This window comes from Sesamum indicum, linkage group LG1 (genome assembly GCF_026168435.1).
Source record: "Sesamum indicum cultivar Baizhima isolate 11 linkage group LG1, ASM2616843v1, whole genome shotgun sequence".
Taxonomy (NCBI): Eukaryota; Viridiplantae; Streptophyta; class Magnoliopsida; order Lamiales; family Pedaliaceae; genus Sesamum; species Sesamum indicum.
The window spans coordinates 18,318,789-18,389,362 of record NC_142657.1 but is presented as its reverse complement, the minus strand read 5'-3'; the positions used below and the strand labels follow the sequence as shown (position 1 = coordinate 18,389,362).

Here is a 70,574-nt window from a genome sequence, read left to right as displayed (position 1 = left end):
TTTTGTTGTTCAGATTATGTAAAAGTCTGAAAGATATAAAAAGACTAGTTTTTGTGTTTTTTGTATATATCAGGTAAAAGAAGTTCTTACATGGATGATAGTTCTAATTTGAATATGTTATTACAAATGAGAAAATCCCCTATTAGTAAAATGGTGTCAGGTGACAAATGGTAGTAAAATTGTAATTTTTTTAAATAGTCCAAACAATAAATACTACACATCCCATGCTTAGCTGTATTGACGGAATCTTTTTATTTATTTAATGACTTTATTTATGTAGCGATAAGTTAGTCCGGAATATCGGCTCCATATTTCATTGACTTTTGAGAAGAAACAAAAAAGCATTAGGAATATGCAAAATCGTACGCGGCGTGTTAGGTGTAAATTACTTTTCTTGCATTCATTACTTAGGAGATGGTGAAAGTTCAGAAAATGTAAATGTTATTATCATTATATGGTATAATCTCGTTCCATTTTTAACATTTCATTGTCTTAGTTGAGAGATTTTAACTTGAGTTCTTATGACGTATCGCATAATCTCATGGCATTTTTATTAATTTCCTTCTTGTAGTTGAGAAATTTTACTCCAAACTCTAACTAGGGTTATTGCGAGTTTAGATTAGAAACTCTAAAAGAAACTAGGTTAGTTTTGTCTTGCTCAATTGGATAAAAACTACAAAAGAGATTAAAAGATAATGTTAACTTAACTGGATGCCCAATGCAAATTTTATTATGTTACAAATATAAAAGAAATTGCCTTTTATCTTAGATGGTTGCAAGAGCATGAAGTTTTAGTACCTCTTAGCTGTCCACTGACACGGATATCACATTGACTTGTATTGCTTACCAAATGCCCTGATTCACTTAAAGAAAAAGTTGGTTTTGACAATCTGATCCAGGTTTTAGTATTACCTTGTGGTGAGAAGAAACTAAAAGCAATTAGGGCTTCACAGAATCTTTTCCTTTCTTTCATTACTTCACAAATTAGTGGTAAATAATCTTGAAACTGTTATATGATAATTATCTTTTTGGAGTAACGGATTACAGATGCAATTTTAATATTTTACAAGTGAAACTGCAAAGATGTATCTGAGATAAAAGAGTGGTTTAAGCTGTTCTCTAAGTGTATGTAAAGTTGCTAGTGGTAAATGAAGATATAGTTCAAGTACTGTATGAAATTGCAGTATGTTTGTGTTGTCTACTCTTGATATTAATGTACACGACCATACTGGGTTTTTTAGTTAATTGGACATTTTAACCTACAGACTAGTTTCAGAAGTTCAGCCAATCTGGCTCCCATATTAAGAATTAGTTTTTGGTGAGAAATGATACTTAGCATACTATCTATCTGTATAGCTTATGTTAATCGCCATTTGTGACGGTCATTTTAAATCAATGCACTTTATGATTTTCAGGTTTCAACTCTTTCATATCGACTTGCATCTTTTAATTTTGGTGTTTATTAGATTCATATCCTTCCTAATTATTCGACTCCTGTTGACTAAGTATTTCACAAGGGTTGGAGAGAGTGAAATTGGTGCAGAATATTGTGCTTCGTCGTTTTAGTATAAGTTGAGAGTAGGGACGCAAACAAACTGATTTCGTATAGCTTTATGAATTTTCATAGACTGAGTTCAAACTTATGTAGTGAAGGGGAAAGTATTGCTTCATCTTAGCTCATTGCCTCACTTCAGCAAGAGCCTAGTTTAAGCTCAAGGAAATCATTTGAGCTAATTTTAAATATAACTTTATTGTGTTTTTGGAATCTTCCACAAGATTTACCTTGCAAAACATTTTAGTTTTGGGATGACTTATGGACTATAGTAATGTTGAACACTCATGGGAATAATACTCATAAATCCAAATACATTGGTAGTTGAATTACAAAAATCTCATGTCCAAGTTATCATTATTAGAAAACCAAGAGGCTGACGAAAAGACCAAATTAACCTCATTTAAAAACTAAAAAATAAAGAATATTTCATTCAGTGTAATTACCAAATACACCTGAAATTATAAATACCTCTCCTTCAACAACGTAAAATGTAAATACTAATGTGTCTAGTGTTAAATTATTGACATATCTTTTATTCAATGTTAAATTACAACTTAAAATGTCGTTGTGATGATATTTGGAGAATTGATTGGAAACTAGTCTGGTTTCATTTACATTATACACTCCAACCCTGCGTATATTGCTTCATTACATTTTTTAAATTTAGTTACAAGAACCTCCCTTGAACTTTAAGTATAATTGCAGATCATATTTCTCTCCCCTTTGGACTTACAAAAATTTCATCTCCAAGTTTTCATTATTAAAACCAAGTTGCTGATGAAAAGATAAATTAACCTCATTTAAAAACTAAATAATAAAGAATAAAAGAAGTTCCATGTAGTGTAATTACTAAATATACCACTTCTCCTTTCGAAATTACCCAACCTTCCCTTCAACAATAAAATGTAATTACTAATGTCCTTATTTAATGTGTTAAAATTACTAAGATGTCTTTTACTTTAAGTTAAATTACAACTTAAAAATGTAGTTGTGACGATATTTGGAAGAATTGATTTCACATATGAAATAAGGAAGATAGGATATTAGATTTATACAAAACTATTAGACTTGGACTAATATTAAAAGAATTTAGTGCCAAAAAATTCGGAGCTAGTTTGGCTTCACTTACATTATACACTCCAACCCTCTTTATATTGCTTCATCACATTATGTAATTTAGTCAAAATGGATGCATTGTTTTCTGAATGGAAATTATGGGAATATAAATAGGGAGGAAACCTAAAAAATAAAAAGCTAAGGCTATGTTTGGATTTGTTACTTCGCATTTTCCGAGACAAGATAAAATATACTTAATGTTTGTTTTTGTGTTTTTACACCTTATCTGCGTGTTTTTCTGTTTTTCAACTTTCTATATAATATATATATACATAATATAAAACAGACATGATTTGAAATAAACAGTAATTTTTGTCTCCAAAAAATACAATATTAAACATAAAATATTTATATATATACATATTTATATATGAAAATATATGATTTGACAATGAATAGTGATTTTTGTCTCCCAAATCCCAACATCAAACCTACACCACTTATTTTAAAATATTTTAAATTACACCAAAACACATATCCAAACATATCATCTATTTTCAACACACACTTATTTATCTCTATTTTTCTCTCTCTATTTTCAAAACACAAAACAAAACAACTAAAATACAAATCCAAACACAATGTAAAGGTTTGGAATTTGTATGGTGCATAGTATGAACAACCTCTACAAATTTTATTTACTACGAATGCCTCCAAATCTGACAAACTACCATGTGGTGAATTGAAGAAATCAATTAAACTTTAGGATGATGTCATCATTTTCCATTTAAATACTTATAGTAGGGGAGTGACAAGTAACTCTTATGAATTTGAAAGGAATGCTTTTATAATTCTGAAAGGAGAAAAGGCATTGTATGTTTATTAGAAATGGAGAGTGAAGAAAAAAACTGAGATGTTGTATTTAAAAAAAATCAACTTATCCCTAAGATATTTTAGAGTAACTACAAATAGAATCAACCAACTTATCTCTAAGAGATAGGAGAAGATATACGTAAATCAACACAAATCCTTACACTTCTTAGCTTATATCAATCATGCCCAGCTCGTGACACAAGGCCTTAAGCCTTGCTCCTAAAGCTTTAGTGAAAATTTATGTTCTTTGCTTTGAAGGATAAGTGTATGGAGTCCAATTTTTCTGAATCATAACTGCCTCACGTACAAAGTGGCAATCAACTTCAATGTGCTTTGTTCTCTAATGAAAAGTCGGATTACTAACAATGTGAATGACTGCTTGATTGTCACAATACATAGGTACATCTTTAGACCGCGTATAGTCTGCCTGAGAGTAGGCTTCTATCTTAACATGTCCATGTTGTTCTAATAACAAACCTTTTCCAGGAGCCACTATTATGTACTTCAAAATCCTAAGAGCCGCTTCCCAATGAATAAGTTGTGGCTTATTTAGACTAACAACAAGAGGTATCTCAGGTCTAATCACAGCCAAAAAGATTAAATTCCCTACAAGTTGTTTATATTTGGTCGTATCTTCGAGATAGTCACTATTGTCCTTCCACAAATCAGGACTGAACTCCATAGGTGCGTCCACAGGCTTTCTATCAAGCAAACCGACTTTTTGAGGGTGATCGCAAGCATACTTTCTTTGGGACAGAGATATTCCATGCTTGATATGGGTAATTTCAATGCCTAAAAAGTATTTTGGTCGTCCCAAATGCTTACTGACCAAAACCACTACAAGTAATCAGAATGTCATCAACATACACTACTGCTAGAATAATCATACCCTACTTTGTATAAAAACTGAATGATTTGCCTGACATCAAGAAAAAAACCAACATTGCCAATAACACGATTATATTTATCAAACCACACTCTAGGATTTTGTTTGAGGTCATGAATTGCTTCAATTTGCATTCCATTCGACTCTCCTCTCGAGCAACACTCCCGGAGGTTTCTCCACATATATAATTTCACTCAGATCCCCATATAAAATTGTACTATTCACATCCATCTGATAGTCTAGTCAAGGTTAACATCTAGACAAAATAAGACCAGAATGAAGTTGAGACGAGCAACTGGAGAAAAAGCCACAAAGTAATCAATACCCTAGGTCTGGGTGAACCTTTAGGCAACTAATTGAGCCATGTAACAATCAATAGTGTGACCAACATGCTATTCAAGGGTGGAGGCCTACCAACAGGCCACAACATCAGTATTAGGAGGAGGAGCAACAAGTTCGCAAGTTCCTCTCTTCATCCATATCCATTTTCCATTAGGGATGCTGAAGTGCTTGATAAGACTTGGGAATAGATATAGATGAAAGAGAAACAGTAAAACCGCAAAATTTTAGGACTAAGATAATCAAAAGAAAGACAATGTGCAATAGGATGAGTGGTACAAGACCGTTTACTTTTCTGAACGGCTATTGGAATGGTAGTAGTGGATGTTCGAGAGCTGCAGGTGGAGGTGGAGAGGCAGCAACTGTTAGAATAGGCTAGCAACAACATGGTGGATAGGGTCCGTTGACTGCGAGAATTGGCTTGAAGTGATTGAGAGTTTTGTTGTAGAATGTGTGGGCCAAGAACAAGAACAAGAACAAGTAAAAGAATGTATTGTGGTAGGCTTGTCCTTGGAATAGTATGGATTTGACTTAAAGAAAGTGAATTCTGCCCAAGTGAAGTACGAGCGAGAGGTAGGGTCATAGCATTGATAACCTTTTTGTGTATGAGGATACCCAAAAAAATACACTTGACACATCAGAGTGGAGAGCTTATCCTGACCTAGAGACAATATGAACGTGACATATATTACCAAAGAATACGAGGAGGTTGAGGGAATAATGATTTATCAACATAAAGACAACTATAATGAATATCCCTATTAAGAATAACATAAGGCATACGATTGATGAGAAACAAGCGACCCCTACGACCCCCAATAGGAATTTGTACCATAATAGTGCGAGCAACATCAAGTAAATGACGATGTTTGCGTTCTGCCACATGATTTTGCTGGAAGTATGATGACGAGAAGTTTGGTGTAAAATTCCATGGGATTCACAAAAGTCGGAGACCTTTTTGACTAATTTCCAGGGTATTATTAGTTTGTGAAATACAAATATTAATAGAAAATTGAGTTTGAATTTCTTTATAAAAGGAAGTGATAATACTAGGAACTCCAGATCTAATTTTCAGCAAATAAACCCATGTCGTTCTGAAATAATCATTGATAAAAAGAATTAAATATCAAAAACCAATAATATACGACACATGACAAAACCCCGAAGTATCTAAATGAATGAGTTCGAAAAGAGAAGAGCGACGTGTTTCGATTCTTGATGTGGTTTCCCATTCACATGATTCACATTCTAAACTAGAAATAGAAGAATAAATTGGCAGCACCAATTTCATCTTGGATAAAGGGGATGACCAAGTCGACAATGCACTGAAGGGAGGATTGAGGTTCACAAGGCATGGTTATTGATCGGTGTAGCAGATAGGTCTAAGTAATAGAGACCATCATGTTCATGCCCACTACAATTATACCCCTTGTAAAAGATGCAACACGATGGAAAGACGGTGACCAAGTAATTATGAGATTTGGTAAGCTAACAAATGGATAATGGACTAACAACAAAGTTAGGAGTATAAAAACCATTATAAATGGTGAGATGCAAAATAGAGACCATTATCAAGGGTGAGATGCAAAGTAGGTTGTATGGTACTGAACCCAGAGATGGGACAAAATGAATCATCAACAATGATAAAGAGTCAGAGTATGTCAAGGAGGTAAGAAGAGATTTATTACCACTGGTATGGGTTGTAGCACTAGAATACATCATCCAATACTTACCGTGAGAGATATTAAAAGCGCTTGAGGTTGTGGAACAATGGAAATAATAGAGATAACTGCAGAGTACATTAGTTTTAGTTTAGTGGACTAAGAAGGCAAGCAACATACTCCTTTTTCACGAGAGTAGGAGTTTTTTTTTTTTTTAAATACAAAACCCTTCACTGGCCTGCCATTGGTCCTTGAAACAACATTAACGAGAACAATCAATATAAAAAGCAATCCTGGAAAGTAGCCCTAGCATCAATCTCAATGGGCGTAGGCGGGCAGCGACGTAGTCACACAACGTGGCGGGGCCAACTTGGAGGAGTAGGAAAGACATAGTTCGTTGGAGGGGGCGCCATGGCCAATGGTAGGTGTGGCGGTGGGTGGGTGCTGTGTTGGCCGGCTAACTAGGATTATTTATTATGTTCATCTCTCTCTCTCTCTCTCTTTTAATAGTAACTAAGTTTTCCTTTCAACCTACTCGATGCCATGTTAGAAATGGAGACTAAAAAAATCACGTTGTTGTATTCGTTAAAAGACCCAACGTCGATACATATAGGAAGGGGTTTTAGAAATAACTACAAATAAAATCATACTTGTCTCTAAGAGATAGGAGAAGATATACATAAATCAACACAAATCCTAACATATATCATTACATTAACTCATGGGGGAGGTGGTTGTAACTAATCCTAATATTTAACAATAGAAACCCTGAATAGTTATATGCTTTAAGCTATGTATTTGACTTTAATTCAACTCAGTTATGGGGTTCAGTTCAACTAACTCCGTTCAAGATGAAAAGATCTTGGGTGAAGGTTAAGATGGCCGGTCTCAATTAGTTTACAAGTTGGCTCAATGCACGCAAGCTAGTTTGAGTTGATTGTATTCCTAGCTGATAGTGATGAGTCATGGGTGCAATAGATTTCAAACACATCACCCATATTTTAGAGTTTAGCTTGAAAGAATTTGGAGTTGGAAATGTGCAATTGAGCATTCGTACATTGTTGATAATTACTAGTTATCGTACTTAAACCTTGGTTCAATTCAAGGGAAAGTGTGGGTTTCAAACTTGAGGGGAATGTAATATGACTTTGTTCTTCTTGATCTGGTGATATTAGTATTTGTGGATCACTTTGTTTGAATCTTAGTCGCTCTATTTTGCGCGTATATTTAGATTTCTTAGGTGGAGATAATTATAATAATTTCTATAGTGGAATAATGTAACTTGCCTCATCCTAGAAACCTATAGCTGGACCAGTGGGAGGCTCACATGATGGGTTATTAGCTTGCTGGTAGATCACGCCCCTGATAATAGCGTCGTTGTGCCTGGGTTGTGAGGGCTCTTAGCTACATGGATAGTTCAATGTGCTCATTGCCGCCAGACCCTGAGATGTAAGATGTGGATCATCTAGTGTACATTGGCATATTGGCATACTGCTCGTGTTTGAACCGGGGTTTGAAACCAAACCTCTCCTTAGGAGGATGGATGAGGCGAATCGGTGAGTCCAGTGTAGATCCAACTTTCGTTTCTTAGTGGTTGTTGGGGGCTGGGGGGTCTTCTCCCTTCTTGAGAATCTAAGAGTCCATACATCCCTTATTGGTGTTTGAACAACTATCTCTCAAGCACAGGTTTAGGTTTGGCCTCAATGGGAAAACAAATGGGGCACCTAACAATGAATCTTCATAGACCAAGAACTATGAGATCACCCCCTTAATTGTGGGGTGACAAGGATCATCTCATTCAAGCCGTTTTTTTTTCATGCTTTTCGCGGAGGTCTGGAGAAAGCTGCAATTGATAGGATTTCCCTAACCCTCCCTGTCTGGTTTAGAGAAAATTAGAGGGAATATTGGATTCCTGGTTTAAATGTGTGCTTCACTACCTCTACAATTATGAGCTTTAATCTTCCATTAACCATCTGTTGCTTAACATGGTGGATCTATCTCTTCTTAACTAATGTTTGTCCTCCTGTTTTTTCTCCTAGAGTTAGTAAATATATATACCCTGTGTTATGGCATACGGAAAAGTTGGCCAACAATTGGAATCGTACACTTGCACTATGCTTAGATCATTCTGCAAAAGAGTTTTCCTTTTCGAAAATAAAAGCGAGTTTGCTTTAGCATATGTCGAGGAAATGTTTTTTTGTTACAGAATAAAAAGAAAATTGTAAGTTTAGTTGTAATGAAAAAGTTGGGAGTGTTTGAAAACATAAGTAAAAATGGAAAAAGCTGAGGTTGGAGTAACTGGGAAAATGCTTAACATGGTGGATCTATCTCTTCTTAACTAATGTTTGTCCTTCTGTTTTTTCTCCTAGAGTTAGTAAATTTATATACCCTGTGGTATGGTATACGGAGAAGTTGGCCAACAATTGGAATTGTACACTTGCACTATGCTTAAATCATTCTGCAACAGAGTTTCCTTTTTCAAAAATAAAAGCGAGTTTGCTTTAGCATATGTCGAGGAAATGCTTTTTTTGTTACAGAATAAAAAGAAAATTGTAAGTTTAGTTGTAATGAAAAAGTTGGGAGTGTTTGAAAACATAAGTACAAATGGAAAAAGCTGAGGTTGGAGTAACTGGGAAAATTCTTAATATAATTTTATCAATAACTTTCAGTTTGGATGAGCTTAATCCAACCGCATAAGCTGTAAATTAAAACACGCCTATTTTTTTTCTTTTTAAGCAAAAGGTTTGATAAGAGCTTAAGCTATTGGAAGCTGGCACAAACCTCATGTTTAGCTCCAAATATAAAATTTTATTACTTATTCAAGCTGTTAACAGAGTATTTAGCAAAATGACAGTACAACTTAGTTAAGCACTTTAGTTCTATCAACATCTTTTAATGTAGCCTAACTTATCAACTACTAGATCAGAAAACATCTACTCCATTTTCCAGTGTGGAAGAATAACATTTAGGAGATAGACTGTGGTTTTAGTGTACTATCTGGACCGAGCTTGATGAGAAAATTGCGAATCACTAATTTTAGTTTTCTCACCGCTACTTGTTCTAGCAATTTATTGTGCTGAAGGTTAGATGATGAAGTTGTATGCTTATCTTGTTACTGTTTTTGTTTATTTGTTGCTGAAAACAGATTGGTAGAGTAGGAGGCGGCTATTACTCCTCTGGACTTTTGTCCTAATTTGCTGTTATCCTAGCCATGTCCTACTTGTATAGATAAACTAAAATTGCTATGTGCAGTCATCGATGTTACTGAATAGTTCACATTTTTGCATTTGCTTTTTATGTGGTTGCTAGAATGCATCAGCACCGGTGGGTCGAACACCAGATTCCCAGCTGCTAGTGGCCTATCTGGATCTCAAAGCAAAACTTGAAAATTTAGTAAGTGGAACTACTTTACAGATGTTTGTCTTTCTTTATGCAGACTTCTTAAAATGGTTTGATTTTAATTTTAATTACGCTTTGACCCCTTTGAGATTGTGAAATTACATTTTTTTTATAAAAAAAATTAGAAAATACACCTACACCCCTTTCGAACTGTTTACAATCGCTTGCCTGTAGATAGATTTTTGGATAGAAATGCCGGCATTAGCACAAACTTAGGTGAATTTTCAATTTTGCCTCTCATCATCGATGGGTTCGAACTGTTTACGATCGCATGCCTGTACGATTTTGGATAGAAATGCCGGCATCAGCACAAACTTAGGTGAATTTTCAATTTTGCCTCTCATCATTGAAAGGTCTTAATATTTTATTGACCAAATTACCCTTATATTGTTTTCAAATTTATAAGAGGTATAGATGTTCATATGGTTAAATGGGGATAATGTAATAAAACACTTACTGCAGGAAGGTTCTTTTGTCCTTTCATGGACCAAAAAAATTGTTCTTTCTAACGTTTTTTTTTCTTTTTTTGTTGTTGGGGGGGGGGGGGCGTATTTTGAGAGGACATCTAAGTGTAACTAACACTTCATTTTAACGCCTAACTGGTTTTGCATTTCCCAAACTTGGTGTGTGTCAGCAATCAAGAGTCAAGCAAACAGCAGCCTTGGTAAAGCCATCCTTGAATAATGAAGCTGCAGTTAATGCATTACAAGAGCTGGAACTGGCAGCAATGAACGTGAGTGCAGTACCAAACGCTCAAAGCCAGCAGGCTCAGGCCGAACAGCCTCAGCCACAACATCCTCAGCCCCACATCTAAGAGTTGCTAACTGGCAGAGAGGAGTAAACTGTAGAGCTGACTATTTGGAGGAAGAAGTGGGGTTTCTGTAGACAGTGTTAAGATTTAGGATGAGTTTGCGATGGGGAACAGATTGCGATTTATGGGTGAAGACAAGCTTGTACCCTGGTTCTCAAGGCGGCTTCACCGGACATAAATCTCTGTTTTCTTTGTATTTATTTAGGTTTATATTTGGGTGAGATTTAGAGAACAATCCGACTGTGACTGCTATTTCTGTATGTAGCTGCAAAATGATCGAGCTAGAATTATCATACTCGTGTAACTCTCAGTCACCATGACGCATCCCAGCATTTAACTTGAGATTCTTGTCAGCATTGGCAGTGTAGTGTTCATTGATTTTATGGATTCTTTTTCTGGGCATATTTCCTAAGTTTTTGTTCGTGCAAGTTGTTTTGAGTAAATTCTGCCATCAGGTTCGATGAGGGCCGACTGCATGCTAGAGTCGACTGGGAGTTTTTCTGTTCTTGGTGCAGGAGATGTTGTGGTCTCTAAGGTCAGTCATACAATGTTGAAACCGTATTCCTTTCATGTGTAAAATTGAAGGATGATCAGACATAGCCTCTTCTGGTCAGTTATTTTCTGTTTGGGATGAAATAGAACATACTATATTTTTTTATTTCATTTAACATATACAACTTGATTTGAGTTCGGATTAGGTCAAGTCCTTTATGTCGTATGAATTCTAAATCAGGTCCAATGATTCCTAAGCTCGTGAGACAATCACTGAGAAGGTTTTGGTTATAGCTACGACTTTTATGTCGCTAAGAATGTTTCAGAGGTTTTGGAAATGAAAGGCTTGTATTTATAAATATATTCCGGTTGTACGATTTAAATGAATTATTCCTCTAATGTTGATTAGATGATTATGATAAGTTCGTACATACGTAGTTATGGATTAATTAGTGTTCGAGTCGGGCGGGTCGGCGCGATCTGAAGATATTATGCTATTAAAGTATAAAAATGAAAGGTGACGGTATTTTAATATTTTATGGTATTCAGGTGTGGCCCCTGCATACAATTTATACGAAAATTGTGTTCTATTTTATTTTAAAAAGAAATTGTATACATAAATTATGTATATTAAATAAAACAAAAGGTACCCTAAAATTTTGAAATAAAAAATTTAACATGAAGACGGTCGAAGCTGGATTCGTGAGATTCCATCTTAAGTTCACATGGACAAATTTTGAGGGTAATATAGCAGGTCATCATAGTATCAAGGCCAAAACTGAGTTTTCGCTGCCATAATTATTTGTTGGATTTGGGCTCCATCAGTCAATCCCAGCCCCTAAGTCTCCTTTCAGGACATATTGTTCCAACTCGGGTTCGGCCTTATCATTACTATAAAAATTGTTATTACATAATTACATCAATATCGATAAAGTGAAAAATACATCAATTTTATAAGTATATTTATATTCTATTAAGCTCATATTAACTGAGACAAGAACCCATTGCAAAGGACTCACATTTGAGTCTGGTGAATTTCGAATCCATGACCTCAAACTGATTCATAAGATCTTAACCACTAGATTAAGACATAATCAATTTCTCCATCATTTCTCAAATTCCTACGTTTCTCCATTTTGTCTCTCAATTGGTGATTCTCTCTAACTAATATCTCCCTCCAAATTCTGTATTTACATTCATTTTTCTTGTTCCAACCAATATATGTCGTGTATAAAAACTTTATTCTTCATATATCAAAAATCGATTTAAACAATAAAACTTTTAATAAAAAAATATTCCATCTCTCTTAATTTTTTAAGTGTCTATACCTTTTACACTCAAAGAGCACCCTTATGTTGTATTAAAATTCTTTAGTCTGTCACACTTTTTCTTATAATTATTTTTCAAAATTATCTCACTGGTTTTCATTTTTTCTGTGTCTTCTCCTGATAACTTTCGTACATTTCTTGTATGTTTCATAATTTAATTAAAAAACATATTCTAAAACTTATGATTATTTTGTACCTTTTCTTAAAAAAAAAGGTTGATTGGCACGTACATTAATTTATACGAGTCCACACATACTAGGATTATTATATACATGAACAAGAGTTGACAAGTAGAGAGAAATGAAGGCGCCCGCCGGCCAACAATAAGTTAGATTCAACTACCATTCTACCTCCTCCATTATTACACTTTTTCTTTTTAATGTTGTCCAACACAATTAATATCCAATGGGGACAAAATTAAGACTATGTTGCAAATGTTGAAATGACTTGGAACACAAACATAACAAACCTGTCGGCACGGGTACATATGATGGCTCAATGTTGCGCAATCGATAGTTTAGGTACTTTTCGATTCCAAAAGCCGTGATAGTTTAGTGTATGCGATGTGTGTTTTAATTTAGTAAGTCGATTAAAACCAAATTCATGTTAAGAAAAGATTTAAATGTGCTTAAGTAGGTAATCTTGAAATATGACCTGCAAGGCAAGATCTAAAATCGTAAAAGCCATATTGAGAAAGTCCCGATTATAGCTCTCCGATATTTAAGTCAACCAAGTCGTAAGAGGAGGAATGTGAAGGTTGTCGGGGATTAAAATATAGCAAAAGTTGTACTTAAGGCATTGAGAGCTAGTATTTATAGATATTTCGAGTTGTACGACTTCACGTGAACATTAACTTAGGAACGATTGGATTATCATTAATTTCAAACTTATTTCGTAATTAATATGAAAATGGGGGGTATTTGAATAAAAACTTAAAATTTTGAGGTAGTCCAACATCAATATGGATTCTAGATGTTAATTATATGAATAAAAAAGTGTGGTATCCCATGATTCAAAGTGCTGAGATTTATTGGCTTAGAAAATATTGGCTTATATTATTCCCCACATCCTAAGATGATACTTGATTTGGTGCACAATTTTAAGGGAAAGTTAGAAAGGTACTGAAGAATTTCTGCCCTTGTAATAGTTTGATGTAGTGTGCCCTTTTTCATTTTGATCAAATACTCTTAATTGAAGTACTGTTCATTTTAATTGGGTTCCATAATTTTGTTCTTAAATAGTCGTTTTGTTAGAAAAAGAGGATCTTTAAAGTTACATTTGTTCAAGTCTTTTGTTTTGATTTCACGTCAAATGCGAAGTAGTAATAATAATAATAAGGGTAAATTTTATTGATATATTCTAAAATAATATCTAATTACACAAATACTCTTTACTTTTTGTAAAGTTACAAATGTACACCCTAAAAACATGTCGATGTAATGTGCCTCAAAGGGTTTTGTGTAAATTTTTTTCTTGAAAAAGTATTTATGTAAATGAAAATTAGATTTAATTTCATTTTTAGCACTACAATTCAAGGTTCTTGCAAATTTAATATCATGCCTTTTCAATTGATCAGGTTTAGTGTTCAATTGTATTGTATATACCGATGTTAATTTCTTAATAGAAATGGCCCGTGCAGTGCACGTGGCCATTCGATCTAAAGTGCGGATTAGGTAAAAAGTGATGACGTGTTTTGGAGGGAAATAGGAGGCTGATAATTTATTTTTAGGCAATTTCCCACCAATATCGTCCATTTGTTGGAGATTTTGTAGAGGGTAAAACCATGTCTTCCTCACAAGTTCAGGGTACACTTGTGTTTGTGAAAATGTTGCTTAGTTGAAAACGTTATGGACAATAGATGATTTAAATAAATGGTTCAATTATTGTGTTTTCTTAAACCAAGACGGACAAAAGATTGCTGTTGAGTTTGGATATTTCAATGTTAGGGTTAGGGTTAGGGTTGGAAATTGTTTTGGGGGTGTAAAGTAAATTTTTCTTTGGCTGCCGTAAAGCTCATCCTCATTTATCTTACCCTACATGTCTTCCTCACGTATGATTTGGATGACAAAAAGTGCAGACTTAATTGAGAGCATAATACTAATCTAATTCATTTTAGCGGGCAAAGTACCAATTATCCACCGAATGAGGTCTCATGAATAATTTTAGAATTATGTGTTCGAGTTTCATTGGGTGTTTGGGTATTTGTCTCACTTTATGTAAATTATTGTAATTTATTTATTGATCTCAATTATATTGATATATTAATTGAATGTATGTATTAAAAAAACAAAAAAAGAAGTGCCAATTACCCATTAAAGGACAAGCAAGTTTTGTCAATAATTCTCGAGCTCAAAGTTATCCAACAATAATCAAACTTGGGCATATACGAGTGCAACATCCTAATTCCCTAAAGTTCTTACAAAAGTTTCCTAGAAAAAGACAACACGAAAGGAGTGCAACTCACCCCATGTTTTGTTCCTATTTTCATTCTCAACTCACCCCATGTTTTCAGGTACGATCTTATTTTATTAATTAAACTTATATTTACCTAAAAAAAACTTTTAGTTTTCAATATGAAATGTATGTTTTAGATTTTGTAAAAATTTTCGTGCGAAAATAAAAATACGGTTGATGATATTATATTTTGTTATTGATGACAAATTAATGTTAATGGAAAGAAAATTGGGTTTGATGATATTATGTGTTTTTATAGTGTGAAGCAAAGCAGGACTACTGATCATTCATCCCCCACTTGAAGAAATGTTTGGAGATAATGAGGTTTTCCCACTTACTTGAGGGTTGAGATAAAGGCATCGGATTTCCTGACAGGACAAACTAAGAAAAAGCATTTTATTCTTGCATGCTGCTGCTCTGGGTCCTCCATCCACACTCCCCATTTCCCTTTTTTATTATTTACTTTGCAGTAAGGGTATGCTCCATGTGTGCGTAAATAATAAATTATAGTGCTTTTTTTAAAAAAAAATTAATATAATTATAAATATTTTTTCATGCTTTGAAAAATTATAAATATCTCAGTTGAATTATAACAGTCTTTTAATAAATACCCTCTTACAATAGGCTGTCGCGAGAGGGTATTTAATAGTCGGCCTTGATCCCATATGATGTTTGTAATTTTTTTTTTAAAAAAGAAAATATTTGGAATTATAACAAATTTTGAGAAAGCCTTTTGTCATTTGAGGTTGTGGGCGGTGCAAACTTTTTCTTCGTGAAACGTTTATAAAAGTGGAAGAAAAGAAAGTTACATGATAAACAAAAAATAAAATTATATATATATATATATATATATTTATATACATTGATTAAATGAGAAATACACTTTTGTTTTTACATAGTATAAAAACGCTAATTTATATATAGAAGAAAAAGCGTGCTTAAAGTAAAATCAGTACCACAAATAAACTTTCCAACAATTAGAACCCTTTAAAGAGTGCACGAAATCATTCTCATCGTCCAATCAAAACCTTGGGACTTTTTCAGCCTTGATTCTTGATTTATATATATATATATTGCTTTCATCTTAAGTCATCTCTATTTATATACATATAATTTAATCAAGAAAATGTGTTTAACTACTTTTATGGAAAATTACCAACATCCCTCTAATTTCATTTAATAATTACTCTAATCCATTCATTTCTGTTAAATTTTTATTCATTTTTTATATTAAATTAATCAAAATGCGCTTATAGAATTTGAAATAATTTTACTTATTTTTAAAATAAATAAATATTTTTATGGACCAAGTAGATAATTTTTTTATAATTTTTAAAATTTTTTACTCATCTCGTCCAATATCTTTTTTTTAAGAAAAAAAAGGTTCAATAAGAATAAAATTGATAATGTCAAAACTCCATTTAATGATTACATAATTAATAGTTTCATCAAATATCGATCGTAATAATATAGGGATATTCGTAAGTATATCAAATCTTAAAAGAAGCTCTTTGTAATTCGTCGAATCATTGAATTGCATACGAAATATTTATTTTACAATATTATGTTTTCAGTTTACTTTGACTTTAATGAAAATGAACAAACTTAACAAAATTAGTAAAATACTAAAAAAATATTCATCATCTAAAGTTGGAGCGTTGCAACTCCCAAATACGTTACGCAAGTAAGATATCATTTTGTAAGATTCTATCGAGATTTGCAGGCGTGTTTGGCAAATTCAATTATTTGAAAATTATAAATAGGAAGCATCAATTATATTATAAACGTACATCAAATTATTCAAAATTCTATTAAATACATCAATAATTTCATAATAAATAGATCAACAATGACAATAGATACCACAACAACATATAATACTAGTGATGAAATAACGAGCATTCATTTTAAACTTGTCACTGGAAATATATATAAAGTAATAAAAAAATTGTGCATAGAGTTTCACTTTAAATAATTAGTGAGGCATTCATTGTGACAACACAATGTAGTGACAACGATTATTTGTAGTCAGTACACCATTACTATATGTATCTCTAATTATCTTTAATGACGATTTTATATATAATTTTTGAAAAAAAATACAAGCAACCCTCCGTGATATTGCAAATGAGCAAATTACCCCCAATGACATTTGTTTGATTTTTTTATGGAAAAGCTTTAATGTAAATCTATGATTTCAAATTTATTTATAAAACTTCAACCTCAACCATTATATCAGAACATCATAACTGACAATTGTTTAATTTTATTTTGGGTATTTTTTTGTGTTCCGCAGATATTATAATTTAATAGCGAGATTTAAAAGTGTTTAATAGTTGGTTAGTTTTGTTTTATTATTATTTTTAAATAATTGAAGATATATGTGTATATATTATAAATATAATCACCAGTATTTTTTTCTAATTGATGTAAAAATTGGAATGTGTGTATATATGTATAAAAATAAGTAACATAATAATACAATGATGTTTAGATATGTATGAGAATTCTTTGGATTGAGAGAGAAATTAATATGTTTTGGGGTTGAAATCATCATTCATTTTTTTATTTATATAATTTATAGGAGTATCAATAAATTGCTACATATATTGATTCAATTAGTAAATTCACATTACAATAAATTTATATTAAGTGAGCTAAATATTTATCCGCTACAATTAATTTACAATAAGTGAGACAAATTCACACGTGTGATGGAACTCAAACCCATAATCTCGAATTTATTCATGGGATCTCATATTAAAATTATCGTTCCATTGCAAATGAAATTGATAAACAAATTTCATATTTAAGAAAATAGATTGAGATCTAATTTAATAGGTGAAGTTGAAAATTATGGATTCGAATCTCACCGACATATTTGTAATTATACAAGTAGTTATCTTTGTATTTTCATAATAGTTATTGATTAATTTTAGATATATGATATTTGATAATAGTTGTTAATTAGTTATAGATATATGATATTAATGATTAGTATATTGATTGTTATAATTTGTGAATGAAATCATGATATTATCGATTTTCTTAAAATAAACTCACTACAAGAAAATGGGTCAACAATGATAAGAAAAAGAGTCGGGCTAATTAACAAGTAAAATTATTGCTGCTAACTTATATAATTTAATACAAGAAATTTACTTTGCTAATTAATTTAGTAATAAATTATTTAATATATATATTAAATAATATAGATTAACAACAGAAAATTTATTTGTTAATTAGTTGGATACTTATTTTAACATAAGAAATTTTCAATACTTATTGAACCATTTTTTTTGTAGTATTTATTTATTTATGAAATTTAATATAATGAACTCTTCTGGATCAAGTTTTACCAGAATTCAACCCAATACCAATTGCTGCTACAAAACAAATAAGATGTTTTCAGAGTACTTGGTAAAATTTCTTAAAAATAGCTTATGATAAAAAAATTATTAAAAAAAAAAGCTGTGGGAGCTTTATAATTTCTTCTAAAAAAGGGGTTCCTAATTTACTTTGAAAATTTAATAAATATTTTAAATTCTTAAATAAAGAAAATATTTAAGGATGAAATTAAAAAACAATCGAATTATATGAAAAGTCAAAATAATTGATAACGGGTCTTTTTTCTTTAAGAATTTATTTTGAACATTATCCTTTCTAAAGGCTTCACATTTAAAGTATTTTATTTTATTATATTTAGTGTAAATAATAACTTAATTTTTTAATGTACTATGTTACTAATGCTTTTGTCTTTTTTAGACTGAAAATATAAAGTAAATTATTATATTGTTCAATTGAGCAGAAAAAAAGAAAAAGAAAAATAGTTTTTCATGTGGAATAAAGTATGGAGCAAAAGTTGATGTATTGGATCACAGAGGAATTTTTTTTCTTTCATTTCAAATATTTTTCTTTATTTAAACTTTTATATTAACAATTTATTTATTTATTTAAATTTATATAAAATAAAAATAATGGTTTTATGTGATAATTGTTCAATTTTAAATTTACAGGGGCAAGATTCTATATAGATTATAATACCACTAAAATAAAATTTTACTTTATTAAGTATAAGGCTATATTTGCCCACTTAGGCTGAATTTTAAAATTAGGAGGTATTTGCATATTTTGACAGTAGATATGTGTTTTTATAGTATGGGGAGACAAAATGAACTGAATCATTCTTTTTTATTGGACGCCAACACCCATTGCTTTAAGATATCACAAACTAATTAAATACTTCAACACTTTTAAATTAAAATTCAAATAAAATAAAAAAATAAACTATTATAAAATCAAAGAAATACTTTTTATAAAACTCAAAATCACGGAATAATAATTATGGCCCTCAACCCTGCCACTCGAACAAGAGCCGGATAACATTAACATCTTGAGTTAGTTCACACAAATTTTGGTACGCAGCATAAGAACTTACTTTGGGTATAAACATTTATGCATTGTAGATAAACACAAGACTTTTGGAATTGATTGTTATTTAAAAGTTGTTGTGTTGTGATGGGGAGAGAGAGAGAGAGAGAGAGGACAAGTTGAAGTTGGTTTTGGTTCTCAGAAAAGAGCAAAAAAGAAAAGGGATTTATAATTTTGTACAAGTGGGTCATTTTTGTTGAATGTCCTACTCTACTTCCCACTTGCTGGTCTTTGCTGTCTGTGCAGCTGCATTTGGCTCTTTTTTCCAAACTGACCAATTGCACTATTTTCTCCTATATTTTAGTATTTCTGTGTTCCTCTCAATCTCCACCCTCAGCACCCCCCCCCCCCTCTTAGTTTCTCTATCCTCACACAATTCAAGATGGTAAAAGATGTACTTCATTTGACTCTCTCTAAGCTTTTACTGATGAAATCTTAATCTGAAGATCAGAAAGGAGCAATCTTTATGTAGTTATAGGTTCAGTTTCTGATATACATATGTGGGTGTTCTTGTTCTTTTCCCTTGTATATGGTTAGTAGAGGTGTGATGATTGTTGTAGTATTTTATTGATTTGGGTTTTTGGTCTGCTCTGAGAAGGGTTGGTCAGAAAGGTGTTTTTCTTTCATTTGGGTTTTCTAGGTATTGCTGTGCAGAAGGTAAACTTGAATCGGTGTTTTCTTGGTGATGATGGGTTTTGTTTAACTTCTTGGATGCTGACCAAGAGGGTTTGTTGCGGGAGCTTGATATTTGCATTTCTTGTTTTTCTCCGTTGTCATTTGGTGATTGAGATTCATGCTTGGATTGAGGCAATGGAGAGGTTCATGGACAGGTTGTTTCTTGTTTAGCATTGACTATTTCAGCTCAGGGGAAAGGAAATGAAAAATTTTCTAAAGAAACTTCATATAGGCTCCAACCACTCTGAAGATTCTGAAGGTTCGACTTCATCATCAAAGGGCAATAACAGGTCGGGTGATGGTTCACCAACTGAAAGGCTTTCACACTCTAAGTCTGAGCATAAGCCCTTCTCGACTATTTCGGGATGGTTGAATTCTGTTACAAATAGGCATAGTCCAAGCCCGCCATCCTCGTCTAATGTGACAAGAGGGGAGAGAATGGAACCTTCTGATTCTGCAGGCAGTAGTAGCCTGGATACTGCTGTAGATGCAGTGAGGCGTGATTCGGGGTCTAGCAACTCGAGGGATCAAGATATAGAGGAGGAGTATCAAATTCAGTTGGCTTTAGAGTTGAGTGCAAAGGAGGACCCTGAGGCTGTTCAAATTGAAGCTGTAAAGCAGATCAGTTTAGGCTCTTGTCCTCCTGAAAATACTCCAGCTGAAGTTGTGGCGTACCGATATTGGGTAAGGTTTTTACTCATGTTTTCCAAATGCTAATCCTGTTTTTTTGGCTTCTTGCAACTGTCTTTGCAGCATTGTTCTAACGTATTGTCATGTAATACACTGTATATAATTGGCATAGTACATGGTTCTGTGACTGTTCGACGAATTAGAATTAACAGCAGTTACATTTTTGAGTTAGCATGAATACAATGCCCCGGTAGTTTTATTGCTGACCGAATGATAGGTTTAAGTGCTTGTACTGTATTACGGCCATCAATTCTACTCCTTAATCAGTTTATGAACTTTGCGCCTGGGATAGGCATGATAGCTAGGGGGTTAGGAAGTTGAGAGTTCCTAAGTGGAGAAGCATACTTGCAGACTAACTTTGAACAATGTGGAAAACTGGGACTAGGAGAGCCATAGATACTGAAGTCCCAGTTCAAATATATGAAACAGTTGGTGTGGTAACAGAGAACTTCATCTTCAAACTCAAATGACGCCTCAATGGAATTGTGAATTACTCCAAGGTTATGAATAATAGCTGGCTTTTCACAACGAGTGAATGAGTACATATATGTAACCTAACCCTAGCTCACCTTAATCATGGAGATACTCTTATGAAAAGCCACTACAGACTAAAGATTGTGAACATTAGGTGAAAACTCTAAATTATGAAAAGTAGAGGCACACACTTGTTCATATTCGATGCTTAATCTGCTTAATAGTCACCTAAAATTGCAACACAACTTCTAAGATTCTAATTTCTAGTGAAAAACCTAAAAAAAAAATCAGATTGTGAGAAAACAATTCGTAGACCTCTGAAGTAGCTGAAGTTCAGGTCCTATATTACTTCTGAGGCAGACCCCATTATCTCCATCTTAGAGCTCAAAATAATTTTTTGCAATGATATACCTCTAACTCTTATTCGTTTAAAAGATATGCCAGTATAGAATTGTCTGTTCCTGCTCAAACACCTTTATGTCAGTTATAGTTTGCTGCAGTTTCATTGCTTAGTGCTTTCCGAAGATACACTTTGTCATGAAAATTGTCTGAACTGTTTTTCCTTGTATAATTAGCATAATCAATTTATTCATTTGTTTTAAAGTAATTAGTGATTGCCTGAGAATGAAAAAATTCTGTGTCTCTCTCTGTGTTGTTAACTTGGTTGTTCATCACTTGCTCTCTTTGACCCTGCTATCTAGCTGTTCAAGCCCTTAAATAATTATGAGAATGACTGTTGAATAGAAAAATACGCTGCTCTGATTAACATGGAAAAGGTTCCTCTTCATATCTCATGCTTCCTTCTTTCAAGTTACTAAAGTTAGTGATATATGATTGGAGTATCAAGCATTCAATTTCTTTGCTTCCTTTGTATTGAAACCCTTTTATCCTCAACCATCTATTGATCAAAGTTTATATATCAGTTATTTCCACTTCATCTCGTAGTTCATGGTAGTCATAGTGATTTCACGCTAGTTATAAAGCTCAAGATTTTCTATTAGTATGTTACAACAATAGGAAAGCAAATTATTGACAAGATCGGCAAGATTTAGCTCATTGAGGCTTGTTTCAGGGGCAAAGACAATAAACTGGCTAGAATTAGTATTTCCCCAAAATGGTCCACTCTCTGTTGCCAGGTACTCTGTACATAAGGATTCCCTCCCTACTGATCCAACTTGCTTATAGTGAAAGCCGTACTGCAGATTCTTTACTCATGTAATTAACTTTGTTAGTTTGGTTGTCTGCTTCACAAATCAATTGTCCAACTTTTCTTTTCCCTTTCAAAACCATGCGGAACATAAATTGGACTGAGTAACTATCTTATCTGAATTCAAGACATCTAAGCGTATTGATTCTTCTGACCAAGAGTCAAGAGTAGGGAATTATCCATGTCTATTTAGAAATATAAAGGATCCTGCAAATGTTTACAGTATCCTCCTTCTGTCTCCAGCCCTTTTTGATAGTTTTCCATACTGTAAGAAACATGAAGATGTGTGGCAGGTAACACTGTTCACAAAATCTTTTTTCTTTATGTTATCAGTATATCCCGACAGTGCAATTATATAACTTTTTCTGATTAACAAGATCACTCATTATACTACATGGTCCTTGTTCTGCATATATTTATTTTTTTTACTTCAAAGAAGATCTTTTCCCCAATGCATGATCCTCTTTGCTTCGTTTCTAACATATCTCATATTCTAGATTTATCCATGCTTCACAGAATTACGATGCTCTTAGCTACGATGACAAGATTCTGGATGGTTTCTATGATCTTTATGGCATCTTGACTGAATCCACTTCAACTAGAATGCCTTCCCTAGTTGATTTGCAAGGGACACCTGTATCTGATGACATCAGTTGGGAAGCCATTCTTGTCAATAGAGCAGCTGACACCAAGTTGTTGAACCTTGAACAGAAAGCCTTAGAGATGGCTTTCAGATTTAGGTCACATTCTGTTAATTTTGTAACCCACAATATGGTGCAGAAGCTTGCTACTTTAGTTTCTGACCACATGGGGGGTCCAGTTGGTGATCCTGACCGCATGTTGATATCATGGAGAAATCTCAGTCGTAATCTGAAGGCAAACCATGGGAGCATGGTGTTGCCACTTGGTTCTTTGACAATTGGACTGGCTCGTCATCGGGCGTTGCTATTCAAGGTATAACATGCTTGTTGCTGCTGTGAGCATTTACCCATTACTTCATTGATTTTCTCTCACCACACACACACACACACACACACACACACACACACACACAGATATTACATGCAGATATACATATATGCGTATATATATGTACATATATATTTATATGAGTGAATAGGTATGTATAAATTCACTCATTTATTTTTCTTAGGAATTTGCTTCATAATTAATCATAAAACTCGATGATATGTTGTTAGTTGGTGTAACTTGTACTTCATTTCATTTTCATTTTTCTAGTTTCTGTGTTGTTGCTATTAGTTAAATATTATAAGCTTCCTTGGTATGTGGGTTTAGCATTTCAGCGAGGATGCTGCATGCAACATATATGGATGTCAATGTTCTATAGCAGCTTTATGATTTATATTGTAAGGAATGTATAATTTGTATCAGATACCTCAGCTCTCACATAGCCCAGACTGTCAAGTTTACAGGTCCCTTATCCTCTATTATTCTATGGTAATGAGCATGTGACAGTCATTCAATGGCCTGCAACGAATACATCCATTGAGCATTGACAGATAAGTGCAACTTTAATTCAACCTTCTGTCTATTCAGGTTTTGGCTGATAGTTTGGGCATCCCTTGCCGCTTGGTGAAAGGACAGCAGTTTACTGGTTCTGATGACGTGGCAATGAACTTTGTCAAAATTGATGGAGGAAGGTAACTGCTGTTTAGTTGGCCTATCCTCATGCTATCTTTCTAAATTGGTAGCTGATCGTGACTGTTTTCCCCTCTGGTGTTCCGCCACTTGTTCTTTTGATTTTTGTCAGACTTTAGCAGTTCAATATGGACTTCTTGATTTTATATCCCATGTTATATCTTTAAGTGTATTAAATGAACAAAGGCAATAAATTCTGAATTTCTTGAGGTTTCAACAGAAGATGCATCTCTTGTCTCCAAGTAGCAGCAAGGGTGCTAAATGTGGCCACAACTTGTTTGCTGATTTTTTGAAAATCTTTATATTAATTCTTGCTAATTCTTTTTCAAGGTTTTTGACCTTGATGCTTGTTTAAGAATTGTGATGGGAAGTTCTAGTATATGCACTGTTTAAATTGCAAATTGGATTCCATTAAATATCACGATTTTGATAAGTGATTCTTAAAACTATAATTGTTTTCCTAGATTATTTTTATGAAAAGTGGATAATTTGGTCCAGGGAATACATTGTTGATCTGATGGCAGACCCTGGTACGCTCATTCCATCTGATGCAGCAGGCTCCCATATAGATTATGAAGATTCCTTTCTATCTACTACTGCTGCACCTATAGATGCTCTCCCTTCTCATATGACTTCATCCAGTGGTGGGGAAGCTAGTTCATTGGAAGATACATCAGAGGTCGTCACAGCAGACAAGAGATCCAAATTCAGGGAGAGTATTACTCTTGGAAAGGAATCACTCGATAGAGGAGAGCATTTGTCTTCAGGTTCGGTAGTACAGCAGCCGATGAAAGCTCAGGGAGGATCTAAACAATATGTCAATAGTTCAAGGCATCCTTGGGATGTGAAGAAAGAGCCAGCACTGGAAATCTCCAGCAGGCCTAATCATCCTTACATGCATGCAAGATCTCCTTCCTGGACAGAGGGTGTTAGCTCCCCAGCTGTTCGAAGAATGAAAGTGAAGGACGTTTCACAATACATGATGGATGCTGCCAAAGAAAATCCTCATTTAGCTCAGAAGCTTCATGATGTTTTACTGGAAAGTGGTGTTGTTGCACCTCCAAACTTGTTCAGTGAAATGTACTCGGAGCAGTTAGATATGCCACCGGCAGATCTCAAGCTCCCAACACAAGAAAAAGAAAAGAAAGGTTATGATAAAGCAAAAGGCCATAACCTTGACCGAGTTTTTCTCCCCCCGCTGCCTCAGCATGGTTTTCATTCTAGGGGCAATGTGGATAAGCACCCACAGCATCACTTGGATCTAAAGGAAGTTACTGAACGTGATGTTTCTTCAGATTCTGAAATAGCTCCTGCAAAATACAAAAAAAATGTTCCGGTTGCTGCAGCAGCAGCAGCAGCTGCAGCTGTTGTTGCCTCTTCAATGGTAGTCGCGGTTGCAAAAGCAAACAGTGATCCCAAACTCCAACTTCCTGTGGCAGCAGCTGCCACAGCAACAGCTGCAGCTGTTGTAGCAACGACTGCAGCTGTTACTAAGCAGTATGAGGCCTTGGAATCTGCTACTCATTCACCAGATTCTCCTGGTGCTATTTTCAGTCCGGCAGTGTGTGTAAGAAGTGATGGGGATGCTGATGCCATAGTGTATGAACAACGAGGAAGTGGTGATCGAGAACATGAGGGTCCAGGAGCCATTTCCGAAGGTGAAAGAATATCGGATAGGTCAACTGGGAATGAAAGTTCAAAATCTGATGTAACAATTGATGACGTAGCAGATTGTGAAATCCCGTGGGAGGATATCACCTTGGGTGAGCGTATTGGGCTTGGTACTAATCCTGCACTATATTCTGCTATTGTACTTATTTCTAACAAGTACTTGATCTTAGTTCAGACCACAAATGTTTTTGCTTTCATTGTTGAATTCACTTTTATGCAGGATCTTATGGTGAGGTATATCGTGGAGACTGGCATGGAACTGTGAGTTTCTGAAAGCTTGTGGTTACTAGTTTCTGTTTATTTTTGTAATATGTAGACATTTAAGACAGGTTAAATTAAATTATTTACCCCAGGTTTTCTGCTCCCATTTTCTGTGGGAGATAAAGATAGAGACCCTTTCATGACTTTCATGATTTCACAAATTGAAATGCTTATAGAAGTCTCTCAAATCTCTATTTTGAATTCAGCCTGATACAGAAAAATCAGAAATATTTAGGATTCAAGAAAGGACTCTTTCTTTTTTCCCTCTAAACCTCGTAATTTTTTTAATTGGGTTGGGGGTACTTTGTGGTTAGCTAATTTGGTTTCAGCGAGCAGTGGGCCATTTAGGTTGGTTGCTTGAAACTTTGTTTTGTTTGACCTTCTTGCGTTCAAGCCTCATAGGCTCTTGGGAATACATTGTTTATCATTTCCAGTCTGTTAAATTTGTGGGGCTCTCCATATTCTGCATCAATGTGAAAAGCATAAGTAAACTTGACTTGAATATTTCTGCTTGTATGGCTTGGTTAGATCATTAATAGAGTGAGTTATGTGTGTAACAAGAGACTGAACTATAAATTGGTCTTTAGCCCATTGTTTGCAAATAACTAAACCTTCCGACTTTTCAGCAATTCATAGAGCCAGTTAGAAAAAAGACCTGCTTTCAAGTTGTCAAATTGTTCTAAGATTCAGCATGCTGGTATTTTCTTAAACTTAGTATACGTTCTTGAAAGTCTTCTAACAACACCCTCTTGTTTAAGTATTTTTTGTGTGATCATGTTTGATACAGTTATATGTCTTACATTTATGTTTTATAAGTCTGTTTGTTTCTGGGCAGCTGATATTGACAAAGAGTATTTACACCTTGGTTCCACTTTTAGGAAGTTGCTGTCAAGAAGTTTCTTGACCAAGATATAACGGGTGAATCTCTTGAGGAATTCAAGAGTGAGGTACGATCACTCTTTTTCCTGATATTGCTTCTGCACTTTCTAGCATTTGGAGCCAGATCTTGCGCATAATCTAGTGTACCGCATTCAAGTATATGTATTTATTGACAAGTAGGTGGTAGGAAATCTGGCTTCAGGATGATTCCATCGTGTTTGGATATCTTTTCTACTTGATTCCCAATTGACTGAAAAATTGTGATATGTTCGATTGGGATGATTTGGCTTAGTTTTGGTTTATGCAAAATTAGGGAAAAAAATCTTGCTCATTTTACTCCTACCTTGCTCCTAGTCATTACCTCTCTGTATATATACACACATATGTAGTCCTTGTGTCTGAGTTGAATATAATATTAATTCAAAAACATAAAAATGTCTTAACTGGACGTGATATGACATCTACAATAGCTTTTATCCCTCTAAAATTCACAATCAAACTCATCATTCAACTTTACCCCTTCTATCCAAATCTCGAAACCAAGCATCCATCACATTCCCGAACATGATTTTCAGCAACCTCTTTCCGTCTTATTCACACCCAACTTTGAGAATTGCCAAAACTTTTTTAAAATGAAAACAAACACAGCCATGAAGTTCAAGTCAATCCATTATTTTGGGACCTTTGATGAGCCATTTTTTCAAATGATTAGCTAGAAATTTGAGCATCTTTATGTTTTGTATTTACCTTTTACATACTCCCATGAAACAGTCTCAATTGTTTCGTTTCCTTCACTTACAGCTACTCATTTTGAAATTTTTGCATTTAATTTGACATGCTATTGATGATCTGACATGGATAGGTTTACTTGTATGTTTTTCAAGGTCCGAATCATGAAAAGAGTCAGACATCCAAATGTAGTTCTCTTCATGGGAGCTATAACTCGTCCTCCAAATCTTTCTATTGTTACAGAATTTCTTCCTAGGTATGGTATTATTCTTCCAATTTCCTGAATCTTTGATCCATGTTCTTTCATAATTTGCATCTTCTGGAGATTTATTAACTTTTAGCCACTGCCTGTTCTGTTCATATGCCTCTTCTAGGTTATGCTTTGTTAAGTGCCTGCTAACATTCCGAAACTTTGGCAAATTATATTTGATTCAAAGAGAATTTGATACATTTAACCATGACAGTTCTTGAGTCAAATTTGACTGCGGCAAAAGCATGGGATTGAAAAAGACACTTGGCATTAAGTGTTACAACTTCTTTTAGATAATTAATAATTGGAACAGGAACTTCATCTTTTCTTCGTTTGACATTTTGTAAGGAAATATATTGCATGTTTAATATAATTTCTAGAACTTGTCTGAATAAAGAGACCTATGAAGATGTAGAATTTGGATTAATTTAAGATAGGTGTACCCTTATTTGGATCCTGCTCAGCATTGTTTACTATGTTATTAACACCAGTTTTCATGGATAGCTAATTTCAAGGGGATCTTCCTGTTCTTCTAGTGCTTAGCTTGCACGTTTCTACAGATTTCATTTAGTGGAATTGGTTTCTATAAAATTTCCTCATTTTATTTATTACATGAGTTGCATAACTGTTACAATTTGGTTGTTATTGACGAATACATTGTATTTCCAGAGGTAGTTTGTACAGATTAATTCATCGCCCTAACAATCAACTTGATGAACGAAGACGGTTGAGGATGGCTCTTGACGCAGTATGCTACTTAGCTTTCTATCATTGTCTTTTGTTGACTTCTAATTTAGGGTGAATTCCTGGTGCTAATCAATATACTTAACATTACAGGCTCGAGGGATGAATTATTTGCATAATTGCACTCCAGTTATAGTTCACCGGGATTTGAAGTCCCCAAACCTTCTTGTGGATAAGAACTGGGTTGTCAAGGTGATATTTAAATGACTTAGAAATATGATGTTACCACTATTATATTTAATCACAATGCATCATCTATTACTTTGCATATCAGGTGTGCGATTTTGGATTATCAAGAATGAAACACAGCACATTTCTTTCCTCAAGGTCTACCGCTGGGACGGTAAGCTGGTTTTGCATTTTTATTGTGGTCATCATCTCTGTGATGCTGCACTAAGTAAACCTTTGCTTATTTTCCCCTTTTGTATCAGAACTTAATTTCTGTTCTTGAGTATATACTTTGCCATTCTTTGTTATCATCAGCTTAATGCACTAGATGTTAGATTCTCTCAATAAACTGGCTTGTTGCTGTCCCTCATTCTGTTCCTGCTAATATGGTTCCATTGTAGTATGTGTTCATTTTCTGTGGCATTTTTCCTCCTTTCTCCATCCCCTGTCTCAGTTCTGTCTATTTTCTTTGATGCCTTTGCCTTCATCAAACAGCATGATGATCCATCATGCAACCAGCTAATTTTTGTTGCGTCATTGTATTATCAGCCATTTTGTAGAAGATAGCTCAATTGCTGTTGGTCCTATTACTCTCAAGCCTTTGGAGATGTTTGATTGCCAAGTTTCGCCTTCGGAAAAGGTGGTTTGCTGTGATCTATGGTTCACACATAAATATACGAATTTACTATGCCTATATCCGTTGTAGGAAAAGGACCAGCTCTGCTTCTTTGCATCTTACCTCCAGCATATGTTCAAATCTGTGAGGTCTGTGGTTGTCTGTGAGTTGAATGAAAAGAATACGATCGTTTAGGTTGACATTTGGTTTGTGAAGCTAAAATATTGATGAAACGGCAGCTAGTTTTAGAGTGTCTTAGACATCAGTTAATTAATATACAATCAAATATCTTATCTTGTAGTATAATGTCCTTAATTTCAGTATTTGGAGCAGATTCACTAGTTTGACTTCACATTGTCTTTTCATAGCAATATGTTAACTGTGCTCGATGACAAAAAGTGTGCTTTCCGGCTGGCGGGCATTCTATGATGCAATATGAGAAATTAGCTTTGCACCTTTTTGGTTGTGACAATGTGATAAGATGATGCTCAGCACTCAGATGATCTATCCAAGTGCATGTACTTTGCTGACTTAAGTGGAAGCATTAGATATTTATTGATTCTTCATTATTAATAATGTTGAGAAATAGCATTACTGATGCTCTTCGGTTCCTTCATTCTCAGGCAGAGTGGATGGCACCAGAAGTTCTGAGAAACGAGCCATCCAACGAGAAGTATGTAGTGCTCTTATTAGTCTTGAATCAGCTAGAATACAATTGTAAACACTCAAAAAAGTCGTAAAAGTAATGTATTAACTTTTGTTAACTCTATAATTTTGTAATTGTTGATCAAATGCAGATGTGATGTTTATAGCTTTGGCGTCATACTGTGGGAGCTTTGCACTTTGCGGCAACCTTGGGGAGGAATGAACCCGATGCAAGTTGTCGGTGCCGTTGGGTTTCAGCATCGTCGTCTTGACATACCGGAAGACATGGATCCTGTTGTTGCAGATATCATCAGGAAATGCTGGCAAACGTGAGTTCAATTACTTCAACATCATTTTCCCTTCCATGTTTCATAATCATGTTTCCTGATTGTTTCATCTTGTAATAAATGTTGGTCATTCTCATATCTGAAACTTGTATAACTGACACGTAACTTTTGAATTTCAACATCTGATCTTATGTGTATAACCTGGTTGGTTGCATACTATGTGGCAATATAAAATTATAATCTGCATGAAGTTGCATGTCCAGTCTCTATATGCACCTGAATATAGTACAGTGAGACTGGACTCATTCATGTTTTCAGTCATATTATTGTGACAATCTGAAATTTTGTTTTTTATAGTAAAATGTTACGTTGTTGCCTGTCGAGCAAAATAAGGAAAAAGAGCGGCGGAATTCGTGTGTCTGAGAAACACTCGTCTGTTTCTGATTGTAATACAATTAGTTCTCTTGAAAACATGCTTACATGAAAGCGATTTCATCTGAAAAGATTACAAAGCACACAAGAAATTTCATGTTTATAACTGCATAATGTTTATCTAATGAAGCCATTAACGTCTTCCTCTTTATACCATAGAGATCCAAACTTACGGCCGTCGTTTGCTGAAATTATGGCTGCCCTGAAACCGCTTCAGAAGCCGATCACCAGTTCCCAAGTCCCAAGACCAGGCAAGAGAAATGAAAAAGGTCAGTCTTCTGTGAACTTAGAAGACCCGAGCGACCGCAAAAGCTAGTGAGGAAGCGAGCATCTTTTTTCCTGATTGAAATGCCTCAAGGTGAGGCACATGAAGCATTGCTTTGATCCAGTGTTGAAAGAGAGTTGGAAAAGATCTTGACAAACACATAGAACGCATTTGAGTTGAGCAGAAATTCCTTTTCTCATTCTTGTTTCTTGGAAGTGTTTCTTTTTGTTTTATTCTTGGCTTTGTCATTTGCCACTAGACACCTCCCACTAAATTGTGCAGCTGTTTGTACATTCAAATGAATTTGTTGTAATTAGTGTTTGATATCTTTGTTTCTCATTGAAGTAAAAGTGTTCTAGTGGGAGGCAAAGAGAACCCATATTTGGTAGCTTAAATTGATTTTTGTTTTTTATGGTTAAAAGGTTAGGTCAGCATGAAGTCGTTGTGTAACTGGCGGGACCTAATTGCCACGGAGTGTTCCTTTTGCCAAAGTTTGTAGAGGCATTACTCAACTTGAGCTTAATTGCTATAGTTCCACCAATATACTAGCAAATCAAATCAAATATTCACTGGACTAAGCATTATGAGCAACCATTGCAACGAAGATCTACGTCTTCAGTAAAGCTTGAACTCATGACAGTTAAGTGAAAAATTAGATGCTTAACCGCCAGTCCATTTTGTTGGTGGTTAGCCTAAATTGAATGTTCCAAGGCGTCAAATATATACATTTTCTAGCAAGGGAGCTTAGTCTTATGATTTTATCTGATTGGATTTTTTATTGTAATTCATGTTTTATCTTTTTTACTTTGGTCGAGTCTTACATGGACCTTAGTTGAACAACATGGTCTTCAAACAACATGTAACATTGTCAACTAATGTGCTGTGTCTCTTTTCTTTGAATTTTCCTGAAACAAGATTGTCCAGAAGTAGAAAACTTGCTGCGGTGCTCTTGTGATCTTTTAGAATGTCGATATGATACGAATGACTGTTCGTTATTAATGTCATTTGGGTATTTTCTCCAGTCTTCTTCCTTTCCTAGCTTGGTGGATAATTTTTAGATTGACGGTTGTGATGTCTGGAAACTGCACGTACATGTACATAATTGTGTTTAGTCATTTGATTTATCAGAAATTCTTGAAAAATATTAGTCTGATTTTTCTTTCTCCATCTCCCGGACCCAAATGGAGCCTTAAAACTGCATAAAAAGAGATCATCAATCATCACATGTAAAGATAAGGTAGGGCCATTAGCTCAAACAGATACTATAAATATCTATACTCAATCCCATACCCCAAACTGTTTTTGAACCAATAATTTGTGTATGTGAAGGAAATGGCATCCTTCTTTGTATCACCACCATCTCTATCTCACTCCATCACAAGAAGTAACTACTTCTCATCTTCACAAACCCCATCTCCCCAGCCACCAAATCAACCTTCACAGCCACAAACCACCACCCCAACTCAAAAGCTCAGTGCAGAGCTACCGCCACCGGCCGCTGCTAAGGTGTTGGAAGAAAGGCCTAGCAGGGCTGCCGCCAAAACAAGTGTAGAGTCCACTGATTGGATTGCTTCCACGTTAACTAGGCGGTTTGGCATCGGTGCTGGTCTGGCTTGGGTTGGTTTTCTTGCTTTTGGTGTTGTTTCTGAGCAAATCAAGACTCGATTTGAAGTTTCACAACAAGAAGCAAACACAAGGTATCTTCATGAATTGATTACAGAAATATACGCTTATATGTTGGCGGATTATTGCTGTGCAGATGGTTTTTGTTGTTTGCTTTATCATGCCCGACTCATGAACTAATTTGAAGCTTTTTTACAAACACCCTCTTAGTTTTAGTCATTTTTGTAAAGTGAGAACGAACTTAAAGTAGTTGCTGGGCGGCACCTGGCTAAACACAATGCTAAACACAATTATAATTGCTGTGATTCTCAGAGATGTTGAGAAGGAAGAAGAGGTAGTGTTGCCCAATGGCATAAGGTATGTTGCCTCCAGCATCACACAATCTCTCTTTTAATTAGTTCACAACTCTTCTTCAAGAAATTTACTTTGATCAGGTATTATGAGCTGAGGGTAGGAGGAGGCGCGTCTCCAAGGCCAGGGGAGTTGGTGGTGATGAATGTGAAAGGGAGTGTGCAAGGCAGTGGAGAAGTGTTTGTTAACACATTTGAAGGTGAGAAGAAGAAGCCACTTGCACTTGTGATGGGATCAAGGCCTTACAGCAAGGGAATATGTGAAGGTATAGAGTATGTATTGGGCAGTATGAAGGCAGGTGGGAAAAGGAGAGTGATCATACCATCTACATTGGGGTTTGGGGAAGAAGGTGCAGATTTAGGTGAAGGACTGCAAATTCCTCCTTTTGCTGCACTTGAATATGTAATAGAGGTTGATAGAGTTTCAATTGCACCAGCATGATCATGTTTTTTTTATGAAACTTTTATTGTGTTTTGAATTAATTGGTGGCGTCCAAGATTTGTTTTTCTATATTGAAAAATAACAACCGTTGTAATATATAGTATGGTTTTTCGCTCAATTTTTGTATTTTGACGAATTTATTAAGAGTACGTAAAATACTTGTTGACGGAAAAATTACCATTGTCATATGTAGATTTACTAGTGAGTATCTTGTGCTAAAGGACCCGAGAATTGTATTTACGGAAAATAAAATGAATATGGTTGTGATAGTTTATATTTTAAAATATAAGAATAAGTAATCTAAAATTAAAAATTAAAAAATAATTAATAAGAAATAAAAATACAAGAGTATATTCAATATATAAATGAAGTTAAATTTTTTTATTAACTAATTTGCCTAGACAATGATACATTTATCTAAATAAAAAAATCAGTTTATTAAATTGCAAAATTAAATTCAAATGGACTTCTCAAGCAGGTAGCCAGAGCATATGGGTAACGGGATTATGTGTTTAAAAAATAAATAAATAAATAAAAATTATAAATGATTCAAGCCTCAAATAAAAATGAGCAATTGATAAATTGTTCCTTATGTTCCACTTTAATATTTCACATTAATTTGAAATTTAAGGCCCAAATAATCTATACACGATAAGAATTAATTTTTCCCAATTGACCAAAACATTGAAGCTCAATTAAAGTAGAACAAACAGGCCCATCTTTAGCCAATATAGAGACTTATCCGTGAAATCGCGTTAGTTTGAGCACATTTTTAACTTGTTAGTAGTCCAATCGAATCAGTTAACATGTTAGTAATATTCTCACCTCGAATCACACTTCAATCAAAGCACATTAGTATGACTTATCGGTAAAATTGTGCTAATTTGAACACATTTTTAACTTGTTAGTAGTCCAATCGAATCCGTTAACATATGACTAAACTCAACACACCAATCATAACTTTTGAAAAGATTATGTGCATAATTGTTTAGGATATACAGTGAGACGAATGACAAGAAATATCAAATAACCCAATGCCAAACTAAAAACATGGGAAAAACCAAGAAATCAAGGAATATAAAAAAGGTAAGCCAATGAGTGTACCCCACTTCTAAGAAGAAAATGCTAAAAAAAAAGAAAAGAAAGGAAGAGAAGAAAACAAGGTGGAGATTAATACAGCAGGGCATGGGTACTCTTCTCCAATCCAAACCACAGTTTCACAGGCCACCCATGTATGACCCGACTTGTGAGTCTGTGGCAAGTCAAAATTGAGAACAAACACAGCCAGACTACATTTCAATTCTCAAGGGTGTTTTGTTTGGAGTTGGAAGCTCATTCAGTCATGGGAACCGTCATCGACTCCCATTTCTTGGCCCTTACTGCCATTGTTACGGTACGTGTAATACAAGAACGTACAAACAGAACACACACTGTTGCAGAGACAGAAACATAATTTCTTTTATGTATGTATAGGGGCTGTATATGTGTTCTTGGCAGTGGGACTGTTGAAAATTGGTTGCTTTTGTTGTTTTTTGCAGGTGGCCTATCAATTGTTCTTCTTTGTAGTCACAGCACTTCTGAAGTTCGACAAAGTCACGGACTTTGCAGGTATTTTGCATCTGCGGATTATTTTTTATTTAATTCTTTTATGCGTGAATGTATTTTTCGAATTTCATCTTGTTCCTTATATTTCTTATCCATCCTTTATGTGCATGTTTGATTGTTTATTGATAGTTGAGTTGCTTGGAAGTACTTCTAGGACTGAACCTTTTAGGTTGAGGATGAAGAAAGTTCTGCTTAACTTTATATAATAAGACCAAACAGAAAGAATATTAAGGGGAAATATTTATATTTCTAGATGCTTGCATGGTTGAAATATGCACCAGTTTCAGTTGAAGGGGGTGGACTTCCCTTGCCTGGCCCATGGTCTATCTCTGAGTATTTCCGCTCTTTGATTTTCTCCTAATGAAAGCTTCATTTCGGAAAATGACATACCTGTGCAATACTTGATCAATGATGAAGGGGGTACTTGTAGTGATGGAAATGCCTTTTGAATTGAAAAGTGAATTCCAAATCAAGTGCTGGTAAGTGGATAGGATATCTAGGGAGAGTATTTTACGGATGGAAATTCACTTTGATAGTTTCCACATGTGCCCCTCCATTCTTGCATGTAAAGAGTGAAATGTGCACTGTTGCACATTTGCAGTATAACAGCAGACAAAACGGGAGATAACATGAATTCATGAAATGAAATGCAGAGACCAATCACAGGCTCAATTTGATGCTGCATAAAAGCATCCTTCTCAAGATTAATGGCACTGACTACAGAGGCTTGCCCATGAACAAGTTCTAATAATGAAAGAACGCTTTATCCTTTTTCCTTGTTAGGGGGGTTGAGGTTGTGGACAGTATGTTGGGTTATCAAAATGGAGTACAGAAGTTTATAGCTAGGAGTTGCGGTGTTGTGCATTCTGTTATGTATGATGGCAAATGAATATGTGTGGTGACAAGTTTGTATGTTTGAAGAGAACCAACTCTAATACTGATTACAGCACTCTTTTGATGACTTTTATACTTCTTTCCAGTTATACTTTCCGCTTTGGTTGTATAGGCAGCACAAATTTTGTTATACTTGCCGTGTTGACCTTGGTTGTGAAAGGATCATGGAACTTCCGACAGGTGATTGCTTCTATTTGAACTTTTCATTATATCACTTCTTTGCGTCAACATTTTTTCTTTTTAAATTGGGTAAATTACAACGACCTCCCTTGAGGTTTGACATAATTTCGAATACCCCTTCGTTGTTTGAAAAATTACAAATACCCCCCCCCCCCCGATATTTGATGAAATTATGTAATCCTTGGATTGAGGTATGAAATTGTCAAGTTTGCCCTTATAACTTTTTTTTTATTTTTTTAAAAAAATTTAAAACTTATAAAAAAAATCAAACTGTGTGGATGGAGAAATTTTAAAAGTTATAAAAAAAATTATCTACTTAATCCATAAAAGAATAAGAAAATTTTAAAAAATAAATAAAATTATAATTTTTAATCCACAGGGGCATTTTGGTTAGTTCACCACCAAAAATAAATGGAAACCTAATAGATTGGGCTAATTGTTAGACGTTCATTAAATCAGGGTTGTATTGGTAATTTTTCAAACAACAAAGGGGTATTCATAATTATGCTAAACCTCAGGGAGATCGTTGTAATTCATGCTTTTAAATTTATCAGAAGAATCCTAGTCATGAATAAGCCTCGTCTAAAGATATGAAACCATTGAATAAGCCTATTGCTACTACTGCATTGTAATTAGACAAGCAATAGTGTTTGCTTATACTCTTGTTTGGCAGTTGATGTTTTAGCTCTGTTTTTCAGGTGGTTTTGTCCATGCTTGTGGTAATCTGGGGCCTTCGTTTAGGACTGTTTCTATTAATGAGGTCTGTCTCAGATAAAAATGTCTTTCTGTTATTTGAGGAACTTTGTTGCCCATAAGGTGCTGTATCCTAACAGTTCTACCTTGGTCTGATAGAGATTACCGGACATGGATGTGGATCACAATAAAATATTATCAGATTATCACTAAGCATAGATTAATATACTATGTTATCCTCTTATCCTTGTCGGACCATGAACTATTGTTCTTGGTAATTTTGGACTCTGAATTTGATTTCATCAATGTTCGTTCTCCTCTTATCAGGATACTGCGGTGGGGGGAGGATAGACGTTTTGACGAAATGCGCAATAATTTGGGAAGATTGGCTGTTTTTTGGATTTTTCAGGTTTCTGTATTCTGTAATCTGTTTTATGTTTCATTTGAATATAGGTGGTAACTGAAGCTCATGATATTGCCACTCACACCGTCTTCTGTGAATCTACCTCTTTACCCTTATGCAGGCTGTGTGGGTGTGGACTGTGAGTTTACCTGTGACAGTTGTTAATGCAAGTGACCGAGACCCCTCCCTTCAAGCTGCGGACATTATAGGATGGATAATGTGGTCTTTAGGCATTCTTGTTGAAGCAACTTCTGACCAACAAAAATTAACATTTAAAAATTCTCCAGAAAACAGGGGGAAATGGTGTGATGTTGGACTCTGGAAGTATTCACGCCACCCCAATTATTTTGGCGAGGTTAAGTTTACATTTTTTTCTGTCTTAAAATAGAGATACATACATGGCATGTTCATTTTATCCATGTCAAAGTCTTTACTTCCCTTGGCACACACTGTTCTTAGAACATAGTTCATATGTTTTATCAGTCACAAACAGTTGATTCCTCCTTATCCACCCTCCCGAATTTGAACTGATTGTTTGTCCGAAGAATAGACGAAAGCGTCTTGGATATCTTAGCTAATTAGAATCTGGAAAGCTGTGACAGACTCACCAAGTGGGTTGGCTCTCTGCAAGCTTAACTTTCTCATTCAACTGTATCCAAACATCTATGCATTTATTATGAAGCATAGAAATAAAGCTAAGAATATTCTTCTCTGCTTGGTTGGTTGGTTCCAGCATCATGACAATTTATGTATTATCACCATTTACCATTCATTTTCTAGGATTTTCCGTTCCCTCATGTAAACTGTGTTTCGGCTCTCAGATTTTTCTTTGGTGGGGAATTTTTGTGGCTGCAACACCGGTACTAGAAGGTGCAGAATGGCTTGTCATCTTTGGGCCATTATTTCTCACATTATTGCTCCTTTTCGTCAGTGGAATACCACTGCTTGAGGTTGCTTCATTTCTCTTATTTTGAGAATTGCTATCACTTATTTGAATAGCACTTGTACTGAAAAGCTTACATCTGTAGGAATCAGCGGACAAAAAGTATGGGAATGTTTCTGCATACAGGCACTATAAAAGAACAACGAGGTTGGCTCCTATTCCTCTCTTTTGTTATCCATATCGATGTTTTGGGAAGACGAAAAGCTTACAAGTTTGTCTGTTGCAGTCCTCTCATCTTGCTTCCCCCTGCACTGTATGGCAATTTGCCATCATGGCTCAAATCAACACTGCTATTTGAGTTTCCTCTCTACAGTCGCAGTCTTCCCCAAGAAAACTGGTACAACTAACTTAAATTCCGTGCATGTATGTCTCAGTCATACATCTTGCTTGCTAAATAAATAATATATCTTCTAAGTGTAGACACTTTCGTTATCGCCTAATAATATGTGTTTGGATGGGAGTCCAACTTTGTTCTATAGCATACATATGTATGAAAAACACCTGTTAACTAGACCTTGTTGAGCTAAAACAGCATCAGTCATCTTTGATGGACACGGTAGCTTGTTAACAGCACAAGTCAGCTACAAGTCTCACGGCACGGGAATCATGTGTATCATTTCCTATGTTTGTTAGTCCGGATCCACTTTTAGTGTTTATTACCAAAAACTCGGTTTTAATTTCATGGATAACAATTGCTTTGACTTACCAATTTGCTGATGTTATGACTGTTAAAATTGAAACTTAAGTGTTATTTAGGCAACATAAATTCCATGAATCCATATTATAGGAATTAATTGACTGGGAAATGCTAAAATTTATCCTTCATTGGTGATTTAGGAAGTCAAGATAATAATGCAAAATCCTGGCAGACTGTGCCAGGTGAACAGCAGCAGAAAAGGAAAGCTTTACAATACAAATCTTCGGCCTCACGTTGCTTATGTTTCAATTAAGTGTGCGAGGACATCATTAGAATTTAGTGTATATATCTGTTGGGAATCAACCCGAAAAGACTCGTCTCATCAAATCAGTTGGGCTTGATGGCTTCTTTAATTGGTATTTTTCTCAAACCTTATAGAGCGTATGCATACTCCCTTTTGATTCATCAAAAAGTGTATGTTGGGTATTCAAGTATAGTTTCCAAAAAATACATCCAAGTACCTACTTTGACAATTTTCCACTTTCTAATTCCTTAAGGGCCTTACTATCTTGTTTATTACCTGGATTATGGTTACACGATTTTAGCTGATTCGATCTTTTAATTGTTATTGCCAAATTTATTTCCAGGAGAAGTACTAGTTGGGGTTTACATGTAACTTAAAATTATGCTTCAGTAAGGCGCAGATAATGTTTCAGAGAGAAGTATCGGTTTATGCTAAAATTCTTTTCCACGCAAGATGGTAACATTGTCAAATCTATAGAACATTGAAGGACCTGAGAATGAAGTTGTCGCACCACATTAAGCATATACATCAAATTTGACTTCATATTTGCCCGTACGTGATTCATATTGGACCCAATAAGATGGCTGAAAGTTCTCTGAAGCTACTAAATGTGTTTTGATGTGGCGTGTGACGTGATCAACGTCCCGTTGCGTGAGCTATCGGCCGTTTTGGCCGGAGCCTCACGGTTTTGTTCTTGAAAAGACATCTCACTGATAGGAGGTGTTAAGGCTTATAATCTGCACAATTTCCTCATCTACAACCAATGGGATGCTTGCCAGCATCATTTTTTTTAACCTACGGTTGCAACTACATCATGCATAGGCTTATCATGCATCACCATTTAGATAGCATCAACATCCAAGAATCCGTTTCTTTTGACTTTTAAGGTGACCTAGTTAGCTTCACACATTATGATGCGGTCTAAAATGTTAGAATCACTGTGGAAAATATTTAACTTTGCCTGAACGATTGCTATTCCCTTCAGGAACTAATCTGCAAGGCTTTATGTATTTTCTGTCTGTGCAAGGAATAGAAGAAGCCACCAACAGAGCAATGGACAGAAGATTAGTTAGACTGTTCACAGGCTTCTTGCTGACTGTGAATGTGCATGCCTTGAAAACTGATGCTCTTCATCTGGGGAGTTAGTGATTTCTGCTCATTTATGTTTCTCCTTTCCAATAGTTGTTATGTTCTACACTGCTGTATTTTAGTCTTGTTAGCATTACATTAGATTTTGAGGCTAATTAGATACGGATGATGGGATGTTTGTAAAGACTTTTGCTTTTGAAACAGTGATTAAATGCGGAAAAAGTTGAAAAAAGTTAAGGATTGAAACTAGGTAGTGTTTGCAAATATCAGAGATAAGTAGAAATAATTTATTGATGAAAGATTGAAAATGCACATGCTATGAGAAAATGTTCTGGCTGCCCTAACGGATAAGTTCTTTAAATCTAATTGGATAATTTTAATTGATTTTGAAATAATCTTTCTAACATAATGATGCACAGTCTTTCAAACACAGAATGTTTTATGCCTTTTCAACAATAAGCTGAGAAAAACTTCCAAAAAGAAAAAGAAAAAAAACAGAGTTAGTCATTCAAACTTAATGTAAATTGGGTCTTCCGAATTCTCCCACCTGATGGGAAAATGTCAACTCACAGAACTACAAACAGTACAATACATTGCTCTATATTTCATCAATAATTCAACATGTTCTATACATTAAGTTTATCTGTGGCTTCCGGCAAACTGAATGAACTAGACCCAGCAATGAAGGCCACTTCTGAATATAAGATGATACTAATAAATGAAAAAAATACACGGAGGACATTAATATCAAACGCCTCCCGTGTTATTAATATTCTCCAGGGAGATAATGGCACCAGATCGATTATCACCTGAGGCTGGAGAATGTGACATTAGAATGTATATTACCCAGAGATGAAGGCATACCAAGTAGACAAGAGACCAAGTCCTAGCTGTCGAATTTCTTCTAAGAACCACGGCACCGGTCCAGAAGATTGAGTCCAACTGTCGGACAAATGATCCCAAATGTCGCTGCCCTGATTGCATTCTCTCTTTCCATAAAGGCTTGAGCTTTGAATTAGAGAGTTGCCATATGCCTGATTCTGCATTGCTTGTTGATGAGGTACCGGGGAAATCGGCGGAATCAATTGTTGACCTGTTCTCATCCAGCAATCTTGAAACTCCCTATGGTGTTTAATCCAAGTATTCAGAGAAGCACAGCACATAGTTTCGATGCCTAAAGAATCTAGATCAAGGATGAAAGATTTTACCTCGATCCTAAGAAGTAGCAGAGCCTTCTCTGAGGTTAGCGCCTCAACCTGAAAGAAGTCGAGTTATTTATTCAAACAAGGAACCTAGTTGCTAAAGTATAAGAAAGTGAAAAACTCTATTTTTCCTTCATGCAAAGCACAGATGGGAAACTAGAAAAAAAAATTCCCCAAGAAACTTTAGAAATTGCACTTACACCCCTTTTTAAAATACTCGGTTCACAATACACCCCTGCCGTTAGAAGATTGGACAAAAAATGCTAATGTTAGCAAAAGTTAATTACAATTTTCTCCCTCATCATGCAAAGGTCTTTTTTCTTATTGACAAAATTAACCTTGGTATTCTTTGAAACTTATAGGGATGTGAATATAATGTTATATAATTAAAAAATGAGTAAATGTAATACAATACTCAGTGTAGTCAATGGCGCGCCATGGCGTGAGGCGCGAGAGGCGCAACCCTCCCGCCATTCGCGGTCTATGGTGCGCGCCTTCACAATGGCGAGGTCATGGCGCGCACCTGGGCGCCTTCAGGTGTTGCCTCGTGCGCGCCTTTGTGAAAAGGGGCCTGGGCAGCCTGGCACCATCAAATTTAAAAAAAAAAAAAAAAACTAATAATTAAGAGAATTCCAGTAGAAATAAATAATCTGAGCATGCATGAGTAGCCTGTTCATTTCTGCCTCTTCTTTCTTCGGTTCTTCCTTCTTCTTCGGTTTATCTTTCTTCTTCTTTGATAAACTATTTAGGATTTATTTGAATCTTTAGGACTTTTGCTATCCTTCAATGGTTCAACATTGGTCGTTCTAATTATATGAAATTTTGTTATGTTGAATTTGTTGTTTTATATGTTTTATTTAACTCCTTATACATTAATCTAGTCAAAATAATACTAATTATATAGATATATAGATTATTTCTTATATTTGTGCCATGGCTCCAGGAGCCCTCGGCGCCATTGTGCGTCGTGCGCCACTGACTACTATGACAATACTTACCGTAGAATTACACCAATTAGTAGATAAAAAATAGCTGCTTTTTGGGTTTATTAATTTTAATATATAGAGAGAGTAAGGTTATAGTTAATCTTGCATCTATCATGAAAAAGTAATTTCTTGAAGGTACATTTTCTACTGTTATAGGATACAAAAGAAAAATAAAAATATCTACAAAAAGTAACATGAAAAATACATTATTGTGATGATTTGTAAAGACAATATTAAATATCAAAATCACAAATCTCTAAAGATTACTATACATATGCTACATAAGCTAATGAGGATAAACCTAATGATAAGTAATTTCCATAATAGCACTACATTGTAAGATTATTTTCAAGGTAATGTATTTAGTTAGTGATTACAGTAGGAATTAATAAATTAATAGTTTGAATTATTCTCTTAATTAAATATATGTTATTGTCATCTATAAAAATATTTTTCATAACTATAAATATTATATATATACATATATCACCATTTTCAAAATCACAACACACCTATCAAATAAAAATATTACAAACACTCTCTTAGGGCAAAATAATTTACATAAACACACGTTAAAATACTTGGTTTAGCACTGATTCAAGAACCCACGACTCATTGTATTTGGTTTTGCATTGCTGCTATACAACATTAAAGTCATAATCTATTACTAAAATAGGTCTTTACTATAATATTTCACTTCTAACTTTAGTCAATAAGTAATAAGGTAGAGATTTTTTTAATCTTATATTTGACCATTGCCTCAAAATATTGGAAATAGAAAACCTACAAAGATATCTGGTCATATATACAAACATAACAAGGTCATCCTTCCCAAAATATAACTACTATAAGAACATCTAGGGCATTCCGGGAATTAAATGAATTTATCATTAATTTATTTGTTATATTTTCCAAATTAAGAGTAAAGTGGCAATTTCACCACTGCGGTCACTAGAAGCCAAAATCATGGGACAATCTTTTCATTCTTTAATACTTTGGTAGGCCTAGGATATGCCAATCAACCAGCTCAAAGTTATGCAGCTTAGAAACAGACCTGTGCTTGCTTCTGAATCAAATGGTCAGTCAACTGACTCAGCCTCCGCTTGAGCTCAATCTCTACCTCAGTTGGATCTTCTAGTTCTCTTCGGGTTGTTTCGATGCTTGTTTCTAGTGTCTTGGCCTGCATTATATAAGAAAATTGTTCTCTCAAAACAGCATATCGATAAACCATAGAACATCGTACTATGAAGCTGTGTCTGTGTGGGACAGAAATATGGAGAGAGAAAGAGAGAGAGAGAGACAGAGGCTATTCTAGAAGTTAATATCATCAAAATAAAAAGAGGTTAACTACTCATAAGATGTTCTCCATCAACATGGAAATTGGCTAATGAAATTTTTCAAAGGATATCACCTGGTATTGTACTCTTCTCACTTTATCAGTAATAAAGGAATATTCAGCCTCGAGCATCTCCCGTTCAAATTCGACACCTTTTGAAGCTCGCAACTGCATAATAATTGGTGCAGAATTAAGTAACAAGAAAAATCAATATGCTGTGTAATGCAGAAGCAGAGAAGCAGAAATGGTACTCACTTGGCCACCATTTTGGTGTGCACTTGATATTTTCCTTTTCAGTTCTACCAGAAGAAAGTAAAGTAAAAGTTCAGCAATTTGCTAATATCATCAATTACAAAATAACATTGGCTTTTCCTCTCAAAAAAAAAATAACATTGGCTTTTCCTCTCAAAAAAAAAATAACATTGGCTTTTCCGCACAAATTAAACAGGTCAAGGTTCTATGAGGAAATGCTTTACACTCATAATACAGTTCCCTGTTAAATGCATGCAATAAGTCTTGTACACAACAAAATGATGATATGAGAGAAAATATAGTTATATATCCGAGTAAAATGCTGCCCTTAAATAATTAAGTTTGGCTAGGGTAATAAAGAAATAGATAATGGCTCCTATAATTCCTTTTTGCACTCAAATAAAACTTTAGCTAATACAATATAGATTAAAATGTCAAAACACAGTCCTTCTGTAAAATACAAAGCTGTAAAAGAAAGCATAACAAGTAAAGGATTATATTGGTAATAAATCAAAAAGAAGAAACGGAGAAGCCAGGCCCCATTTTCCAGCAAGAAACTTCAACCATTTTCAAGTCATGGGCTCTAGAGAAACATCAGGAGTTACAAGACAAGCCATTCAGGATAAGCATAAAAGTTTGCACAAATAGAAAACACAACTATAAAATATTCTCGAGCCAGCTCTTAGCTGCCATAACTTTCACCTTCATGACTTGCTTCTTTCATATGAATCTGTAGGCGAAGTTCGGCTATACGATCAACCTAATCCAGCAAACACAGGCACCATATAATGAATTAACAAACGCACTACATAATAGCTTGTAATAAGTTAATCATTTCGAAGAATTGCTTCTGAAACTCAAATTAGGTGCAATGCAGATAAATTACTCTCACATTATTACTTAAACAACTCCCACAAGCATATAAACCTAAATGAAACAGAGCTAGGTCAACATTTCAGACTAAAATGCAAAAGGAGGTGCAAGCTCGTTTCTGTTTTTTACCAAGTTCACTGATCAACTCATGACCGGCGCAAAACTTGACAAGTTGAACTAACAATTATTTTATTTTTCAAGATACTTATGGATCATTTTATCACTTCAATATATGCAAAAAGAGAGAATGAAAAGAAGTAACCTAGACACCATCCCAAGCTAGCAAGAAAATGATTTTATTATTGCCAAAACAAAATCCGACATGAATGGAGATGTTAAATACCTCTACTTCAAGATTCTTCTGTACATGAGCTAGAGACCTTGCAAGCTCAGCATTTACACTCTGCAAATTAAAGCAAGCAAACATTACCTCCAGATTATCCCAAAACAGATTGCAGTGAGCTAACATTATGTCCAAATTATCTCAAACAGAATTTTTCGGGAACTGCTAAAACCTACAAAATTGTGCCACATAAGAATATTGGCAATAACTATTCGCCTGTTCCCAATCAAAAGTCACACTATGCCTGGATGAAAATCAAATGAGAAAAATTCACAAAAATTCAGAAAAATCTACTTAAATGTGAATGTCATGTATATGTGCAAAAGAAGTTGGTATGTTGAGGTAATAAAAGAATTATATGACAGAAGGGAAGGGGATGATACTATACATGACAACAATATCATACAAACAGCAAGGATGATAGGATGCATAAACATATTATATATACAAATATAGAGATAAAGCTAAACCACATATTTGCAGAACTATCAACCATAGAGGCAAAGTGAAAGCACATGTTCAACAAACTACTACAACACCTCAAGTTTCGATAATCGTGCCAGGGCTTCCATTCGAGTATCATTATGTTTCTGCTTCTCTAGTTCAACTGCTTCCATGGTCTCCATCATTGTTGTCTGTAGTTCTGAAGCCTGAAAAAGAAATAGCAATTTATTACTATTGCGATACCAAGACGTTTTTGCAATACCAGAGAATCAAACTGGCAAACAAACTAATTGATTACATAATTCTAAAAGTAGAAGAACCAACTAATGATGGATGTCAATGATGAGTCTGCAATTACCAACCAAGAACAGTAAAACCACAAGATAGAGAGACATTGCTAAAACAATCAGATCTTAGTTGATTAGGGGCATATAATTAAATTAACAAATGTTGCATACTGGTTATATAAAGATTATTATGAAACAGTGATCACATTGTTCAATACAATAAAGAATCCACCAAATGATTTTTATTGTTCTCAAAAAAAAAGGAAGTTGATTCTTTGTTCACCGTTCTCTCCTGCTGAAAAAACAAGTCTTTTTAGTTTTTATCATCAATACATAAAAAGATTCATCTTACATGTTTGGCCAGGCAGAGTAAGCACTTTATACTCATCATTTTCTAATAGTGGTCCAACAATTATCTTTCGATGTCATCAACACTTTTGATCTGATAAAGAACAACGTCTATTACATGAATGGTGTTAGTATATTAAAATCTGCTATCAAGTCTCAAACTATAGGTAGCACATAATAATGCAAGCCAGGAGTCAACAATAGAGGAATAACACAGACAATTGGCTAACAAATGTAAGCAACCTTTATCTTTTCCCTGACAAATTGACTTGTTGAGGTCATCTGAGGAGATGTACTCAAATTAGGAAAATGTTTTAGAACAGCACCTTGAACAGTACACCTAGATATTTGTGAACAATATCATAAGTACCTCTTGTACTTGCTGTTTGGCTCGCTCTTCAAGTATTTTCTCCAAACTCTGCTTCTCCCCCTCCAATCTAGCAACCAAATTCTCGCGCTCTTTAATTGCCTCAACTGCTTTTCTAGCTGCTTTTTCTGCCAGAATCTGTTGCCTCCTCTTTCTCCTTTCTTCCCTTTCCCTTTCACTCTCTGAGTCCGATGATGAAGATCCATCTGTCTCGGAATTAGACTCTCCATGACTTGTTAAAGAAGAAACCTTCTTCATTGCACTGGAAGTCCGGGAATTCATTGTTGATTCGTTGCTCCCGCTCATTCCCCTCTTAAGCCTCTCAATATCATTCAACCCCACCTTCATATCCAACTCCCTTTCATGAGAAATCGGCATCATCAATGAAGAACGGTCTGACTCATCTACGGGATTTAGTTTCTCTCCGTTTTCAATATCATTCACCCCCTCAATTCTACGTATATTTGTCACATTAGTGTAACCAATCACAATTGATGAATTACTGTCTCTTTGATCCATTTCACCTCCACTGCTTGGCGACTGGATGCTTGAAGTTCTTGGTGTCGCATCCCCGACATTACTTGACTTCTCATCACTATCAGGACTGGTATTATTCTCCAACCCAACATTTGATTTTCCTCTCTTCAAATCGTTCCTAATCTTTTCACTCTTCCCATTAACCACAGAAAGATTCAACCCTGGCCCAGAATTTCCCACCTTGACCCCGTCTTTCTTCAGAGCCCGAACCCCTGAAACTCGACTATTACTTCGGCTCAGACTCCTTCCCCCAGACGCTCCCTTCTTATCTGGCACACTCAGTAATTCTGTCCAATCACTATCCGTAAGCCCACTACCCATATTTGACTTTGAACTCACATTCAGTGATCCCTGAGCTTCATCATCCCGTTTAACATCACTATTACTTCTACTCATAACATTTAAATTATGTTTATCACTGTGAGTAGTATCCTGGCTGACCACATTCTCTGGACCTTTCTTCTTCAGCTGGTCCTTAATTAATGGCTTAGTTTCAAGGGTTCTTTCCGAATTTCCAGCACCTAATTGGTCATCCGATAGCAGTTTTTCATTCTTACGAAGTGATTCGGCAGCCTGCTGGTCAATCTGAACCACCCAATCAGAAAACAGTTAAAATTAAGCACTCTGACTATAGACACACAGAATCAAGGATGTAAAGCTTCAAGGTTTGTATCAAGTAAAAGAAGCTTGGGTGTTCATATAAAGAATTATATTTTTTGCAGCTGAAACTGAAAACACTTCCATTCCAACATGAGCAGATTTCATCCATCCAAATCAAAAGATATTACATATGAAGCCTCTTCAGCAGAGTTGGCAAGTGGCAATATTGCACTACTGTAGTTTTTAGTTAACGAATAAAATATATTCTTCTTTTGATTTAAGTACAATGGACTTCATTTTAGTAGATATGCTCCCAAAAAATGGTCTCACTTTATGATGCTAAGGTAAAAACTCTTATTGTCAAAGTTTTGCTTTCCTATAATCTTAAATGCTTTACGAGAAGGATACTGCAACTTTGCTGCTGATTTAAACCAAGTATACCAGAAACTAATCTATTGTGTCTTCAATATATTATACTTTGATATGCTTTTACCAAATTAAAATTGAAGAATAACAAGAAAAATGTTATGGGCATATTAAGATATCATAACTTACATCATTTTTCTAGGTTAACTAAGCAAAATACTCCCACTTACAAGACATTTTTCATTAGCCAAATGAAAATTAACCAATTTATTAAGTACCGAACACATTTGAATAAATTTACACCATAAGATGATCTCACTTTGTTCAGATAATGAAATGCAAGTGATTTTACCTTTTAACATTACCAATTAACCAACATTCTCCTCTTAATGTTTTGCCTCTTCTTGGATTAATAGCTTTTACTTTAATTTTCTGTTCATGTACATTTAAATAGTTTCATAATCCAAACACTTCCATGAATGATATTGCCATCGGAGCTATTCCTAGACAGATATTTTCATCATTTAAATTCTAATGATCCGGTCCTACATATCCAAACCAAAAAGTGTCTACAATTGTAAAAATTGCAAAGCATTTGTCGTCAATTGAATTCCGGATTGTTCTGCATCATCTCTAAATCTGATGATGATTGAACTATACAAAGATCCATATATAAAGACAGATTAATTATTAAAGAAAATGCGAGAGGTAAAGAAGAAAATTAATCTTTAAAAATGGAGAATCAAAAGGAAATGGTAATGGGCATTCAATTGCCTGTTGGAGTAGGGTTTCGGCGGCTTTGAGCTTGGAGGAGATCCAGTGAGCCATCGTCAGCCCTTGGATTGGCGGAGCTTTGCTGTAAGCTTCTGTATCAGTGTTATTCACGAACAGCGCATTCTAGCGGGAGCAAAGAGTACGTGATCTCTCTCTTCTCTTCTGGCTTTCAGCAGCAGAGTGTGAAGAGGGAAGGACGAAGAAAGAGGCGAAAGACTGAACGCTAAGCTTACAGGTTGGTGACGGTTTTCCTTGCCTGTGGGAGGAGACATGTCAAGCAATGATGAGGCTGTGACGCGTAAAATGTCACGAGCACGAAACTTTAATGATGGAAATTTTTGGTAAAATTACAGTTTTAGTCCTTAATTATAGAGAAATTTCAAATTTTGGTACTAAGCTTTTACTAGAAATTAGTTGTCACTTAACATCATGGATCAAGGTGTATTATGGGTCGGGTCGGGTCAGAATCAGTACAGATCAGTTCAAAATAATTCAGAACAATCCATTATTATTCACAGTCGGTCTTGGGTGGCCCTTAACTTTTAAATGAGCCCCAATTTGGTTCAATTTAAACTCAGGAGCCTGTGGACCAATCCGATTGAGGTCCAAATTAGGCCCACATTAAGCTTGAATCTGTTTGTTTAATTTTTTTTATGATATTGAGGTATTTTTATAAATAATTATTTAAATTTATAATTATCTTTTAAAATAAATAAATAATAAAATTAAGTTACATGAAAATTTATATATAAAAACATAATAGCTAATAATATATAATGAACTTAAAAAAAAGACCCAATAGGCTCGGTCCAATACCAAGTGGTCCAGGGCCACTAGGTTGGGTTGGTCCAAGATATTAACTTTTGGGTCCAGCCCGATCCCAAGGAGGCTTGGGCTAAACCAACTCATTTTTTGATTGATTCAATTCGGTCATGAGTTGGGTTTTAGCTCAATTCGACTCATTGCGTATTTTGAATACGAGTAACCAAATCTAATTGAATACGAGTCTGATATTGTTAATCGATTCTATTAAGAAGAAAAATTCTTCTAGAGAAAATGATTAGTTAAGTTTAATTAATTAAATGCAAGAGTTTTCATAGATTAATTTTAATTGAATATCAAATAATTTAATTTATTTTTTGTTATTAAAATAATAATATTAAATATTATTTTTATATAATTTAAACTTTCAGATGAGGTGATTGTTTAATTTGGTATCAAAATCAGATGAAATAAGGTTTTTGGGTTTGAATTTCAATATCATCCATTTATATATATATATATATACATATTCTACATATAGGATTTGCACATCAATAAGGTGTGTTAAAATATTAATATTAAATAATTCTTTTATTTAGACATTTAAACTTTTAAATGAATTTCTCGTGAACACATGTCTCTCTAGAAATTGCAACTTAACATCCACAGCCAGACAAAATATTCTGTGAACTTGTGACTGTGTTTGAGTGTAAATTGCCTTCACAAGAAGAACAGTATTGATCAAAGGTCTTTGATCATTATCATTATTAAAAAAAAATATCTTCATCAACGTCCAATGAAACCAGGCCAAAATTATTTTGTGAGTCCATGAGAAATTTAAACTTAGGTATTTCATCAGAATAAAAGATTAATATATATATATAATATATTGTTATTTGAATTATCACTAACAATAATCATTACACTTCCAATAATAATATAATAAAGATAAATACAATTATGACTACGTGCTTGTCACTAACTCACTACTATAGATATGTCACCAATTGTCTATATGCAAAAAACTATGACGAATACTAATTAATCACGGTTGTGTCACGGTCATTAACTATTAGTTATGTAAGTGAGGCCAAAATATTAATTATGTCTAAAAATTATAACAAATAATCTGATTATAGTAAAATTATGATGAATGTTAATTAACCGATTTCAAGTCTAGTATCATAAAATCAGTTCATCAATACGAGCAACAATGACTAGTTTGTTTCGTGGCAGAAACTTCATCAATACACAAGATTTCCTTCTTCCCCTGCAGTACTGTTTGAACAGTTGATGAGGCCGCTGCATCACTTGTCTTAGCTTCCATGCTTTTGTGACAACTGAGTTGATAAATCCTAGTGATCATCTGCAGAAATGCCTCTTCAACATTCAAATTCTCCTTAGCTGATGTTTCCATGAAGGAGAGGTCTTCCAGCTGAGCCAAGCTCCGCCCATCCTCTAAATTCACCTCTCTGTATTGGGCTAAATCCGACTTATTCCCGACGAGCACCACCACCAGCTCCCGGCTGCCGAACTCCCTCACCTCCTTCAACCACTTTTTCAGACTCTCGAACGTAGACTTCCTTGTTATGTCGTACACCAGTAGGGCGCCCAGCGCTCCGCGGTAGTACGAACTCGTGATGGCTCGGAACCTGCATACACGATACCGTTATTAATGTCTCATTAACAAGAATCATTATTACATGAATTATTTGTACTTATAACAAGAAGAAATGCTTGTACAGCTCGATATATGCGATTTGCATTATCAACTTGGCACTGTCAAGGGGAGAGGACATGGACAGTGTTGATTCTCGGTTCTACATTTTCAGTAGATAATGGACTTGTGAGACATAAGCCACAAGAACTCTCTCTCTCTCACTCGTTACTAAGTAATTTTTCAAAATAAAATCGTAAGACTCACTTCAAAACGGTCCAATCATCTCAAAGGGACTTCCGATTGCTACGTGTGAGTGCATGCCAAATCATGATGATCTTAACTCTTAACACTTCTTGCACTAAAATATCCTTAATCCCAGAGTCCTCTAAGAGCTACTAGCACATCAATTTAGTTCAAATCTAAATAAATTATAGGGATAATTACATTTACACCCTCTATTCTAAAATCTATTTACATAAACTACTCTTGTCTTTATATAATTACAAAAACTACCCCTTACAACCAAAAAATGGGAGTAGTTTGTGTAATGATGATAATATTTTTAGAGGGAGTGTGTGTAATTTTTGAAAAAATAATAAGGGGTGGTTTGTATAAGTGATAATGATATTTTGGTGGGTGTATGTGTAATTATCTAAAAAATAGGGATAAATTTGTGTAAACAGACCATAAATTAAGAGGTGTAAATGTAATTATCCCTAATTCTATGCGAACACACTTAATTGAATGTGTACAAGAATACAAGAATGTGTTCAACTCACAACTACTCTGGAAATAAATTTCCAAAACATATTTCCAGAACATTCCCGTCTTTCATTACCATGCTCTCCGTACTTTCCATCCTAAATAAAATGAATGGGCGCAATTTTAAAATTAAAGCAATCAATAAATAACCAACATCATATGTAGTGAAAATTTGAACATAATAATAGCATAATCTTAAATATTGATAAAATAAATCTAACTTAGCAACTAACAACTCTATTACAATACTATATCAAACTGGTGGCTGTGTACCTGCCCTGACAAAAGACGTAAAGAGCAAAACATCATTAAAACAGCAGAGTAAATAAGACATATCAAGTAAAGCACTCTCTCTCAGAAAGGCCTGATCTGTTAATTTAATCAATACAGTCTTTTTTCTTTTTTTCCCCCCCCCCTATACAACTCTCTTAATCTGTGATCAGATGGCCCTCTTGGATTATTTCAGACATCTGTATCTGAATTATTTCATTTCCTAAGTAGCAAAATTCAGACAACTATATATTATATATCCATGTCTAGAATAAAGAGTAGGAAGATCATCAAATATACTAAATACCGTTCTTGGCCGGCGGTGTCCCATATCTGAGCCTTGATGAGCTTATCCCCCACCCTAATATTCCGGTACGCAAACTCAACTCCAATGGTTGGCTTCGACTCTAAGCAGAACTCGTTCTTGGCGAACCTCGAGAGGAGGTTCGACTTCCCGACTGCCGAGTCCCCTATGAGGACAGCCTTGAAGAGATAATCACACTCTTCATCGAACGACTCGGTCATGATAGACTGATGAAACTAAACAGAAATCAAATATATATGTGTGTCCGAAGAACAATGGTACTATATAGGTAGTATGTGATGTGTTGTAACAAGGAAGAAAGAGCAACAAGTTTTAAAGAGCATAGGCGTGGAACTATATAGTATAAAGATTTGTGTTTTTTCCAAGTGATGATGATGAATATGAAAGTAAAGCAAGTTCAAAAGGAGTGGGTTTGGGAGAATGGATATGGAGGTATTTGAGTAGTGGCATGTGATAACAATGAGACAAGGACATTATGGTTGTTCCTTAATTATTATTGTCAAAGCGCTTTGTTGGCTTTAATATTTTATTACACTTTCAATTATTAATTTTTAGATAAATAAAGAAAGTTCCCCCAACCCACTTGACTTTTTAGGTGACTCCTGATTTTTGTTTGGTTTTTATTTTAGATTTTTTTTTTTTTTTGTAAGATATAAAGAATAAGATAGATGATACGCATAAATACTTTGTTTTATTAATATTATGTCTAATTATACAAATATTCTCTATTCATTTGTAAAATTCAACCGTACACACATGAGATTGTAGTTGTAATTACATATACAACCCTTATTCGGTGAACACAAGTATTTTTTGAGGTATAATACACTGATACCTCTCAAGAATGTGGTTGCAATTTTACAAAAAATAAAAGATATTTTTGTAATTAAACCTAACATTATGAGTGTCGATGTAATTTACTCTTTATTTGATTTTGCATTTAGTATTAGTAAGAGATGAATAATATTAGTGATGATTTTCGTTGTTTTTTGGACAATTGAAGAATAGAACCAAACAATGCGAGGAGAGGAGAGGAGAGATTTTGCTTGAGTTCATAAGTGACAGATAGGATTCCTGTGCCTCCCCAATTTCCAGTGAGATATCTCCATGTGTCGAGGAAGAATTGTTTAAGAATTAAGATTATTTAATTTTATTTAATATTTTTGAGTTGTTAATGAGAATATATCAGACTATTATTGCGGGCATGGATAATTATTGGTGGATATATATATATATATATATATTATGTGTGTCGGATGAGATTTTTGTTTAGATTATTTAACAGTTTAAACTTAGTAAATTTTATGATTAAATTAACTTGTGTTGTTATTACTAGAATTGCTTTGTCACCATACTGTCAGGTTATCATTGGCCAACGTCATTTAGATTAAAATAGCTTGATGTAAAGTAAGAATGAATAATTAATTATTCCTCACCACCAATCCTTCCGGAAAAAATGTGTGTTGATTTGACTGATTTGTTGGTAATGAAGTTCATAGACCAATCACAATATAGTGGGTAATGACCTTCATAGTGCTTAAGAAAAAGGGCAGAAAAAATTACCTTGGAAAAAGAAATAAAAAATAAATAAATTACAGTGAATTTTTCTAAAATTATGTATAATTATAAATATTTATTATTATTTTAAAATTGATGAGTATCTTTTTAATGTCTGATGAAATTATATGATTTTCAGGTGGAAGTTTGGAATATTTAACTAAAAAGGACAATGAAGATGAAAAAAAATTGAAAACTTGTAAAAGCAATTCCACTTTGTACTTGTTTTTTTATTTTTTAAAAAATAAATAAAATTATAATTTATAATTCACAAGAACATTTTGATCAATTTACTATAAAAAAATAGAAAAAAACTTAATAGAAACTAACAAATCAGACTAAGTATTAGACAGTCATTAAAATTATGAGAATAATTTTTCAAATAATAAGGGGTTATATCAAATTTTAAAAGAACTCACTGTAATTAGTAAAAAAACAAAAAAAACGACGTGATTCTTGAACTTTTAAGAAGTCGTGTTGCTTCTTTTTTTCTTAAAAAAAACGAAAAATTGTTTGCTATCCTTTTTTAATTATTACTTAGGAGGTTTTACACTTATTAGTATTTTTACAAGGGAATTATTGCATTTAACCATATTTTTGTAAACTAAAGGTTGCATCATCTGAAATGAAAATTAAATCAGTAAATTCAAAGAGTTTATAAATAGACAACTTAGGTTTGCGACTTGCAAATCCTTTTTTAGAAAGAGAAAGACGGTAAAACTCTTTGTCGGACAAAGTAGGCTTGCCAGTAATTCATTAGATCAGATTCAATGTAATATTGTAGATTACTAAGTACAAATGATCACTATAGGGTTCACAAATTTAATGACCTTTGGGAGGTTCAAAAAATTAGATTTAAAGTAGTGAACCAAATTGGTTACCTCCCGTTGGATCGAAAATATGTGTTTTTAGTAGGAGTTATTAAGTGTCTAAATAAAAATGGAATTCTCACTTAGTGAAATTTTTTTTAAAAAGACCACGGTTGAACGGTCAGGAAGAAATCGTACTTAGTTGGACTTCGTCCGATTGGTGCTTCACCTGAATTACATAACAAATTTTTGTCCTACAAAATATTTGAATCTGTAGAATAATCCTGCATATGTCAATCTGTAATTTCTTTAAAAAGTTTTAAATTTTACCTCCTGAAAGTTTAAGAATTTAGAATTCCAAATTTTTGCAATAGTTTTTAACTTTTTAAGTTATAAAAATTTTAGGGAGATAAGGATCCTTGCAATAAGACGGCAACATTATCCTTGCAAAGCGGGAGACATGCTGCGAAAGTTGGACTCAAAAGTATTTTTGCTCGCACAGTTTGATGTTTTGCGCCGCAAAAAACGAGATCGACTAACTTTTATAAAATAGGGTATGACTCAATACAAGCTTTTTATAAATCCCCTACAAATTGGGATGGGGGGAGAGTTTATTTACACTACTATGAATTTATGCTATTTATAACAGATAAAGGGCAAACTACTAATTTATCCTTCACATTCCTTATTATACGGTCAAGAGTTATTGAATAAGTCTACTTCAGTAATTTACTAGGCCGTAATGATTGAATAAGTTTGACTTTTGATCTCTCTTTTTTAGAATGACATCCTTATCTTAATTTCTTTCCTTCATAACAATTCGAATTCTTGAAAATTCTTAGCATATTTAGAAATTAAATCGGATCTCTTTGGCTCTTCTACGGGCTTGGTCTGCCACAAGGGTGGTGGCTCTTCCCTACATATATTCTTGATGCATAACTGTTAATTTGTCACGAGTTTTTCTTTTTCTTGGGTAAAATATCTTCGTGGCTATAATTTTTATTTATTTATTTATTTATAAGCATTTATTTCTTCCTCTTCCTCCTGCATTATTATTATTTTCCATAAATACTATCAACACAACCAAAAAGGTGAAAGAACATATAGCATACCTCTCCTAACAAATGGAACACATGGTAGAATCTAATGGAGACTCAAAAATCCTTGCAACAAGATAGTAACCACCTCTTTGGAGAGCGTGTTGCCCAAGTGAGGATGATCTATCGCAACAGAATACCTATTTTGAAGAATTTATTCTTATCACACATTATTCAGACGATCCTTAGGAATAGCAGTCAAATGCTGAAAATTACAATTGAATCATTCTTAATTAATTTATCATATTAATTCTTCGATAATCTCACACAACGAAATCTTTGAAATTTTAGCACTTACTAAAATATTATTCAATTAATTTTCAAACAAATTAACTAGATTATTTACTATATATATATATATATATATCGTAGAAAAATTAATTAAAATGTATTCTATTTCCCCGTGGGAAATGAGAATGGCAATGCCAACACACGCAACTTTATACTTTTACATAGGGTAAAAAAATATTATCAATTTTCATGCGACAAAAACACTAATGATTTGAATCCCATCTCCATTTCCTTTGTTGCCGCATTCATACGCAACGCAAATATGATTGCAACTTTTCATCTTTATGCATTTATATATTAAGTACAGTGTTATAGCTTTGATGATTTTCATTAGGTAGGGGTAGATTGGGGGACCAGTTATGGATTTTAGACCTTAGAAAACAGAACTAACCCAATACTTGTATAATGGAATATTATTAAAATAATTGATTGTCAGATATTTAATTTTTTGAATAATTGAATTTAGAAAACAATACGATTATAATATTTGGATTCACAGTTTTGTAATTAATTAGCATAAACAAATTCCAGATAAAATGCAAAAATAATAAATTTAAAAGTATTTAATGAAAAATAATCGTAATTATATAAAATTTAGTCTAAAAAAATAATAATTTAAAGAAGGCTAATAGTACAAGAAATTACACATTTGCAGTCGGGGTCGGAACACAGACCCTTAAATTAAAATGGAGTTGGGCTGGAAATTGTGATATAGGATAAGGAGTTGGATGGAGGTATTGATGGTTCAAGAAATTGGACCGTGCCCTCAAATAAGCTAATCAAGTCAACAACACCAACCGGCCTATTTGACAAAAGGAGGTCCAAATATTCAAAATTTATCCTACCACAAAAATTAAATTATATTGACATCGAGTGAGGTTAAATTTAATTTTATAAGTTTTTTTTATTTTTTATCGATGTTGATTTAATTTTTTCTTATATATTTTTAGACTATTTGTTGCATTTAACATTTTCCTGTATTTTTAAAGTATTATTATTATTTTCCGAAACTACTGTTTTTTTTTATTTTTTTATTGTTTTTCTATTTTCAAATAGGTGCTGGAAATTCGGATTCTATGGTTGTCCTCCCATTCAAAAGAAATTAGGATAGGGATAAGCGGGTGGTGGAGCCCACCCAAACCCATTACGAATCACAATCCATCCCCATCCTCACGCGGTGAATACGAATCTGGTACGCCGAGTTTCCTCCACACCACATCTCAACTGCCCTCCACGCGTCCAACAACCCATCTCCACGTGGCCTACACGCCCAAAATATCTCATTTTTCACTTACTTAAACTATATTTTTTAATGTATTTGTTCAAGGATAAAATTATGCGATTTTAAATAAATAGAACATAGCAATGAGTAATATCAGATGGAAAACAATAAAAAGATTGGTATCTCTGTTGTAAATTTAATTATTATTTCATTAATTTAATAAATATATGGTGTGTGTTCAAAGTTTCTTATTTAATTTATCTAAAAGTACTGTGCAAATAATGTTTATATATTAAGAGAATGTTTACGCGCACTTCAGAAAAATATTTTTCAACTTTTGACTCTTTAAAAACACTTAGAAAGTTTTGGGGATGTCAGCTTCTACTTCTAAACGGTTAAGAAAAACACTTTTAAACCAAAAGTTAGAAGCACCTTACGGATGCTTTCAGCTGCTTTGGCTTTTTTGAAAATAAATTCAATTTTATTTTTTATTTGTTTTACTCTATTATAATAATCTTAATTCAACTTTATCATTTTTAATTTATTTTTAAAATTGTATATTTACAGTTGATCGTAGTTTCAAATAATTTAAATGTTAATAATAATTAAATTTACACTTTCATATATTTAATATTTTATATTTTTTATATTTTATGTGCTATATCATTTAATTATATTATTTAATTCATATATTATTATTTAATTAATTAATAAAATAATTATTTTTTACAATCATGTAGGTTCATTATTGTGTATAAATGAACAATTATATTATTTAGTGGGAGCATTATTAAATTAAATATATTCTTATAAATATGCGGGAACGACTTGTAGAGTTGCTTAGGCTACTCCACCCCTTTTGGCTAGAAAAAAATGTTGCTACTTTGTCACTGTCTGCTTTAAGGAACTCCAGTTTTATAAGAAAGAATCTTAATGAGTCCCAGAAATGAATCTTTTTTTCGAATGATCATAAAAAAATAAGTCCGGATCTCATGTGGTGTGGTTTTTTAATATTTTTAAAAATATAAATATGAAATACTAATTGAAATAAAATTTATGATTTTTTATGGAAAAATAATTATTAGTGACAAATAACAAGTGAAATAATAGCAAAAAAAAATATCTTTTAACACATAGGGACAAAACAACCTTAAATCAATTAAGTTTAGTTTTAAAAGTATTTTTTCTCCAAACACTACTCATTTTTTATTCTACTGCAACTTTAAATTTTTTTTTGTAAAAATTACTTCTCTAAAAATAGAAATTTTTGCAAACACTCTCTAAATAAAGTAAGATACAATAAGATCTGTAATATAGATACATGTTGGGTTTTCATTCTAAACTTATTATATTTTTATCTATTTAATATATGCATGTCACGTGTAAAGAATCTTTCAAACTAAATAAATAATTTTATTATTTATTAATGCAACTTGCAATTCAATCGGTGTCTCCACTTTGGCTTCGTATGAGTTTCACGGTTTTGTCCTGAAAATGCACCTCTATAGGAAAAGAAGAATTTGGGACTTATTAGCCACTTAAGTTTTTCGTCTACAATCAATTTGAAATGTTTGTCTGTATTATCTATATGGGATGTTTGTAATAAAAGAGACAAAAAAAAGATTTGAAATGTTAAAATACAATCCGTTTAATTACTTAGACATAAAATATAACTATATGTACTAGTGATTGCAGTAGGCATATGCATACTCAATATTTTATTATATTTTTTAAGTAAATAAAAAATAAATATTAATAGATTCATTTTTAATATTAATTATTAATAATTTATCAATAAATGTAATTAAATAAAATAATGATTAATTAAATACAAAAAAGATTAACTATATTTAAAGAAATATATATCATGACGATAATTACCGTACATGTACACACGCACAACCACGGTTTCCTTGCACTTTCATTTACGCCGCTGCTTTTTTCCCTATATAAATTTCTATCGCTCTCAACAGAAAAAACAGAACTCAAAGAAACACACACACACACACAAGGAAAGGAGAAGAAATCATACAATGGCAGCTAACCAAAACGCAATTTCGATGCCCTCGCTATGCCTCCAGAACATGGAAGAAGTGAAGAGAGTTTTCGACCGATTCGACGCCAACGGCGACGGCAAGATCTCTTCTGATGAGCTCGGGGGAGTGATCGAGGCCCTAGGATCCGAAACCTCCGCCGACGAAGTCGCCCGCATGATGGAAGAGATCGACACCGACAAAGATGGCTTCATCAGCCTCGAGGAGTTCGCCGTCTTCTGCAGCGCCGATTCCGACCCCTCCGGAGGAGGAAACAGTGAGAAGGAGCTGAGGGAGGCGTTCGATCTCTACGACCAGGACCACGACGGCCAGATCTCCAAAACCGAGCTCCACCTTATCCTCACGCGCCTCGGCGAACGCTGCTCCGTGAATGACTGCAGCGAGATGATCAGGTCCGTTGATTCCGACGGCGACGGATTCGTCAGCTTTGATGAGTTTAGGAAGATGATGACCAAGAACTGAGGTACGATGCCGTCTCGATCGATGATATTAGGGCAGCTTTTTTTATTTTGGACAATTGTTGTTCGGGATTAGTGGTGATTTGGACTTTATGATAAATTTCTCTGCGTCAATTAATAAATTGAAATTGTTCAGTCTATTCATGTTTTATTCCGTTGTTAGATTGCTAAGTTAGATTACGTTGGGATATAGATGATTACAGTTTGTGCATAATATAACAAAAAGGTGTATATTTCACTTTTCAAGGGATGATTACACCTCCCTTATTATAAGTAGGCCGATGTAATCTGAAAACTTATATTTAATTATTTTTATTTTTATTTAGTTATATTAGTAGAAAAATTGATAAAAATATCAAATTTGCTAATATTAATAAAAGATACGAATGCAAATTTATATTGATTCGTGATCAATTTTCATTGATCTATTATAAGTTAAATTTTTTTAATAATTAATTTTATACGTCTTCATATTTTAATGCATGCATGTGGGAGTTATATTTTGACCGTTAACAACAGTGGTTTTGTTGAAAAATATTTATTTAATTCGAATAAATTAGTAATAAATGATTTTCGTTCAATTTTTTTGGTTAATTAGTAAATTCGTTGAATTTTTATTAATGACGAATTTATTTGTTAGATGGAATAATTGTAAAGGATATTAGACATAGTTTTTTAAAGTTTATGAATAGTTAAACCAAATATCAGGAGAAATGGTGTAATTATTCCTTTTTCAAGATTTAAAATAAAAAAAGTGTAATAGTTGTTCATACAATCGGTGTAGAAAATTACCAGAAAACATATTTTTAACATAGAAATTGCTATTTTTGAGATGGCAACAAGAATTAATAGTTTCCAGTTTCTGAATTATGCCAAGTGTGGGCACAAGCTGTGGATAGGAAAATCAAACTTTTAACTGAATCAATGGATAAGAAAGGGTTATGTAATAAGTAAATACAACGAGTTGTTATATATCTTTTGAAAAATCAATTATCTTTGAGTTATCTTCATAAACTTGTGTGAAACCATGAAATACACAGACTAGTACCATAATACGATCTTGGTCAAAATTGTATGTTCGGAAACACCAAAGGGGAATGGGGGTTCGTAATCTGCACAACTCAATCTTGCTCTTCTTACAAAGCAAGCACGACGGCTTATTGATAAGCAGGAAACCTTGTTATCCTGTGTGTTGACGGTGGGATTTCTTTTGGCAAGGATGGGGTGTTGTAATCCGTCGTATACTTGCAGGAGCATAATGGCTACACAGTAGGTGTTCAGGGTGGGGATATTGGTGTTTGGAAAGATAATTGGATCCCGAGATCACATACTTTTCGGCCCATTCGCCGACCACTGTGCTGTCAGAGAATGCTACAGTTTCAGGGTTCGTCAAAGCATGTAAATGTAATTTTGGATTGTGATTTCGCTCATTAAGCCAACTGTTGGGACTCTGCTGAAGAATAGTTTCACAAAATCTTGAGGCTTGGGAGCAGTGACGGTGGCGGTGGCGAGGAACCTTTGGCGTTGTTGAAATCAAACATGGTGCAGTCCCCATTGGAAGCGGTGATTTGTAGCACAAGGTTTTCTTGCAATCCGCTTAATTGCCCAGGTCCCTTGTTAGTGTCGATGGTTTGCATTAAAGTTGCCGACAGTTTCAGGGGGGAAGTTAGGCTTACAGGTAAATTTTTCTTCAAAGTTATGGAAGAGGCCGAAAGAGTTGAGCCCAGTCAAAGGAACTTAAAAGTTACATGGGCTCTCAACCCAACTGTTTGAACCCATAAGCCAGATGAGCCAAAGCCCACTCAATATTGGGCTTTTTCACATTGTTGACAAGTAAATTATTCGATTCTTTAATTTAAAGTTCCATATTAATCAGAAATCCATCAAATTACACAATGAAACAACATACTACACTCATATTTGCATTCATACATAAAAATAAATCGATTATTCCCTACGTTGTAATGAATGCAATTTAAAAATTATAGTAAATCAATATTTTTTTAATTATAATCAAATAAATTAATGCTAGAATATAATTTTTAACAATAATAAATAATTTAGTCTCATTTGCAAAAATAAAAATAATAATTAATATTTATTAGGAATAGAGTGATAATGAAAAGTTATATATTTGTTGTAGTGGTTGATTTCTGGACGCACCACTGTGAACCCGTGTTGGTATGAATTATTGGAATGTCAGCATCATCAGGATCCAATATTAGTAATTTTATTTTATTGGAGAAGAGGGTGTTGCACATCTTGTCCTCTCCTTCCACTATTCTAATTCTATTTAAATATATATAATTACAACTTTGTAATTTAGCCAAACTGTCGTTTTCAAAATTGTTTTCATTTATTTTAAAGATACAATTAAATATAATAGAGTAAGTACGTACTCTGTCTTTTATTTTATTTTATTTATTCTTTGTAAGAAAGTAGTATTTCTTACGGTGTTCAAACATTGATGGTAATTAAGAGTTGGATCAAAATTAATATATATTCTTAATTACAATTGAACCTTAATTTGACTCATAATCACCAAACTCGCCCTCTCAAGAAATCAAATGAATCATCACATACACCTGAAAATCCTGGTAAAAGTCATGAATTCTTGAAGCCAAACCCTTTTAATATTAATTAAATCTCATGTGATCGATCATGATTTCTAGAGAACAAGAATTATTTCAAAAATAAAAACTAAAAAAGAAGAAGAATGGTTACTTAGGGCTGGAATTTGGTGTTTGGTAAGGCAAAAACATTGTCACGGGAGGATATATTACAATCCAAATGTTGTCCAAACCATGCATGTATTAATTGTGTCCCTACACAACCCAACCTATATATATATATATATATATATATATGTCACCGTTTTCGGCTAAAACCTACGCCGAATCTTATTTCATTTTTTGTGTTGTAAGAGATAATGTTATGATTGTTGTCCCGAATTCTATTGCACTAATCATTTATATCAAGTACAGTTTTTTAGAGACAACTCTTCATTTTTTATGTATTAATACATGCTACATTTTTACCAATTCAAAAATCTATTTTATTATCCAAATAAATAGCACAAAAGTTTTCACTCTTTTTTTCTTTTTTTTTTTTCCTTAAAAGCCATAAATTATTATTTTTTAAGCAAATCAATATTAAATATACATATACTAATAATTATGATAATCGTATACTAATAGTTAATATCAAATAATTCAAATCAACACTTACTATTAATTTTGACTTATGGAGGAACTTATTTGTTAGACGGAAGCAAACTTCAAGGGTGTTAGATGTAATTTTTCAAACCACAAGGAATCTATGTGTAATTTTGTCAAACCTCATAAGAGAGAGGTGTAATTATTTCTAACTATTATAAAAATATAATAATATTCCACACATTTATAGAGTTTGAACCCATGACTTTGAGTCATGTCATGAGATTTCAATTTCACCAATTGAGCTAGGTTTAATTGACAAGTTTCCACTCAATTGTCCATCAGTTTGAAGTGATATTTCTTGATGATTGTTGTTGGATTTTGTCTATATATAATATAATGTTAATGCTAAAATATTAATTCACGCTGTTAAAGTTATAACTAAAAAGATATATTAAGTGATAATGTAATAAACATAAAAACTTCTATAAATTATTTTATAACACAATAAATGATAATTCTAAAATCATCACTTATTCTTTATCATTAATATTTTTCTTAACAATTTTAATTACTTAAATATTTAATAATATCCTCGTCTAGTGACGTTAACAAAGAGAAAAAGGGTAAAAAGGCTTGGTTTATAATTGGTTCGTAGCCGTTAATAAAGAGAAGAAAGAACTCAAAATAGTCATAGGATACTAATAAGTGGGGGTCAATTACACTTTTGGCCTCTAGGTCTAAATCGATTTTGGTTTCTAAACTTTTGATTTTGGTTCATAACTTTTACAAATTCATAGAATTTGGTTCTTAATTTTTATAAATTATTACGATTTTGGTCCATTTATTTCCTTCTTATCTTAAGTTTTTAAACTCAATTTTAATTATTGGACCAAAACCATAAAAAGTTATGGATCAAAATCATCCTCAAAAAATTTACGGGACAAAATTAATTTTGACCCAAAATATAGAGACGGAAAATGTAATTTAGCCCTAATAAGTAAAAGTGAAAACCCATCACTATGTTTGGTTTTAATTTTGGCCCATCTGTGAGATGGGCTGAAATAGTTTGCCAGTTTTAGGTGTATTTTGCATCATTTTAAAACAGTATTTTAATAATTTTTTGTCTACAAAATATACATATACATATAAATATATATAAAAGAGACATAATTTGACAATGAACGGTACTTTTTGTTTCCCACTACCCAACATCAAACATACCATATTTATTTTATGTTATCTCCAAAAATAAATCCAAACACACACACTATCTCTAACTTATACTTATTTATTTTTATTTTTTTCTCTCTATCTCCACAAAACACTCCAAAATAAATTAAAAACAAAACCAAATATTATGCATATTTCCACAAAGTTTGACTATGTGTCTTCTTGGTTAAAGTGGAAACCCTTTTGCCTTCTAAGCCAACAACTATGAACCATTGATCATTCATCTTGTCTATGACGAACATGCCTTGGAATTTGGGTTTTAATTAATTAAGCTTGATTATTTTTAGTCAGCATTATTTATATTATAAATAGTCACAGGCACTGCTTTTACCTTCTCCATAAATTTAATTCCTAGATCTATATATGTCGGTCTATTATTATTATTATAATAATAACAATTGCGTTCACAGTCACTAAAAGTTTAATCAATTATAAGTATATTTAGGGATAATAATACTTTCCTCCCTTGAAGTTTGATGTAATTAGACGTAAATTTTTTATAATTTGAGAATTGGGTTGAGTAAAGATGAATATTATAATTATAGTAGGAGGTGAGGCGAATAATTGTTTATTGTTGGTGGTGGTATAGATCATAGATGTATGTGAAAGGTCTGAAAAACGACAACAATTCCTATGAAGAATCTATTTAATTGAGCTTTGAGACATTTATTAGTCAGTCAGTCAGTCAATTAACTATTTTTAGTAGAGAATTGTATGTATGTCGGATCATCAATCTAACCCTCTAATATTCTCTATATACATACGTATTACATGTGGAGATCACATGTAATATATATATATATATATATATCACCCAATTAATTATATATAGGGACTATTAATTATATAATATCATATTCAAATATTAGCTTGATATATCTATACTATAAAATTAAGGGTATATTACAACGACCTTTCATGAAATTTGTCATAATTACGAATAGTCCCTGATGTTTGATGAAATTATATAATTCTTGGATGAAAGTATGAAATTGTCAACTTTACCCTTATTGTATTCTTTATTTAAAAAAAATTATAAAAAATCAAATGGGAGGATGAAATATTTTTAAAAATTATAAAAAAAGTATCTACTTAGTCCATAAGAAAATAAAAAAAATTAAAAATTAAAAAATATAATTTTTAATTCATAAGGCATTTTGGTCAATTTAGCACAAAAAAAATAAATGAAAACCTAACGAATTTGGCTAATTGTTAAACAATCGTTAAAATCAAGGGATATTGGTAATTTTTCAAACAATAAAAAGTATTCATAATTATGCCAAACTTCAAAGGATGTCATTATAATTTACCCTAAATTTTAATACTATATTGTCCATATAAAAAATCGACATTAAAGAATTTTTTTTCAATAAAGAAGAAATTGAACAATGTATTCCCAAAAAAAATCTCAAACTTAGGGGAATATCTAAAGTTTTTAATAATAGATGAATATTTCTAATACTACCCTTACATTATATGGGGAAAAATGAGTTTAACCCTACACATTACACAAAAATAATTGTCTACACTTGACATTCAACACCAACTATAAAGAAAAAGAAACAAAAGAAAACAGGGTTTTAGCGACCACATTTTGCCATAACTTTTTTGAGAAATTTGTTAGAATTTAAATTTTGCAACGAAATTTGCGACAGTCAAAAAGTTGTGATGGAACTATAGCGATGGAACTATAGCGATGGAAAAGGGAATCTGATGCAGTGTACGTTGCAACAGAATACAAAAGCGTCGCAAATAATTATCATTTCAACGAACAAGGTTATTAACATTTGCAAAGACATTTAAAATGCGATTTGGAACGGTGTAATTGTTTGGTTGAGAATAAAATTTGGGACGCAAAGTGACGATTTGTCGTCTCAAAATTATGTGTGTTGTTTTGTCATTAATGTTATGTGGCTTTGCAAATATTTAGTTGAAAAAGCAAAAAAATGAAAAAAACAAAAAAAAAATAATAATATAATAAAACTTACCTCAATTTTCGCAGTTCTCAAGTCGCTCTAGCCACCGTCGACCTTCTTTATGAAGTAATCATCGAAGACAAAGACCTCCATTTGCCGGGGCAGCCAAAATTGGACCTCCTATGCAAACATTAAATAAATGGAAACGTTGATAAATTTAAAAAATAATTGATTTCAAATAAAATTTACCAGCTTCCTTTTATACATATGAATCAAGACACGATTATGTCTAAAAATACACCATGACCTCACAATTTTCTTAAGTCTCTTGACCAATATTGTAAAATTTGTCAATGAATAATAAGTGAATATTGTGCTTTTCACCTTCCTATCATGTTTGATCGGAAGGAAGTAAGAAATGAACAAATAACCCCTCAAACTAAAAAATAAAAAATATTATTAAATTAATAAATTTAATCTTGGTTCAAATATTATGTATAAGCTCTATTATTTTCATATATTAATCTCGACCCCACCATTAAAAATAATTAACCACGATTATATAATAGCTATCAACTATTTTTCATTAAGTAAGATTAAAATAATAGCGATAATTTGATTATGATTAAAGATCATAACAAATATTTTAGTAATCGTTAAGACCACAACAAATATTAATAAAAGTAATCAAAATCTAAACTTTTATATTATATTATTTAGCCAAAATTGATAGTATTAATCTACCGAAACTTTAAGAACAAACTCATTCATAATATATGAAACTTTACTCCTCGTCATGAAATAGTTGCAGCAGCAGTGTCGGTTGAGTGTAAATGTTTATACAAAAAAAGATGGCAAGAAAAAGAGTAAAAGGAAAAAGAAGAGGAGAAAAAGTGGTAAAAACTGTGGGATTCTGTGGGCCTGCAAACATGTGAAATCCCATCAGTTACAACTTTAATTTTTGTATTTGCACACTTTTGTTAGTGTGAGGAGAAGGAGAAGGAGAAGGAGAGGACAAAGCACTCAACTGCGCTTTCTGACAAAACCCCACCCCCACACCCACCACTTCCCCATTACTCCTATAATGCATCTTCCCACCCCCCTCAAATTCTTGCTTCTACATGTGTTGTTGGGTAAGTAGTATTTTTCGTCTCGTGCACTTGAAGATCGGAAAAGTTATCATATAAATTTTTATTAAAATATTAATAAAATATGATGAAAGAATTACAAATGAGATATTTTTAAAAAAATTTATAGAACTAATCATGAGAATTCATTAATTAATGGGATGAAAAATGTACTGATCCTAATATATGGAATGAACGTAATTTTTTTGTATATAAACACTGAAACACCAACACTACAACATAAAAGCCAAGTAACAAAAGATTTGTTTGCAAGCACACGGAGAACTGTAGTTCACTGACTTACAATAAAAAATAGTGGTACCAAACATACAATTAAAGGTTAATTTATGGACTTAAAGTTGTATTTCAAAAAATGTAGTGCCAAAAGTATAATACTCCTTTTTTATGTGGGGCTTAAAATGCAATTCATCCAACTTCAAACATTATTACGCTTCAGAAGAAAAGCATAGTGATAGACTAGTAACGTTGAGATCATCAACTTTTGCCAAAAGCACATTCAGAATCAAGCAACGGGCAAAATTTATAGTAACAACTACTCATTGGTTTCGAGTTCTATTAGACGTGAGTATGTATTATATATTATACAAAATTTATTTTATTATTTTTATTATATTAATGTATTGATTGAATCTACGTATTATATAATTTTATTGAGATACTGATATAATTATGTACTTATTATTGCAAAAAATATATTTTTTTTCATTTTCTTTCAAAAAATTCTCAAATTAAATTTTGAGTATGTTTTGTTAGGTTTATTTAAAATATTTTATAATCTCGTATGCCTATTATAAGATATATATTAGATTTTATTTTAAAAATAAGCTCTTGAAGTATTTAAATAAAATAAGTGTATACGTTTTGTAAGATATTAGTAACACTACTGTGTAACTAATACGACCAAATTTGAAGGAGTTTTGTTACCACTTAAAAAAAAAAAATCTAAAGGAGTTTATAAGCTCTCACCGTCTTATTTTTTAATCTTAAAAATTTATTTTAAAAAAAAATTATTGAACAATTTTCGCACTCAAATAATTTATAAGATACTTTAAAAAGCAAATAAGTCCCGCAAATACCCTCTTTAAGAAAATTCTCAAACTAAAATTTCATATCTTAAAATCATTTATTTCTAAAATAATATTTGAATTAAAAACTATATATTAAATTATATATTATATATTTATAGTGGAATTAAAGTAGATGTGTTATTAGTAGAGAGAAGGGAGATGCTATTGCCTCAACTGCTCTCCAAAGGTCCACTTGCCACTCCCATCAACTTTGTGCACCCACTGTAGTCTGTAGCACAAACTCTCTGCCAATTGACATGACACGCTATTTTGATTTTGTAAAGTAATTTTTGTGTATATATATATAAATTTAATTTTTAATTACTATAAATTAATTATAAAAATTCTGATTAATACACAAGTATAAATGCAACCCTTTTGTATAGATTTGCGGCGCCAACTTTATTTTATTTTTATTTAAAAAAATGATGGTTATATAGTAAAAAGGTGTATTGCAATAACACATGCTTTTATGGTGGAATAAATTGTAAAAGAAATTATAAGTTTAGTTGTAATAAAATATGACAGTGTTTAAAAATAAAAATTAAAATATTGCACAGAAGAAGTAAAATGTGGACTAGTCTTTTAACAAAAGATAAAATAATGTTAACATGTAGTTTATACTAATAAACTGAGGAAAGAATATTATAAGTCTTAACTTAAATAAACTTTAACTCAAATAATTATGAATAAGAATACCTTTTTTAATCATGAAAGGGTAAATTACATTTGACTCTTTATAGGTATGTTATTATTACAAATATTTTCTCGTTTTTGATAGTTATAGATATTTTTTATTATATAATGTTTGTAATGTTTTAAAAGATAAAAGATATTTGAAATTATGATAAATTTTAAAAGAATTACTGATAATTTATTTATTAAAAAAATAATAAACACTTAAATTGAATTATCACAACTCAACAGCAAAAATAGGTAACCCTTTTTCTTCCTTTTTTGCCTATAAAACCCCATCCCACAAATCCCTCGATGGAAGTGAACAAATTAAACAGCTCTTTTCTTTGCCACACAAGTGCTGCTGCCTCTCTGTTCTCCACTGAGGAGCCTGAGGCATCTTCTTCCTTCTCGTAGCTCTCTCCAGCCTCAGCCATGGAAGTAATGCTCAGACCTCTCCTCTCTTTCCTGTTTCTCGCCATCCTCATCCTCCACATTTCAGGTACACTTTTCTACCAAACACACATATGATTTCACTACATTCTCATTTTCTTTCTTGATTGCGTGTTCTCTTGTCTTCCCATTTTCACATTGTCAGTTCTTTGTAAACTGTGGATGAAAAGACTCAGAACGTGAAGATGTGTTTTTATTCTTTTTTTAGTCGTTAAAAATGTAATCTTTTTTATGGGTTTTCGTTGTTGTTGGCAGTGGAGGTCTCAGGTACAACAATGACGCTGTACAACAAATGCAGCCACCCTGTTTGGCCAGGCATCCAACCCAGCGCTGGGAAGCCGGTTCTCGCTAGGGGAGGGTTCAAGCTACCGCCAAACAAGTCCTACACTGTCCAACTCCCGGCTGGGTGGTCGGGACGCGTGTGGGGCCGCCACGGCTGCTCATTTAACGCCGAGGGCCGCGGCCGATGCGCCACCGGTGATTGTGGCGGGGCCCTCTTCTGTAATGGGATTGGTGGGACCCCTCCGGCCACTCTTGCTGAGATTACCCTTGGTAATGATCAGGATTTCTACGATGTCAGCCTGGTGGACGGCTACAATCTCGCCATTTCCATCACACCCTTCCGCGGCAAAGGTATATATATAACTCTATGCTCTTTTCTTGATTGCTCTGCTCCAAGTATCACTACGTGTCTAAATTTCACTTCTACTGTTTGTGGGCTGGTTGGATCTTCACTTTCAGTGGGGAAAAATTAGAGAAGATATATTTAGGAAAGTCAGCTTAAGAATATAAGAGAAAATTTGTTTAAAGATTTGATTTTTGGAGATATATTTTATGGTTATGTA

General features: G+C 33.4%; 8 protein-coding genes across 17 annotated transcripts in view; 6 read left to right on the top strand and 2 right to left on the bottom strand.

The window, feature by feature from the left end:
• HON4 (winged-helix DNA-binding transcription factor family protein) overlaps positions 1-10,984 on the top strand; it is a 12,430-nt gene extending 1,446 nt beyond the window's left edge. The window contains exons 3-4 of the mRNA XM_011086087.3: positions 9,680-9,763; positions 10,404-10,984. Of these exons, the coding sequence (XP_011084389.1) occupies positions 9,680-9,763; positions 10,404-10,583 (264 nt within the window). The 3' untranslated portion in view covers positions 10,584-10,984. The remainder of the gene's footprint in view (positions 1-9,679; positions 9,764-10,403) is intronic.
• Positions 10,985-19,491: 8,507 nt separating this feature from the next.
• LOC105166629 (putative serine/threonine-protein kinase SIS8) lies at positions 19,492-31,349 on the top strand. Of its 4 annotated transcripts, none has more exons than XR_848208.3 (13): positions 19,492-20,644; positions 22,848-23,285; positions 23,889-23,992; positions 24,489-25,771; positions 25,882-25,922; positions 26,801-26,869; positions 27,686-27,786; positions 28,450-28,528; positions 28,618-28,716; positions 28,799-28,867; positions 29,242-29,332; positions 29,932-29,981; positions 30,106-30,195. XR_848208.3 is itself a non-coding variant. In XM_011086072.3 (13 exons), the coding sequence occupies exons 1-13, from the start codon at positions 20,162-20,164 to the stop codon at positions 30,986-30,988; spliced, it is 3,132 nt and encodes a 1,043-aa protein (XP_011084374.2). In that variant the 5' UTR covers positions 19,504-20,161; the 3' UTR covers positions 30,989-31,349. The 4 variants fall into 4 exon arrangements, 3 of the variants coding, with proteins under 3 accessions (XP_011084374.2, XP_011084366.2, XP_020552624.2); XM_011086072.3 differs by lacking the exon at positions 29,242-29,332 and adding an exon at positions 30,832-31,349 and having other exon boundaries at positions 19,504-20,644; positions 24,489-25,753; positions 30,106-30,282; XM_011086064.3 differs by lacking the exon at positions 29,242-29,332 and adding an exon at positions 30,832-31,349 and having other exon boundaries at positions 19,508-20,644; positions 30,106-30,282.
• An 875-nt stretch (positions 31,350-32,224) lies between these two features.
• On the top strand, positions 32,225-33,470 carry LOC105166621 (peptidyl-prolyl cis-trans isomerase FKBP17-2, chloroplastic). The gene is made up of 3 exons (XM_011086051.3): positions 32,225-32,634; positions 32,873-32,917; positions 32,995-33,470. The coding sequence occupies exons 1-3, from the start codon at positions 32,270-32,272 to the stop codon at positions 33,350-33,352; spliced, it is 768 nt and encodes a 255-aa protein (XP_011084353.1). The 5' UTR covers positions 32,225-32,269; the 3' UTR covers positions 33,353-33,470.
• Positions 33,471-34,521: 1,051 nt separating this feature from the next.
• On the top strand, positions 34,522-40,346 carry LOC105166596 (uncharacterized). Of its 6 annotated transcripts, none has more exons than XR_002286953.2 (11): positions 34,522-34,745; positions 34,891-34,960; positions 35,964-36,031; positions 36,730-36,791; positions 37,052-37,133; positions 37,249-37,482; positions 37,949-38,077; positions 38,156-38,217; positions 38,297-38,407; positions 38,908-39,123; positions 40,045-40,346. XR_002286953.2 is itself a non-coding variant. In XM_011086039.3 (10 exons), exons 1-10 carry the CDS (start codon positions 34,587-34,589, stop codon positions 40,082-40,084), a joined length of 1,023 nt encoding a protein of 340 aa, XP_011084341.1. In that variant the 5' UTR covers positions 34,522-34,586; the 3' UTR covers positions 40,085-40,346. The 6 variants fall into 6 exon arrangements, 3 of the variants coding, with proteins under 3 accessions (XP_011084341.1, XP_020549000.1, XP_020549002.1); XR_002286954.2 differs by having other exon boundaries at positions 40,039-40,346; XR_016061944.1 differs by having other exon boundaries at positions 39,997-40,346.
• Positions 40,347-40,600: 254 nt separating this feature from the next.
• On the bottom strand, positions 40,601-49,096 carry GC2 (golgin Putative 2). 2 transcript variants are annotated; one of them, XM_011085991.3, is made up of 10 exons: positions 48,816-49,094; positions 46,542-47,660; positions 45,632-45,742; positions 45,093-45,152; positions 44,579-44,636; positions 43,880-43,923; positions 43,700-43,792; positions 43,343-43,468; positions 41,309-41,356; positions 40,601-41,222 (listed from the first exon to the last, which is right to left on the bottom strand). In XM_011085991.3, the coding sequence occupies exons 1-10, from the start codon at positions 48,867-48,869 to the stop codon at positions 40,848-40,850; spliced, it is 2,088 nt and encodes a 695-aa protein (XP_011084293.1). In that variant the 5' UTR covers positions 48,870-49,094; the 3' UTR covers positions 40,601-40,847. The 2 variants fall into 2 exon arrangements, with proteins under 2 accessions (XP_011084293.1, XP_088731250.1); XM_088875124.1 differs by lacking the exons at positions 40,601-41,222; positions 41,309-41,356 and adding an exon at positions 41,368-41,882 and having other exon boundaries at positions 48,816-49,096.
• A 1,611-nt stretch (positions 49,097-50,707) lies between these two features.
• On the bottom strand, positions 50,708-53,050 carry LOC105166578 (ras-related protein RABA6a). Its single transcript, XM_011085980.3, has 2 exons — positions 52,577-53,050; positions 50,708-51,229 (listed from the first exon to the last, which is right to left on the bottom strand). The coding sequence occupies exons 1-2, from the start codon at positions 52,792-52,794 to the stop codon at positions 50,776-50,778; spliced, it is 672 nt and encodes a 223-aa protein (XP_011084282.1). The 5' UTR covers positions 52,795-53,050; the 3' UTR covers positions 50,708-50,775.
• Positions 53,051-59,521: 6,471 nt separating this feature from the next.
• On the top strand, positions 59,522-60,222 carry LOC105166570 (calcium-binding allergen Ole e 8). The gene has a single exon (XM_011085968.3). It carries the CDS (start codon positions 59,604-59,606, stop codon positions 60,084-60,086), a length of 483 nt encoding a protein of 160 aa, XP_011084270.1. The 5' UTR covers positions 59,522-59,603; the 3' UTR covers positions 60,087-60,222.
• A 9,362-nt stretch (positions 60,223-69,584) lies between these two features.
• The window catches only part of LOC105166560 (thaumatin-like protein), a 2,708-nt gene continuing 1,718 nt past the window's right edge, over positions 69,585-70,574 (top strand). Inside the window, exons 1-2 of the mRNA XM_011085956.3 lie at positions 69,585-69,778; positions 69,985-70,362. Coding sequence (XP_011084258.2) covers positions 69,712-69,778; positions 69,985-70,362 — 445 coding nt within the window. The 5' untranslated portion in view covers positions 69,585-69,711. The remainder of the gene's footprint in view (positions 69,779-69,984; positions 70,363-70,574) is intronic.

Excerpts from the sequence above, each read along its gene's own strand:
- LOC105166629 (XM_011086064.3), top strand. The coding sequence starts at position 20,162 with ATGAAAAATTTTCTAAAGAAACTTCATATAGGCTCCAACCACTCTGAA. Across the intron at positions 26,870-27,685 it reads TTGAGGAATTCAAGAGTGAG|GTCCGAATCATGAAAAGAGT; the intron begins GTACGATCACTC and ends ATGTTTTTCAAG. Across the intron at positions 30,283-30,831 it reads ATCAGGAAATGCTGGCAAAC|AGATCCAAACTTACGGCCGT; the intron begins GTGAGTTCAATT and ends TTTATACCATAG.
- LOC105166621 (XM_011086051.3), top strand. The coding sequence starts at position 32,270 with ATGGCATCCTTCTTTGTATCACCACCATCTCTATCTCACTCCATCACA. Across the intron at positions 32,635-32,872 it reads CAACAAGAAGCAAACACAAG|AGATGTTGAGAAGGAAGAAG; the intron begins GTATCTTCATGA and ends TGTGATTCTCAG. Across the intron at positions 32,918-32,994 it reads GTGTTGCCCAATGGCATAAG|GTATTATGAGCTGAGGGTAG; the intron begins GTATGTTGCCTC and ends TACTTTGATCAG.
- LOC105166596 (XM_011086039.3), top strand. The coding sequence starts at position 34,587 with ATGACCCGACTTGTGAGTCTGTGGCAAGTCAAAATTGAGAACAAACAC. Across the intron at positions 36,792-37,051 it reads GGACTGTTTCTATTAATGAG|GATACTGCGGTGGGGGGAGG; the intron begins GTCTGTCTCAGA and ends TCCTCTTATCAG. Across the intron at positions 38,408-40,038 it reads AGTCTTCCCCAAGAAAACTG|GAATAGAAGAAGCCACCAAC; the intron begins GTACAACTAACT and ends TGTCTGTGCAAG.
- GC2 (XM_011085991.3), bottom strand. The coding sequence starts at position 48,869 with ATGGCTCACTGGATCTCCTCCAAGCTCAAAGCCGCCGAAACCCTACTC. Across the intron at positions 43,924-44,578 it reads GAAAGAAGCAAGTCATGAAG|AACTGAAAAGGAAAATATCA; the intron begins GTGAAAGTTATG and ends TTCTTCTGGTAG. Across the intron at positions 43,793-43,879 it reads CACACCAAAATGGTGGCCAA|TTGCGAGCTTCAAAAGGTGT; the intron begins GTGAGTACCATT and ends ATTATTATGCAG.
- LOC105166578 (XM_011085980.3), bottom strand. The coding sequence starts at position 52,794 with ATGACCGAGTCGTTCGATGAAGAGTGTGATTATCTCTTCAAGGCTGTC. Across the intron at positions 51,230-52,576 it reads GACACCGCCGGCCAAGAACG|GTTCCGAGCCATCACGAGTT; the intron begins GTATTTAGTATA and ends TCGTGTATGCAG.
- LOC105166570 (XM_011085968.3), top strand. The coding sequence starts at position 59,604 with ATGGCAGCTAACCAAAACGCAATTTCGATGCCCTCGCTATGCCTCCAG.